A 72,089-nucleotide genomic window follows, 5' to 3' on the forward strand; every position below is an offset into this window, starting at 1 on the left:
GAATGACTTGAAGCAAGGGGGGAAGATGAGGTATAGGTTCATCCAAGTGGCCAGATGTCACTTTGATCCCTGACATAGGACTTATTGGCTATAATGCCAAGGGGAGGGGTATTTATACAAAATTTGGGGTTTATACACCATGGTGTTTAATATTAGTAGGGGAAAGGTGATATAGGGATTTATATAGTAAAGTTAGAGTTAATATGGATGGGGGGTGAATAAAGGGAGAAAACACTGAGTTTGTTTGTGAAACACTTGGTTTAAAGAGTAGATCAAAATGAAAAGATTTTTACACAAGAAATGTGGCTTTTGAATGAACAAGAACCACCATGAAACCATGATCTTCTTCCATGAATCTCAGCTGGTGAGGGGATGTTAGTAATGAAATGGAAGGGGGAAGGAGGGAGGTTAGTCATGCTTCCTGCTGCAACTTGATGAAGAAGAACCCCTTGTCAATTGATTGACTTTGCTTTGGTAAACAGAGTTAACACATCTGCAATGGTAAAGATAACCTTTCTGCAACCCCAACTACTTACCCAGCTACTTGCCTAGCATTTTTATTTCTTCTTGGAGGGTGCACTTGGACTTGCAGACCCTTACTTGCCTTTTCTTTTCTTTGGCTTTTCTTTTGTTTTTCTATCTACTTCTACCCTTATTTCTTCCAAGGTCCCAGATTAAGCTGTTGGGAGCCTTTTTTCTCTACCTAGACTACTTGTCTGCCAAGATTAAACAGTTTGGACAGACTTTCTTCTCTAATCTACAACTGCAAATTTAAACCATGGAGTGATCCAGATTAGACTGTTGGACCTTCCATCAAAATTTTAAGTCCATACCAAGCTATAAGCATAGATTGGATTCTCTTGGAAATATGTGATCTTTGAGTCATCAAAGCAGAGCATATTTGGTCCTTTCATAGCCAATCATGAAATATGAAACCTATTGGTATAGGTACCTAACAGGGTGAAATAAATGCCAAAGATGATGGAAAAAAGTGTGGAGAAGGTAGGATAGGTACTGGTGTGGATGTCAAGGTTCCCATGGCACCTTCTTCTGCTCCCGTAGTCCTCTTGCCACCTGCAATGCAAATGAAAATTCACTTTCTTTTTCTCTTTTTTTTTTTTTTAAACATCTAGGGTGCCTCACGGAGGTTTTCACCCTAATTGCCTACCCTAGGCACCTCCAAGGGAGGTTTTCACCTAGTGATATTATTATTATTATTATTTTTTGACATCACTGGGCTGCCTCAGAAGAGGTTTTCAACCCAATGATGGGACTCAAGCACCTCATGGAGGTTTTCACTTGATTCCTTATTTTTTATTTCTCTTTTTCTTCAGTGAGTGGGTAAAGTGGAGGCTAAGACATTCTCCACTACCATCACTGTCTTATTCAAATCTTTAATGAACTCTCGCTTGGAGAGGGGTTTCTTGTAGACTTTCAATCAGTGTCCATTGAAAAGCATGGGGATGGCTTCATCATCAATGGTTCTGATCAGAACTGAACCATTTTCATTGCATTTTCCACAGTGTAGGGTCCCAAACATCTTGTCCTTAGCTTTCCTTTGAAATCTTTGTATCTTGAATCATAAAGTAGTGCCCAATCTCCCTCTTGGAATTGATTCTCCTTGATATTTTTGTCATGCCATATCTTTCTTTGAAGCTTAAATACCTCTGTATGGAGAAGGGCTTGCAATTTGTGTTCATCCAATCCATTGAGGGGAAGTAATCTTTCTTTCTGTGCATTGCTGAGGTCTAGGTCCAGCTGAGCTGCCATCCTTAGGGTATTGAATTCAAATTCTATTGACAACAAAGCCCAGTATTTTCTGCTACTCACTACCTTTATCAGGATCCCTTCCAATGCTCTGTTAGTGACCTCCACCTACCCATTGGCTTATGGATGGTAAGGGGTCGAAGTCCTGGGCTTGATTCTATGATGTGTTAGCAGGTCTTCAATCAAATTGGAAGTGAACTAACTACCTTGATCTATGACCAAATCTCTTGGATACCCAAACTTGTAGAATATGTTCTCTCTCAAAAACTTAGCTACTTTTTCCTCTGTCACTTCTTTGATTTCTTTTGTTTCTACCCACTTTGTTAGGTAATCGGTGCACACAATGATGTAGTGTTTTTTCTTTGAAGGGGGGCTGATAGGACCCACAAAGTCCATGCCCCACTTTTCAAATGGCTCAAAAGTCACTTGAGGTTGCATGGGCATATCATCATTTGGAGTAGGCTTCCCCATCCTCTAACACTCATCACACTGGCTGGTATATCTCCTCACATCCTGATGAAGAGTGGGCCAGTAGTAGCCTAATTGCGATATCTTGAAGGCAATTCTTTTTGCTGCAAAATGACCTCCACAAGGCTCGTCATGACAGGTCAGGAGGCTGTCAAAGACTTCCTCCTCCCTAACACATCTTCTCAAGATCTGATCTAGGCCAAGTTTGAAGAGATTGCTTGCAATCTAGGTGAAAGGGGTGCTTTTCCTTACTATCTTGCTCTTTTCTTTTGAGGACAAGTGTGTTGGGAACTGTGCCAAAAACAAGTAGTTTTCTATATCAGAAAACCATGGAGAGAGTACTGAGATAGAAAACAGATGTTCATCTAGAATTTGGTCATCCACCATTCCTTCTTCACTTGTAGGCAAATTTACTCTAGACAAAAATTCAACAACAACATTTTCTTTACCAGGCTTATCAATAATGGTCAAATCAAATTGCTGTAGTAAAAGCAATCCATCTAATAATGCGAGAATTTACATCTGGTTTGTTCATTAAACATATAATTGCAGCATGATCAGTGTGCACAAAGGTTTGATAGCCTATGATATAATGTTTGAATTTGTTTAAGGAATGCACGACTGCTAGGAGTTCCTTCTCGGTCATTGTATAGTTTAACTCTGCCTTTGATAAGTTTTTGCTTATAAATTATATGGCATAAGGTAACTTTTCATCAATTTGTCCTAAGGCTACTCCTATTGCTTTGTTCGAGGCATCTGTTTGAATGTGGAAAGGTAGGGCCCAGTTTGGGCCTCTCAGAATTGGTGCAGTCATGAGCTTGCTCTTCAAGGCATCTAGGGCTTCTTGATAGTTTTCTGACCATATGAACTTGACATCTTTGCCTAAGAGGAAAAACAAAGGAGAGGATAGCTTGCTGAAATCTTTAATGAATCTCTTGTAATACTTAGCTAATCCTAGGAAACTTCTAACATCTCTCACCTTTTGAGGAGGTGGGACCCTTTGGATGATGGCAATTTTGTTGGGGTCCACCTGCAGTCCCTGTTGATATATTGCATGACCTAACACTGTCCCTTCAATCATAAAAAATTCACATTTTTCCGAACTAAGGGATAGGTTCATCTTAATACACTTGTCTAGAACTTTCCCTAGGTTAGGTAAAGCTTCCTGAAAGTTAGATCCATAAGGAGTAAAGTCATCCATGTATATCTCCATTGCATCATGAACTAATTCAGAGAATATACTCAATACCACTCTTTGGAAAGTGGCTAGAGCATTACACAAACCAAAAGGAAGGAACCGGTATGCAAAGGTACCCCAAGGACAAGTGAAAGTGGTCTTATCTTGGTCTTTCAGGCTGATTTGAATCTAATTTTATTCGCTAAACCCATCTAGGAAAGAGAAAAAAAAATTCCATCCCAGATTGTCTAACACTTGATCTATGAAAGGTAAAGGAAAATGGTCCTTTTTAGTGGCTTTGTTCAATTACCAATAATTGACACAGATTTTCCACTTACCGTTTTTCTTTGGCACTAGCACCAAAGGAGAGACCCATTCACTGTCAGAGATGGGATAGATGAATCTTGCATCAATCAATTTTTGCAGTTCTTCCTTAACAATATATTTAAGTGCTGGATTCATCCTCCTTTGAGGCTACTTGACTGGTTTGCAATCCTCCTTGATGTATATATGATGAGTACATACTGAAGGGTGCACTCCCTTCATCTCCTTATAACTCCAGGCAAAGGAATCTAGGTGTTTTCTCAGCAGGCTACACAGTTCCTTCTCCTTGGAAGTGGATAGAGATGGATTGATTTTCAAGGTTCTTTCTGGGCCAATCTCTATATTCTTAACACAGAGAGGAGTGGAGTCAGCTGCACAGAGATTAGTTGAGGGGTTTTTTTTGGTTTTTCTTACTATGTCCTCTAATGGTGATACACTGGGAGGTGGATTCTGAATCATATTTTCAATCATATCATCCTCATCTTGCGGTTTTCCCCCCATGGCGATTTCTGATGCACAAAGCAGTGCAGAATAGACTTCATCCTCATCGTCCTCCTCCAACCAAAGAGGTAGATCATGTTCTGGAAAGGGTTGGGTAGGAGGATATAGTATTAATTCCTTGGACATCTGCCCGTTCTTTATGGTCATGTTCCTAGCTCAACAGCTGATGTAGGCATCTGTAGTAGCCAACCAAGGTCTTCCCAGAATGAGAGGATACCCAGTGAGCTTTTCCTTTGGCTAGAGAACTAAGAAATTAGCAGGGTACTCCCAAGAATCAATGGAGACCATCACATCTTCCACAATCCCCTCAGGGGTCACGGTGGAGCGGTCTGCTAGTTGTAGCACGGTCGTGGTCTTCCTCAAGGAGCCCTAAAGGTTAAGTTTGAGCATTGTGTCCTTTGTCATCACATTAATGGCAGATCCCATATCAATCAAGGTGTGTGGGATCATGGTGCCATTGATGTGGACATCTACTAGTAGGCTTCCAGGGCCCAGTTATTTTGGACAAATTACCTGCCCTAATATTAGGTGAGACAATTGCCCTATGACATTGATGGTTGGGGCATCTCTCTTGCGCCTTCCTGGATGCCTAAAGCACTTCTCTTTGATCAACCTATTGTAGATAGGCACATCTTTTATGGCTTGGAGAAGTGGTATCTTCACACATAAATGTTTCAATTCTCCCAGGAGTTCAGTTTCTTCTGGGGTAGGCTGGACTGTCACGGATAGTCTCTCAGGAAAGGGTGGAATTGCTTTAGGTTCACTTTCCTCTTTATCTTCCTCAACCTCCCTGGGTGGAGGCTGACTATCTAGGAGAACTTTCCCAGATCGCAAGTTAATTTCCTGAATCTCCTCAGCATAAGTTGGGTGTGATGGTTCCCCACTATACACTGGCTGAGCCTGTCTGTTTTTTTGGTTTGGATTTGGGGCAGGCATTTGGGGTTGTTTTGGTGGAGCAGGAGGTAACATTTGTGGTTGGGTAGGTGGTGGAGGCAAAATATCGGGAAGAGAGTTGTATTGGGGCCTCCACGCCTCATGAGGTGCATTCCACTGAGGTTGTGGCTGAGCATAGGATTGAAATGAATGGATGGCTGGTTGGGCATGATATTGAGATGTGAAGGACCAAGGAGGAGGCGTGGACCAGGAAGGGTGAGTAAGAGGGCCCTAATAAGGCATGTAAGTGACTTGGTTTGGGTTGTAGTATGCCTGAGATGTCCCTTGCATCCCCTGTTGGTATGGTCTAGGTCCATGCGACCTCCTTTGGTTTATGTAATAGAGTTGTTGAGTGACTCCCTCATCCCCTTGATATACAACTTTAAGTCTGGGTACGGAAGGGCACTTATCTATAGAATGGTTTCTTCATAGACTGAGCAAACCTCTATAGATTTCAATGGGCATTCATTCCTAGGATGCCTCCTAGTGCATCTAGGGAAAAAATGGCCAAAGCCCTCGCTGCTTCCTCTTGTTTCCTTTTCATAAGTAAGGTATCCATTTGCGTGGCAAGTGTATGCATCATCTCACTCTTGAAGTCTTCCAACATGTTTCCAATTTCTCCTTTAATGGATGAGTTAGAGGAAGAGGAACCGGCTATGGGTTGACTCCCCCTACCTTTCTTTATGGCTGCTCTAGAATGGTTTCTAAAAACAGGTTTTCTGTCCTCATAGGACAGTTGGTAGATGTCTCCCATGACCAATAGATGGAGGGTGTCTAAAATATCTTCTTGAATTCCCCTGAGCAAGACCAGCTTCAGAGACTCAGGGTCAAGTGTACACCTAACCCTTTTGTAACTAAGTTGAAACCTCTCTTCAAAGTCCTCCACGGACTCATCACTTCCTATGGTCATTCGGAAATTTTTTTCTTTAGTATCTTTTGACCTACAATAGTCTCGATACTTGTTGTTCAAGGCCTGCTGCATTTGAGCCCAAGTTATGATGCTATTTCCAGGTAATCCCATGAACTAGATCAGTGTTGCATCCTTGAGAGTAGAAGGTAACAATTTCAACTTTTTCTCATCTTCTGCATAGTCATAGGTTTGACAGATAACAACAAACTCGAACAAAAAGGTGTCAGGATCTTCTGTAGTCAGACCATGGAAATGAGGTAGGGTGGAAGGGCTTATATTCTTCATTTTGGTGTCCCTATTGGTCTCTCAAATGGGAAAGGTACCCTCTATTCTCTCTCCATTCCCTTGGAATTTCTGTTTTCAGCCATTGGCCCCAACGAAATGTTTTCTTCTTCTTCTTCCCCTATAGGTTCTTCAAATATGTCTTGTTGTTCACCTAAGGGTTCTTCTTGATTGTAGCCACTGAAGAAGAGAGAAGGCTGGCTGTGTGAAGTAGTGAGGGTGTTGGGAAAAAAATTTCTTGAGTTATCTCTATTCCTACAAGGCATGAAAGGAAATATTTTTTGGTTGGTTTTTGTTTCTTTTTCCCCACATTGATAGTATCTGCAAAAACTAAACTTGATTGAACAAAACAAATTGCTACTAGATGAAATGAACTTGCTAAATAGAAGTTTTCAGAATCAAAGAGGAAAGCAAGAAAATGCAGAACTAAAGGAAAATGAATGACAAGTCTACTTTTGCTTAAATGAAATTTGCAGAATTGAAGAGAAATGACTAGTCTACTTTTGCTGAAATAAACTATTAGCAGAATATTGCAATAGAAAATAGAAGAAAGCAGTAATCACATAATACTCTTACGCTTCGTTGGAAACGGTGCCAAAAAGTGGTGAGCACCAGTATTTCAACAATGATGCTGCAACTCCTGGGCTGCCTACTTTACTCTTATCAACCCAGTAGTTCGTAACAAACTTGGAAGTGTAGGTGTTGTATGCACAAGTACTAGTTCTCACTGCAGGTTGTCACTTGGTCAGTCGGTGCAAGATCACTAGGAGCTCAAGCCAACTTCTATCGATTCTAGAAGAAGCTCTATATGTGACGAAAGGAGAGAAAGGTTACTCTACAGATATACTCTAACTGCAGAAAGGAGAAAGACTGAAATGTAAAGCAAACCTAGTAAACCCTAATTAACCAACTAATTCTACTTTTGCAGAAAGCACTATGAAAAACATGAAAGGAATGTCATTACCTACTCAAGGAAGTAAACAACATCTAACTAAACAATTTTTGGAAGTAAATGAGCAAAAAACATCTTTTTGGATTTTTATGTATTTTTATGTGAATTTGACATGCATGTAATTTATTGTGTGTGAATGTGGCAGTGAATAGGTGGTGTTGGAGGGTAGTTTTGGGACTTGAGAGGATGTAGGATGGTGCGGATGGGTCCTAGGAGGTCTCAGGTCACCTTCTGGAGGCTTTTCCCACACTCGGCCTTCAAAATAAAGCCTACAGGAGGACATAGGGAATCTACAGGAGGAAAGCAGGGAACTACAGGATGCCTATAAGAGGAGACCAAGAGTAGTTTTTACTATTTTGAAGGTGTGAGAGAGGGTGGAAAAGGTATAATAAGGTTGGAATGAGGTGTCAGGGAGCCTAGGGTCTACCAAGAATCACTAAGAGAGAGAAAGATGATTGGGTTTGTTCAAGGAGAGAGGAAGAAGTTCTATGGAAAACGGAGGCAACTAATGAAGAATTGAGGGGAGACTTGGGTTAACTGTAGGGCATGGATCAAGTGGAGGATGGGATGGTTGATAAGCTAGCCTACTACAAGAAGAGATCTATTGCAAAGGAACTGACAGTCAACCAATAAGATCAAGCAAGCAATGAAATAAGTGCATATAAAAAAACAGAGTTTTGCACCAAAGTAGTCCAAACTATGATCTATGAAAGGAAATGATGATAAATGCTGCAAGAATGGAAAGCATGAAAGAAGACTACTGCAAATAAAGAAGTGAGCATGATGAAGAAGATCTGAAGCAAAATAGAACTAGGCTATTAACCTACTAAAAAGCTTCAAACCCTAGAAGTCATATGAATGAGGAAAATATGTGTTTTTGGGGAAGCCAGAGGGTATTTGCCTCAAATCATGGTCCCAAAGGGAGGAAGAGAAGCCAAGGCACTCTTTCTAGCCTTTTGAATCTTCTCTTTATCACTTCTTAACTTGCTATAGAAAGCACAAATGGAAGAAAACTACTAAATCATCAAAAACAACCTATTCTTAACCATAAAAGAAATACATCTAATAACAACCTAATCTACAAACTGAAATAAACATACAAATATAAATAAAGAGGAGCTTGGCTGCTTGAATTGGGCCCTAACCCAAGAGCTTCAGCCCTCTGATGTAACTCAATGCTAGCTCAAAAACAATTCCATCTTTATTTCCAAAACAATAACAAGATTACATGAACTATCACAAAATAATAAGCTCGAAGTTGAGCAGAGTTTACATAAGCAAAAATCCAACAAAAATCTGACCCTAGTGAGGCCCTAGGCTTCGGTACTTATACAAATGAAGCTACCAACAAATTCCTTAAAATCAGGGAGGCTTGGCTCCCAAAACTTGAGATGATCATCAGTCATCCTCCACTTGCTTGGCTGCCTTCTATGATTTGGCTACTTGTACTCTGAGTTGAATGAAGGGGAATTCGAACTGAGGAGTAATAAATGAGGGGGATTACCTCCTATAAGTCCTCTCCTTTGTCCACTTCGAGTTATTGCTGCCATTTGTCCACTGGATCATTGACTTTGACCTCAAAATTCATCAATAATCTGCATTAAACACATGTTAGACCACATGGCATCATAACTAACTCAATTCACTCCATAAGCATAAATATAATCAGAAATCATACAATAAACTAAGAGAATGGTTGATTTGACTAGGTTAGGAGGTAAAATGAGCCCATATAATTACCCATTTATGCGGCTCATCAGGGTATCCCAAAAAAACATCCACATTTTCCATATCTGAAGTATAAAAATTAAAATGCAAGACATACTTATCCATAGAAATATTCAAATCTTTATAAATTTGAACATCCTCATTATCATCCTGTGTGTTTTGTTGGAACTTGCAATTTTTTTGCCAAATTAACATTGATAAAATTATGTTGGCCACTAGGACTGGTAGACACAATGATCTTCTCCTTTTGAATATATCCATTAACTTGTAATAAGGAGATACCAACAGGAAATAACCCCTTATGTTTCTCACTATCCCATTTTCTAGCATGATACCATTTGTCCAAAAGGAATTTTTCAAATTCTTCATTATGAAGGCTTACCAACTTCTTTCTTTCAAGTGAGTCCTACCATATGGCTGTCTCATCTCTAAAATTAAGCCATGATATATTTTTCCAAACTCTCAGACATGATGTATTTTCACTTTTTAGGAATTCTTCAATAGTAGGGCTATTATTTTTCCTATAAAAACATCTTGCTAGAACCCTTAAAAATAGAGTAAGGGTTCGAAGGAAATCACTTGCTTTGGAGAAAATTTAAAATGGGCATAACTCAATCAATATAACTAAGAATATTTATTATAACCTATTTTTGGAAATGGAATGACCATTCTACATCTTCCAATGTGTTTGAAATCCCTATCTAGGCACTCTAGAAACTCAAATTCGTGCTACAACTATCCGACCATCACAAAAGTTCTGAAAAAATTATTGATTTTAAATAAGTGATATCTCTCTCATCCAAACCTCAATTTGACTATTTTTTTTTCTTTTTTTTTTAATTGGGTTATTTTTCAAGAGGAGCTCAGATCTACAATTTGTTTTCTGAAATTCTGCACAAAAACTACAAAAAAATGACAGGAGAATCGTCATCCATGAATTGTTGTTAGAATGTTTTTTGCAACACAACTGATTTTTAATCAACGATATATCCTTCATTCGAACTCCAATTTGGTTGATTTTTTTTTGAATTTGAGAATTTTCTAGTAAGGAATCCAGATCTTTTTTTTTTGCAATATTTTACTAAAATTTTCAAAGCTGATTTGTAAACTCGTCGCCTAAAAAATTCCTACAAAAATGAGAAAAAAGAAAATATCCCCACTGATCTGAATTTGAAACTACTTGAAATTTGTTTGCAAGGTATTCAATTTAGAATTAAACATGTTTAAAAGATTTCCATGTCTTGCAGAAAGAAAACACATGAAATTTTCAGCTGTTCATGACCCATTTAAGCATAGCAGAGTTATTCCTTTTACTGTTTAACACATTAAAATGAATTTGATCTGCAAAATAAATCAACCACAAATGCAAAAGAAGTTGATAAAGTAGTTTACCCCCTCCAGGGCTACGTCTGCTGGGTCCAAAGCTCCCAACCGGGCTTGTCCTTGTTTTTATTAAATGCTCAAATTGAAAATACAGCTGAATAGAAGCATCTACATGAGAAATATATGGTAAAAATGGATTCAGAACACTTGAATCCTTGATGATTGACTATTGGATCACCTCCAATGGATACCTGCAACCCTATACAGTCTTCACAAAACTGGGCCCTAGTGGCTCCTAGAACTTTCACGGCTCCAAAACCTCTACAAATGACCTCAAGTGGCTGTAAGACCTGCACCAATGGCTTCCGAAGGTCGAAAATACCCAAAATAAAAAAGAAATTCGTCCAAAACCGACTTTCCTAGCCAAAGTTATGGCCATTTAAAGTTTCTTCAGTTTACCCCTAGAAAAACTCCAGCTAACTTTAGTTAACTCCAGATAGCTCCACCAATTATGGCGGGTCCGCCAAATTTGGCACTCCTGCAAAAATTCCACCAACTTAACTGCAATTGCATTTAATGTTTGGGTGGTTGCCTCAGATTTCGTGCAGGCGGAATTTTCCTTTTTATTTTTTTTTTGAAAAATTAAAATTTCTAATGTTATGGACAAATTCTTCTTTTTGCCATAACTTCCTCATACGGCGACCGTTTTTCGAACCATTTGCGGCACTGGAAATGGATAGACGAGACCTTTCCAGTCATTTAACTTTGAACCAGTTCTAAGCACTTTAAATTTTGAGCATTTTACGACACTTAGGACATGAGCACCTGATCACGCCTCCCCATTGGGAAGCTTTTGGACTCCAAAAGCCTTCAACTACCTGTTAAAGAGGTGAGGGTACAGCTCCCTCACTCTGTCCACCTCCATCCACTTTGCCTTGTGCGGTTTGCTGCCTTTGAAACCAACCCGAACATAATCTACACTGCCCCTCCTTGAAGTGCGTGTCCTTCTGTCAAAGGATTGTATCTTCTTTCAGCTCATCTAAGAATTCTGGTGAGTAATCTTCTATAGATGGCAACTGAATAACATTTTCATGATCAACAATCAAAGGAGGTTCATACAAACGTAAGTTCTCCACATTGACAACAGAATACATTTGCATGTAGTAAGGAAAATCTAATTGAAAAGCATTATTTCCAACCTTCTTGAGGATTTTGAATGGACCATAACGAATAGGTTTCAACTTTTTACCTTCTCCTTGCATCCTTTTCTTACTAATGTACAGCCATACCTCATCTCCTTCTTGAAACTTGTGATCGACTCTATGCTTGTCGTGTCTTTCCTTGTACTTGCCTTGACTCTTCTCAAGCTGTTCTTGAATTTGCTGATGTATTTGCTTAATTCTTTCAATGAATGAACAAGCTTTGTCAATGTCATTATGTCCCTCAATGGCAACATCTTTCTCAAGAATGAAATCAAGGGGTGATTTTGGCAAGTAACCAAAACAGGCTTCAAACGGTGAGGTGTTTGTCGAAGAGTGCTTGGCACGATTGTAAGCATGCTGTATGTAGTGCAAATGTTCATCCCAAAACTTGGGATGATTGCTGCAATAACCTCTCAAGAGGTGCACAATGGTTCTGTTCACAACTTTGGTTTGTCTATCTGTTTGCGGATGGAAAGCAGTAATTTTCTTCAATTTTGTGTCCATCATCTCCCATAGGTTGGACCAAAATTTTCCCACAAATCTGGAATCCCTATCACTAATAATGGAAGTAGGCAAACCAAAGTGAATACATACATGATGAAAAAATAATTCAGTAGTTTTTTCAGCAGTTATAGTTTTCTTACAAGGCATAAGTATACACATTTTGCTGAAACGATCAACTACTACATATAAATAATCATGCTGCTTTCGAGATTTTGGCAAACCTCCTACAAAATCCATAGAGATTCTCTCCCATGGTCTAGAAGGTACCAGAAAAGGAGTATACAAACCAAGCTTCATGTTGCTAGGCTTGCTTGTAGCACATAATGAACAACCTATTATGAACCTTGAAACAGAATCTACCATGCGAGGCCAATAGCAATACCTCTGTAGATGTGCAACTGTTTTGCTCACACCAAAATGGCCAGCAATAAGAGAAGAATGAGCTTCTCTTATGACACTTATCCTCTCCCCCTGTGGTATACACAACTTTCCCAAATGAAATAGCAAATTATTATGCATGTGATAGTCATTTTCCTCTACATGATTTCCTTTACTCAAGTTAGCATACACATCTTTAAAGTCATCATCAGATGCATATTGTTCTATGTAACTATCATGTACAATGGAATCATTCTTAAGTAAAGTAACAGCACCAATAATAGGCCTTGAAAGAATATCAGCAACCTTATTCAAAGTACCTTTCTTATACCTTATTACCAAATGGAACTATTGCAAGAAGCCCATCCATCTGATGTTTCGTGACTGTTGTAACTTGCTTTGTGATTGCAAGTACTGTAAGGGCTGATGGTCGGTATGTATAATAGTTTCTTTGCCCATCAAGTAGTGTTTCCACTTTTTGACGCTTTGTACCAACGCATACAACTCCTTATCATATGTAGGATAATTTACAACAGCACCATTAAAAGTTTCAGAATGAAAAGCAATAGGCTTACCATGCTGTAGAAGAACTGCACCCATAGCATAATCACTAGCATCAGTTTGTATCTCAAATGGCTACCTCAAATCTGGTAATGCAAGGACTGGAGCTGAACTAATCTTCTCTTTCAAAGATTCGAAAGCTTTTTGCTGCTTGCCTCCCCATTGGAAAGCATGCTTCACACTTGTCACTTCATGCATAAGAGCTGCTATAGAAGAGAAGTTAGAGATAAACTTCCTCCAATATTGAGTTGCACCCAAAAAACTTCTTACCTCTGTTATGGATTTGGAAGTAGGCCACTTCACAATAGACTCAATCTTAGCAGGATCAATTCTTTCTTCCTCATTAGGAGCTTGTACATGGCAGTTTGAGGTGCTAGTGCTGGCTTGAGTTTCAAATTCTTTTCCCTTCAAGTTTTTCAAACCCATGGCTGTAATTTTGGTTTCATCACCTGAATCTTCCCCTAAATCTTGTGGTGTAGATGTAGTAGCATCAGTTTTTTGTTTCCCTTTGGATTTGTTAAATTGAGGTCTTTTTTTCAGGATATAATTTCCAACAATTTTTCTCCTCATGGCCTGGTTTAGAACAATGTTTACAGATCACTTTCTCACTCTCCTGTTTGATAGATGCATTCTTTTTTCTCTTTCCCTTGGAGGTTTTCTCTTTCTTTTTCCCCTTGGGGGGCTTGTTTCTACCCTCTTCAAATGTGTTTTTTCCCCTTGCCTCTAAATGGGTAGCTTGGACACAAACCTCGTCCAGGCTAGTAGGGTTAAACATCAAGATGGTGTGTCTAAGGTAGCTATGCAAGCCACCAATGTATTTCAGCAAGGTTTCTTGGGTCTGTAAATCTACTCCTAACAAGAGAGCTCTTCTCCTGAATTCTTGGGTGTAGTCTTGGACACTCTGACCCTTAAGTTGTCTGAAATTTTTCCAATTCATAATGGCTTTCTGCATGTGAGCAAGAGGATAAAACTGTTTTTTAATGGCTAACAGAAAACCCTGAGCTCTGATACCACTTGATCTGAATTTGAAACTACTTGAAATTTGTTTGCAAGGTATTCAGTTCAGAATTAAACATGTTTAAAAGATTTCCATGTCTTGCAGAAAGAAAACACATGAAATTTTCAGCTGTTCATGACCCATTTAAGCATAGCAGAGTTATTCCTTTTACTTTTTAACAAATTAAAATGAATTTGATCTACAAAATAAATCAACCACAAATGCAAAAGAAGTTTATAAAGTAGTTCACCCCCTCCAGGGCTACGTCTGCTGGGTCCAAAGCTCCCAACCGGGCTTGTCCTTGTTTTTATTAAATGCTCAAATTGAAAATACAGTTGAATAGAAGCATATACAGGAGAAATAGATGGTAAAAATGGATTCAGAACACTTGAATCCTTCAGGATTGACTATTGGATCACCTCCAATGGATACCTGCAACCCTATACAGTCTTCACAAAACTGGGCCCTGGTGGCTCCTAGAACTTTCACGGCTCCAAAACCTCTGCAAATGACCTCAGATGGTTGTAAGACCTACACCAATGGCTTTAGAAGGTCGAAAATACCCAAAAAAAAAATAAAAAATTCTTCCAAAACCGACTTTCCTAGCCAAAGTTATGGCCATTTAAAGTTTCTCCAGTTTACCCCTAGAAAAACTCCAGCTAACTTTAGTTAACTCCAGATAGCTCCACCAATTATGGCGGGTCCGCCAAATTTGGCGCTCTTGCCAAAATTCCGCCAACTTAACTGCAGTTACATTTAATGTTTGGGTGGTTGCCTCGGATTTCCTGCAGGCGGAAGATTCCTTTTTAAATTTTTTTTTGAAAAATTAAAATTTCTAATGTTATGGACAAATTCTTCTTTTTGCCATAACTTCCTCATACGGCGACCGTTTTTCAAACCGTTTGCGGCACTGGAATCGGGAAGATGAGAACTTTCCAGTGATTCAACTTTGAACCAGTTCTAAGAATTTTAAATTTGAGCATTTTATGACACTTAGGACATGAACACCTGATCACCCACTCTCCCCAGGAAAGTGCAATGATACCACTTGTAATAGATATGACTTGCAAATATAATAAATTCTTGGATAAAATAAATCGAAGAGCCAATACAAGAGTTTTCTAGAATGAAAATGCTTCTTTATTGAAATCTTCAAAAGAACCCTTGAGGTAGGGTAACACCATACAACTACTCCTTAAGGAAGGAGATCACTCCACAATTCTTATGCTTGTCAATACTATAATCCTTGATATCTATCAATGGCGATCCTCTAGCCTCTATATAGGCTTCATCATATAATACCATGGGTAATTACCGTGGTTCTCTCAATAGCATACATCCAATACAATGGGCTTATCACATTATTCTCTAACTACTTACGGTCCCTTTCATCATGTTGGTTAGCCACTTTATTTATTAAATGCATCCCATTACATCATATTATTCCCTTGGGTACCTCCATTTATACCCTATATGATCCTCCCTAGGTATACTATAGCCCCAATGGGCATACACCTTAATAAAATTTTCTTTTGTTTTCAAAAACAAACTTTTGTTAGGCTAGTTTGTGCAACTATGTGTCTATTGAGTAATCAATAGTAGATATAAGATCTTATTGTTAAGTAAAATAATACATAACAATGTTGGATTTTTGAGAAATAGTTCAATTCTCTTGAATAATAAAATTTTATAATTTATAACTAACTAGCTAAATTATTAATATATAGCCATATTTTAATAAAAAATAGTTGTTTTTCCTTAAAAATTGGTTGTACAAAACTTTCACTAAAGAGTATTAGAAACACCACCTTTAACTTAGTCATGTGATATTTATATTAAATTATTATAACAAAATCGACATATCTCTATTTTACAATTATATGAGTAACTTCTTGGCTACTAATTAGGTTCCACACATTTAATTATATAATATGTTTCATATTCTATACCTAATCAATGGATCATCAATCAAAGATCAATGTTTAAGATAGAAGGTAATTCAAATTTGAGTGCAAACAAAGAGGATACTAAGGCTTTAGGCTTCCAATGGAGGCTATTGAAGAGTGGGAATCTTCCATCCTTACTACTCTCTTTTTTGGGTGGGAATCATGGTATTCACATCTCTAGCCATAGCAATATAGAAGGATTAATTTCCTTCTTCTCTAAACAAAATAAAATTTGCGAAAAAAATGATAAAATACCATTGCTGACCTTCATGCATGCGCTTCTATGAACAAAGGCTCTTTTCTGCATGAAATAACCTTGGAAAATTTGAATGACTAGTATGACCCTCCAAATCAATGGAGAAATATGTAGCTATAAATATAATTTGCACAAAATAAAGAATGAACCTCCACTTTCATGGCCATGGATTCTTCACTTTTCAATTTTATGTGGAGGAGTGAAACCTCATATGCAAAGGAGACCCTCTTTAATGAGCTTAAGAGGGGAATTTATTTCTAGATGGTCCTTACACTTTGACCTAGAGATGGATATCACATATTTGACCCTTGTTTGTGAATTCCTATCACACCTCTCTTTCATTTTCCAGCAAGGAAACTCATCTATGGACATTGAAAACGAGTTGTATTTATATGTGGATTGATCCTTCCCAAAAAGTATGCAAGAAAATCTACATAGATATTGATATATTGTATGGAATACTCAAGGTCATTAGACTCAACATGGGTGGTTAGTTATAAATTTAACTCCTAGATTATTAATTACTCCCATATAAATGAAAGAAATACTAAGAATATGACTATGCTGCTTGAGAATATCAAAAGAATAAACTTTGGAAGACTCTTTGGATTACAGTGGGAAAAACAAAACAATAGCATTAACCAAGAAGAATTAATGTCCTAAAAAATAAAATACTGGTTAATTGAATTATAATACTTAGCATCATGGATCAAGAGGATTTAATCTCTCTTCCGTATATCTCCCAAAAATCCTCTTCGACCACACCTATTGGCTCATCACCTCCATTATGCTCCATGAATTGTCCTCCTAATTATCTTCAAAATATGAAACAACCACATCCAACTTAGTTCCTTATTACCATATCTAATGACACAAATCGATCTCACCCATTTGATTTCCATTTCCCCTTCCTCCCCCTTCCCTATTCTCTCAATCCCAATTGATCTTAAATTTGGTTCCTTTCTCACACCCCTAGCCATGAATAGAGAAAATAAGGATCCCAAGCCTATTAAGGAACCTAATAAATTGAGACATAATTTTTTCAAATAAATGAGAGAGGAAGAAGAAAATTATAAATAAAAATATCCAGGCCTTTAAGAAACAATATTGCATGTGTTCTAAGGAGGCGCAAAAAATCCATAATTGAATTTATGAAGATCAAATCTTGATAGGTGACTAGACAATGCTAGGAAGAAAGACAAGCTTTACTCTTTAATCCTAGTTTAAGACAAAAAATATACTATTACTAAAAATAAATATCAACAATAATGATCTTCCCTCTTTCCAAATATGATTCTAGAATAAGGTAAACACTTGAGAATTGATGCCATAAGAATGTTAGGGGGAATAAGAAAGATATAGAACTTGAAGGTGGTAGAAATTTGAATCTCCCAAGGAAGGAACATCTCTTGGAATTTAAAATATTTATGCCCATAATGTTTCACAAGGAAAGTGACAATGTTGGAAAATCTTGAAGGCATTTGAAGACAACTTTGTAGAATATGGTTTTTTTTTTTTTTTAGATTTTTAAATATGGTTATGAACTTTGTAGAGAATATATATGGGATATTCCCTCCTAATCCTAGTTGCAATCAAACCTTCTTCCCACAATAAAGCCAGAGCACAAGACCATCCTTATTATAATCTTTGAAAGTGGATATTTTGGCCCCATTCTATTCAAGTTTAATCTCATTTGAATCTAAAATGAATAATTATTGGAAATATTACAGACAAGATACATAATAAATATTTAAGGATCAACCTCCTTTTTTTAGGAATAGAAAAGTCAAGGAAATAAAAAAAATATTTCAAAATGGGTGAAAATGTCCTTCCACCAACTTGAGAAAGAAAATAAGTATAGGAAAATATCCACACCTTTAATATAATTTTTCAAAGAGCACAAAGTCACTGAGGAAATATAAGTAGGATATAGAACCATGTAGCTAGCTAGCCTAGAGGAAAATATAAGAAGAATAACCTTGGAGCCAAACATTATGTAGACTTTGGCTCAAGGTGAAAAATATGAGAACACTTGTTTTGAAAAACCAAAAAATGTAAGAAGAATGAGCAATAATCTCATAGAGATCAAGCTTCAAATAGGGGAAAGGATCACTCACTTTAACAAATTGTTGAAATCAACAAATAACCACTTTTTGACACTCTACTTAGGAACAAGCCCATCCTTAATACGAATCTCAAAGGTAATACTCTTTTTCATCCCAAGAATAACTAGATGAATAAAATTAAAAACTTCTAAGATTGACCATTGAGAAGGAGATGAACAAATATCTCTAGATTATGGAACCTAATAAATCCCTTAATTAAAATTGATTTACCACCCATTTCTACAAAGCTCGTTGAATAAAATTGGATTCAAGATAAGTGCTTGGAGACATATGGAAGAATATGAAACTTGAAGAGTGTATTGACTCCTCATTTATGAAAATAATTATATTGGCAGAAAAATTGATTTATTTCAATGTGTTTCACTTGTTCTTGTTGCATAATGTCTCATACAAGGAATTGACATTTTTTTTGGCTTATAGACTAAGCCCCATTCTTCCCATATTAATCTCTATAGAGAAAGGTGGATTTTTCAAAGGAAGATAAATATTTAATAACACAATTTTCATTTAGGAATCCATCCACTCCAACAATCAAATAAATGAGAAAAACATTGTTATCAAAATTTATATGCCCAATACGTTTAATTGAGTTTTACAAAACTCTCTCTTTGTGGTGATTTGGAAATATTTTTAGGCGTCACCTCCTTATTTAGATAGATAATGATGTGTATGTGAGCCCTATGGATATACCACTAATATATGGTCTATTGAACATACTCGTTTGTAGCTCAAGGGTATTAGTTCATGGATGCTCCATATTTCCCTTCCTCTACATCTTGATTGCAGAAATGATGGAATGAGTAGTAAACAAGGCAAGAAGGATAAGGCGACTTGTAAAATTTTCATAATATGTGGAAGGAAGACAGTAAACCATGCATAGTTCACTAGGAAATATTACTAATATGGCGATCCTCCATAAAAATTACATCAAGGTCCAAATAAACTATAGATAAGTACCTTGTTGAATCTAAAGAGCTTGAAAGGGGTCATACCACAAGCTTATGGGAGGACTATGAAAAGGTGTGGGGAAAGAAGGGCGCGAAATACACTATGTGGGACAGATATTTATCAATCCTTATAAAATATGTGTAATTTTTAACCCTATACGTCTATTTTATGAAAGCATATATTCCTAATAAAAAAAGAAAAGATGTAATGACACACACACACACATACATTAACATAAACATTTTACCATGTAAACCAAAAGTGGGAAAGCTAGAAAGATTTTCATCACCTTCTACTTTGTAGTATTACAATACAATATGTAACTCCCGAAATCCATAATATTTCAATCCATTTACCCTAGATTATAACACAACCATACTTCCTTAAATAGAATTAAAAATCGTGGGATAAACCATCACGCACCACTAAATTGTTAAAAGTGAAAACCATGTACCAGAAACCACCAAAATGGATGAAACAAATTGCTTATTTTTTTATTTTCATTTTTTTAAGGGGCACTACCCCTATACTTCCCTATAAAAGGAGCTTCGCCCCCTTATGACCCCTCTAAAAATGGGGACTTGTTGCCTCCTCTATGACCCCATTGTTGTTGTGGCTAGCACAATGTAAAACATGTATGGGTAATTGTGCAAAGAATATAACACATACCTAGCAAGATGAGAAACCCACTATATTAAAGATATGGAGGAATATTTGGCTTGGAAACAAGTCATTAAAGGTTAAAGATTTATTATAGTTACTTCCCCACAATAATCTCCTGACAATTGAGAACTTGAGAAAGTGAATAATCCAACGCCCATCCTAAGGCACACTATGTAACCCCATGCAAGAAACATACCCCCCCCATCTATGTTTGCATTATCATTTTAAAAATAAATGTAGAAACTAACCACTAAGGACTTGTAGCGTGACCTTCATCTCCCTACACATTGGTGGTAGTTACTTGTAACCTATAATAATGAATACCTTGGCAAAATGAAAGAAAATGCTCCATTTCATGTGCTTGGATAACCCTCCCCATGTTTATAAATTTGAAATTCTGGTTGATAAGAAATCACCAAATCTTCTAACAGGAAGAGATCCTTCCCATGAAGGTAACAACCTTATATTGATCACTTATAGAAGAAATGTTAGTAACCAAAGGAAGGGGAATTGATCACTTCCATTTATTCTTCATTTTTACAATACCATCTATCTTGGAAATCACCTAAATTAATCTCCAACATTACTAATTCCATTGTTATATATGCCATGTGGAGATGTTGGAAACTAATAATAGGAGAAGAAGAAATGGTATAGTGGAAAATATATAGGAAATGGAATATCCTTTTCTTTAGTGGAGAATTGGAAGGGAATCTACAGACAATAAGCTCAAGGGAGAGGTGGATGACGTTGTCATGGGACACAAAAGATAACAAGAAAAAGTGTACACAAGGGTGATAGTCATGGAAATAAATCAAGAGGTTGATCCCTTGCAAACTCCCAAGGGCTAAATATTATATCCAAAATCACAATAGTAGCATGATAGTGATAGGGAACTTACTACTAATCATTAACACCCTTCATAGTAAAGAAGCATTTTCCTTACCCGTAATAGATATAATCATTAACTAACTCAAGGATTTCCTTAATGGATTTGAAGGAGTGTCCTTAATCCACATGTCATCTATAATAACTCTACAAAAGATAAAATGGAAATGAGGATGCGTTTTTGAATGAGGAACACCTACTTCATGGAAGAGAGTAGTTCAAGACCATACTTGAATCTTTCCAATGAACCAAAATCCATGGTGTGGTTTTGGAAGGTGCTTCGAGTGGACACTTCCTAGGTTGATGGAATTTAAGGGGTACGGAAAATTCTCCAACCATTGTCACCTCAAGGAAGGAATTAAGGGGTTAATGTTACTACCCCTCATGCCCATCACTTGTTTTTGTACTATCTCCACATGAGAGAAGGGATATAGGCATTTCACTATGTCACCTTATCCCATTTTTATAAACATTTGAAGGTACAATGGAGGTCCCTCGAACCATGCTTGAGTGAGTTTGTGTCTCCCATTCTTGTCCTAACCATGATGCTAGATGATTAGAACTACCCTTCCAACAAATTAGGGTCTCCACTTCTTGTCATATTTCTTAATTCATGGTACAACACCTTAGATGCCCTAATTAAATGCATTTTCTTTAGATTTTACCATTGGATTCTCTTTTTTGTCTCTTTATTTTGTAGAATTAGGTGCAACTATCAATCCACTTTAGATGGACCCTTATTTGGTTTAGTTTTTTACTTTCTCACACCTCACAAACCTTACTAGATCAAATGTACAATGGCCCACCATTAATTCTAATGTTGTTTACATGTTGAGATGAATGAGCTCAAAAGGGGTGAAAGGAAATGGAAGGTATAATTAATTGAGATCTTTCAATTGCCATCCATCGCCCTCCTAGCACGTATAAACTAATATACCATCAATAATTTTCCTAGTAGTGAAAAACATAATAACACTCATATAGATAGACATGACATTCACCATCATCTTCAATTACCTGTGGGTTAATAAATCATAACTAACTCCACCGTGTGCACTCCCTAAACTATATAAGTGAAACTAGTATAGGGTATCATTATTTTCCTTTTTGACTCACACCAACTTCCTTATGGAAAGGATGTTATCACCAACTCACTTTAATGTAAATGTTTATGGAGATATATAAGTGAAACTAGTACCTACTTTAGAAGCAACGGAGGGTATCATTATTTTCCTTTTTGACTCACACCAACTTCCTTATGGAAAGGATGTTATCAACAACTCACCTTAATGTAAATGTTTATGGAGAAAGAATCAAGCTCTTAGATTCTTCAAGTTTATGAAAATTTATAAACAATGTTTTGGTAACGAGTAATCAATATTTGTTTAAAATTTTATTATTTTGCTTATTAAAATATTAACCTAATTTGCTTTTTTAGTTATAAAACGTGGTAAAACTTAATAGAATTCACCTTTCACATATGTTAACATTTTTTTGAATTAGGTATGAGTTGAAAACAATTCCACAGTTTTATTAATATTCAATAAAAATAGCTTGAAAATATATTTATTTTTGAACCAATAATTAATAATTGCAATATAACACACGGTTGATGTAATATATACTATATACATTTCTTTATATAAATTCAAGCTAAACATCGTTATCTCTAAAAAGTGGACCTCCACTTCACATGGACTTCACATGGTCGTATCGAGCTTCTTTTCTTTTCTGAAATCCAACATATGGAGAAAACAATATGCATTGAATATGCATTACAAATAATTAAGCATGTGTGGTTGTGGTCAATGTGATAATGATTTATATTAAATATGAATGGATATTCTATTTTTTGGTGTAGATTTTTTTTGGATATCGTTATTGATTTTTGAGATTCTGTTAAATTGTTAATTATAATGTTTTAGTAGAATATAGTTGATGTAGCTTTCTGTTATAATGTTTTGGTAGAATATAGTTGATGTAGCTTTCTAGAAAAGTATTGATGTTGATAAAGGTATTAGTAAATTTATTTTTCCTTTAAATGTGCTGAAGTGGAATATGATTATTTTTAAATATATAGTTTGACTAAAAACAAATATTTTATTTAAAAATATTTAAAATTAATGATATTTAATGACATTTTTAATAAAGTTATTAGTTTAAAATAGTATATTTAGTTAAGAGAATTAGAATAACTTATTGGTTGATATACAATAACCAAATATTTAATAATGTCAATAAACCAGAATTAAAATATGTATATAAATTTTTAATAGATAAATATGTATAAGAAAATTAGAAATTATGTTTTAAACAAAGTCAATATAACTAGCTTAGATTCGTTTTAACTCTAAATGTATTAAGTGTTAGCTTAGATCCATTTTAACTCTACATCTATCAATTGTTAAGAGGACTCTAATCTCTCTAGATGTAAATCTATTTTTGAATGCAAAATTTAAGGAACTGTTCGCATGTCTAGAGATTTGATTTAGCATATCACTTGAAAGACCTAAAATTAGGATGGAACTATGGATCTATGTTGTTTGTTTTAAATTACTAGTTATCATAATGTTCTTTTCAATATTCAACAATGAATATTTGTTTTCGTTTATTTTTCTTAAATTACAACTATGTGATAAACAAATTATAATAAATTGTAGTAATTTATCTTGAAATTTGCTTATTATTTTTACTTGTAATAAATAGAAAGCTCAAAAGGAGTAAAATATACTTTAAATTTTCTTTTTTAACCTCAAATCCCATGTTTGAGGAAAATAAATTATTGAAGATTTACTTTTTTAGTAATAGTAAGAATTCGAGCTCTTCATTATTCTCCTTTGTATGAATAATTGTTCACGATGGAATAATGACCCTGTAAATGATCTATCAATGTTTTAGCATCATTAGTTTCTTAATATTTGAATATCATCTGCCCCACAATGTATAAGTTGGAAAGAAACTCTAAAATAATTAATGTATGTATTATAGATGTAAGGTACCTACTCGAAAGTGTTGGAGTATTCAAATACTCATGTGTATATTATCAAAATATTTAGACACATTGGAGTTAGTTAAGTTCAACTTGGTCTAATTTGTTTATTAGGTAAAAGTTTCCTTCTTATTATGTTTCTTTAGTATGCATTAGTTGCATATAGTAATCTGACAGTCATGATATGTTCTAGACACAGAGTGATCTATTGACTCATATTCTCCTTGATATTAATAACTACTTATTTGTGGCTTAACACACAATTGGTCCATGTTATCTATTTAAAGAGAAATGGGGGTCAAGAATAATGATTGATTGTGACAACTCTCTTCTGTAAAAAAAAAAAATTGCATTGATAAAATTGTCTCAAGTGGCCACGTTTGCTAGGGTTGTGGACTGTTACACTCTTAGATGGTTTTAACAACATAACAATATTGGCATTATGATATTTTATCTAGTTATTTGAATGGTTACTACAAGTGTTCATCATGTATGGAATACCAAGTTTTCCCAAGCATGGTATTAAAGTGAATTTGAAGAGTTTCTCCTATTATTGATGAAGATATTAGGTGCACATTTGAAGAGTTTCTCTTATCGTTGATTGATATCTTAAGCCTGTATTTCCATTATATATATATATATATATATATATATATATATATATATATATATATATATATATATATATATATATGTTATTTCTATATATTTTTTGCTTGAATAGAATGCTATGTTTCATTCATAGTGCTTCTTTTAGTGAACGACTTTCATTTCATTTGAAAATGTGTCTATTTACAAAATATACAACCTTTTTCATTAGATACAGAGGAATATAGTTTGAATATTCCTTTTCTTTTGTAAAGAAAATTTCATTTTTTATTTTCTATTTATATTTCTGGTTTGCTGCTCTTTTCAGTCTATATATACTCTTTGGAATACAATTTTTGTTATCTCGACAAATCAAAAGCAAAGCAGAAAGTGATTTCTTGCCTAGGTTTGATATTTGTCATTTATTTTATGTGAAAATGTAAATAAAAAATTGATAGAAAACTTGCATTTTTTAGGCAATTTAACGAGATCTAACCCCATTTTGTTGAGTTTTGGACCATTTTCTTTGTAAACTATTGTTTACTTTTGGATGAGCGTAGTTTTTTGGTAAGAAAATACTTCAAGGTGGGGCTCCAACAACAACAAAAAACCCATCCTCCTTCACTATTATTGTTATGTGTTTTGCACTAACTCACTTGGCTAAAAGTTGCTTTATTTAGTAAGAGCTCTTAAGTTGACTTTTTCTTTTAAGTTACTTTTTGAAAAATTTCATACAAATTCAAGTTATTTCATAACTTGTGCATTTCTCTTGTACTGTAAAAGTGAATCATTATAAAATAAATTGAATATTTTTTAGTTATTTTTTTTTTTTTTTTGTCGTTAAAAGACTATCTAAAAGTTTCTATTATATTTACAAAATCAAATTACAGACAGTAATGCAGGCATTCCAAGGCCAGCAGATGCACCTTGGAAAGGTTAGACTCTGAAACAAGAAGCTCCCTCGCAGGGGCAGCACCGACTGAACCAGAATTATCCCTTAGGCGACTAATCAAGCTAACAGAGTATTTCCAAAAAACCATTGCTTCTGGAGGTACAGAAGCAGAGAAAATCAACAACCTATAACGTTTCATTGCTATAAACAAAACCATTGCTGCCCACGCAGGGGCTATCGACCGTGACTGACTGAACATAACAGTAAAGAAAAGTAAAGCTGAACCCTTCATACATGGGCCAGATAGACAGACTCAGAAAATTCCAACTAGACCGACGCACAGTTGTTGCCATGACCGACTTACCCGCAGGGGCCTTGGTCGTCGCTTCTGGTGGCGAGAGGAGGGACTGAGTGAATTTGGGGCTCGCTGCCTGGTTCCTCGCTAAGGCTTGGGTCTTCCACCACGTAGCACCATCCCCTTCCTTCCGGGACACCTGCCCACATGGCCTTCCATCTGTCCTCGTCCACGCCTGGAGGTGCCGGCCCCAAGTATGGTCCGGTGTCTTTGTCCGCCTCCTTTCCCAAACCTCCTTGCTCAACCGGCGGCAGCTCCTCCACGCTACCCTTGCCATCATCCTCTTTGTCCAAACTTTCTGGCAGCTTCTCCATTGCTTCCTTGCTCGCCCCCTCTGAAGGTTTCTCCACCATGCCCTCTGGTGCGCCTGCCTCGACAGGTTCAGGAATTCTTGTAAACATAACAGAGATATGGGCATTGACTCCTGTGGTATCCCGTGAGCCACCCAAGGTGAAAACCACAGAGCCAAACGCAGGCAGCAGTGGCCCTCCCTCGCTCGAACTGCCCACTTCCAGAAATTGCCCACACGGGAGCTGCGTTGCTCTGGCCCTCCTGTGGCAGTAGCAACAGCAGCAATGATGGTGTTCGTCTGCTGCAGGAGTTCGAGAGGAGGACCCTCTTCCTGGTCCTCGTCTACTTGGCTGCCTCTCCCGCAATTTAACCATGTTTGCTTCGTTGCCTCCCTCGCATGCACTGACCAATTCAATTGCCAAGCACCCTCCCTCTGTGTGCAAATTGCCCCTTCGAACCTCCCACTGAACCAGAGAGCCTGTGAATTTCCACCACTGCTGATTGCCACACCACAAGTTACAGCGGCATACCAAATCGTGCACAGCGGCGGAGTTTCTGGCCTTCCTCGGCTCCTTCTTCCTCGGCTCCCACATTCGCCTGGATTTAACTTGCCAAGGCTCCCCCATTGTCTGCTGTAATCGAGTTCCGAGCTTCCTCTTCCCCAGAACATTAACTGCAATCCGTCCCGGCTCATTAACTGCCATGAATTCCTTCGCGTGTGTGCAGAACCACTATGGAATGACGGTCGAACCAGCTCCATAAGGATAACCACGAGGCGGCACATGCAGGGCATGTGGCTCGTCCTCCCTCACCACGTCATCACCCGCATCCGGGGATTCAACATCCTTGTGGAGTATGTTTTCACACTCCTGTTTCTGTTGCTTATTCAGGATGATGTCCAAATTTCCTTCTTGGAAGGCCTGGTTGCAATCTACGCCAATGTTTGCCATGAGATCCGCGATCTTGTTACCTTCTCTTTTGGTGTGATTGAAGGAGAGGGCATTGTGACTGCGCAATTCCTGGGCAAAGTTGCTCAACCTGGCTTCTAATCTCCAACTATCTGCCACCTTCCTGGCTTGGGAGCCATTCTGAATACGAGTAGCCATATTTATGAGGATTTGAGAATCTCCTTCCACGATAAGCGGTTGAAGGTTGAGTCGTTTTGCTGTCTGGATCCCCTGCCACATGCCTTCCAACTCCGCCGAGTTGTTGGTATCCCACCCCATGTTTCCGAAGTAGGCCTGTATGAGTGAGCCTTCGTGATTTCTTATGATGCCTCCAAAGCCTGCTGGCCCCGGGTTGCCTTTTGAGGCCCCGTCGAAATTAAGTTTGTATGTATTTATGGGAGGGGCCTTCCATCTCTGGTTCTCCTTTCCTTTGCGTTTCACCGTTTGATGCATGGTCGACTCTTGTGGCAACTGCAGCATCCAGTTGTTTAGGATGTTTTGCTCTTTATCTGTTGTGGGAAGATCCTCTTTACTCCAAGTTTTCAGTAGCATGGTTTCTTGCAGGTTGTTGTGTATGCTATTCCAGATGCTGTCATTAGTTCTGCTTTGATTTTTGAATATTCGCCTGTTCCTCTCCTTCCATATATTCCATACTAGAATGCCTGGTATAAGATTCCACAAGTGGTTGAGTATCTCACACTTATAAGGTCTTTTGGGCCATTGGCGAATGGTGCTGATGATGCCTTCAGCTTCCCGTCCTTTCCTTTGGCATTTGAATTCTACCTTTTCCCAAAAGTGAGTGGCGATTGAGCAGGTTTGGAGAAGATGCTGCAACGTTTCCTCATTTTGGGAGCAGTTATGGCATCTGGAAGGTCCATGAAAATTGCGTTTTCTTAACTTGTCCCAGGTAAGAATCTTCTTGTGCCCAACTAGCCAGAGGAAATGAGAGATTTTTGGCCAGGTTCTGAAGCTCCATATTCTATCCCATAGGGGGTCTGGTTTTATGGGGGAGTTGCCCAACAGAGTGTAGGCTTCTGAGGTGGTATATGTCCCTTTGGTTTGGTAACCCCATCTGAGGATGTCCTCATTGTTTTCCTGTCTGATTCTTCTTTTATTTAACTCATTCTCTAATGCCAATGTTTCCTGAGGATTTGTGCTATTGGTGATTCGATTGCCTGATTGCCATTTCCTGATCCCGTTTTCCACTTCCTGTGTCCAGAATTGGTGCACCGTGGCTTGCTGCTGCTCTTGGCTGTGAGGAATGATTGTAGCAGGGAGAACATTTGAAAGTTTAGGCATCTGGTTCCAGGCATCATTCCAGAACCTAGCATTGTGTCCATTCCGTACTTCCCAGAAGCTGTGCTTCTGAATGAGCTGATGATGTTGTTTAGCTGCATTCCATATAAGAGACCCATTGATAGTAGGAGTGAATCTGATGAGCTCTGCTTGGGGCATGCTGTTGGTGTATTTGGCAGTCCATATTTTGGCCCATAATTTCTCTGGATTTGTCACCCACTGCCACCATATTTTTGCTGTCATGATTGTGTTGCTGTGCTCAGGGTCCCGAAGCCCAATTCCTCCTTTGTTCTTGGGTTTGCAAGCAGTGTCCCATTTGACCAGTACCCATTTACGGTTGGTGGCAGTACTTCCCCATAGAAAGTCGCGTTGCATGTTTCTCAGTCTCTTAAGAACCCATTTGGGTGCGGCTAAAATAGAAAAAAGATAGAGCGGCATGGCCTGCAAAACCGCCTTGAGAAGCACTACCCGACTAGCCAGATTTAGGGATCGATTGGTCCAAAGACTGAGTTTGGCCTCAAGCTTTTCTAAAAGAGCTCTCCATGCCGGCTGCTTTATGGCCGAGGCTGTAAGGGGGGCCCCCAGATACGAGGAAGGTAGAGAGGCAGGCTGGAAACCCAGGATTTGGGAGACGGCTCGTTTTACAGACGGAGGGGTATGGAAGAAAAAGACTTGAGATTTGGAGTTATTGACCTGAGTTCCAGAGGCATTAGAGAAGTCGTCAAGCAGGGATTTTAGATTAGAGGCTTCTTGAGCTGAAGGATAACCGTAGAGCATGGTGTCGTCTATGAATTGCTGATGAGAGGAGGCTGCGGTATTATGAATGGATATCCCTTTAAGCTGATTGGAGAGCAGGGCTTGCTTGATGTGCCGGCCTAAACCTTCTGCCATTAAAACAAAGAGGAAAGGTGACAGGGGGTCTCCTTGCCTTATACCTCTGGAGGGTTTGAAGGGCCGGGAGGGTAACCCATTGACAAGGATAGAGAAATGGGAGGATGAGATGAGGCTCATGATCCATCTTATCCAAGAATCACAGAAACCAAAGGCTTTCATCATGTGCTTAATATAAGTCCAGCTGAGCTTGTCGAAAGCTTTGGACAGGTCAATTTTAAGAAGCCTACCAGCTTGTTTGGATGACTGGAGAGAGTGAATGATTTCATGCGATAGGATGATCCCATCCATGATCTGTCTACCTTCTACATATCCTGACTGCTCCGGGGATATGAGCATGGGTAGCAGAGGTTTGAGCCTGTTCGCTATAACTTTGGATATGACCTTGTAAAGGACATTGCAGAGGGCTATGGGTCGGAATTTATCAGGAGTTAAGGAGTTTTCCTCTTTGGGGATAAGAGCTATGAAGGTGGAGTTAAGGGAGGGGAGCATCCAGCGAAGGGCCCTGGACTCTTCAACTATTTGCCAGACCTCTATTTTAATTAAATCCCAGAAAGCATGAAAAAAAGTAGAAGTAAAGCCATCAGGTCCAGGGGCTTTACCTTCTTTGAGCTGTGCCATTGCTTCATCCACTTCATGCATGAGAATTGGGCGCATCAGCAGTTCATTGTGCTCCTCTGTGACAAGCTTGGGAATGTTGTTTGTGATCTTTTCAATCGCATGCTTCCTGTCCACCGTCGGCTCCTGATGTACCTGTTTGAAATGATTGATGAGGATTTCCTCAATCTTTTCATGTTCTTCTTCCTTGATCCCTTCTGGACTTTTGATGAAAGGTATTTTGTTGTGCATCCTTCTTTGCACCGTTGTGTTGTGAAAGAACTTAGTGTTGCGTTCCCCCTCTTTTAGCCATCTGATTCTTGATTTTTGTTTCCAATAAATTTCTTCTTGTTTTCTTCGTTCCTCGAGCTGATTGTAGATGTGTTGCTCTCTGCGCATGGTTGCTTCCGTGTGCCCTGTGTTGATTATTGTTTGATGTAGATCCTTGAGCTCCTGATTTAGATCTTGTTGTGCTTCAAAAATATTCCCAAAGGTTTCCCGATTCCATCGTTTAAGGTGGCTTTTTAGGAAGCGCATTTTTTGCTGTAGCTGGTACATCCTTGAGCCTTCAGGTGGGACGAAGGAGGTCCATATGGTTCTGACAAAGTCCTTGAATGCTGGATGCGTCAACCAGAAGCCCTCAAAATGAAACGGTTTTTTGGTGCTATCCCCTGGTCTTTGCCATCGTAAAGCAATTGGCCAGTGATCCGATCCCGAGTGAGCAAGAATCTCCGCCGTGAAGTCACCACCTAAATGGATCGCATTGTCTGAGATCAGAAAGCGATCTAATTTAGACACGATCTGATTCTTTCCACCTCGGTGATTACTCCATGTGTAAGTCCCATTGCAAAAAGGCATGTCAATGAGCGAGGCATTGCGGATGAAGTCCTTGAAGTGTTCTGCTTCGGGCTCTAATCTGGATCGTCCTCCTGTTTTGTCCTCTATTTTGGTAATCATATTGAAGTCGCCTGCAACTATCCAAAGTGGATATTGCCTATTGGCATTCAGCGCCTCAATGGTATCGAGAAGGACTTTTTTGTTTCCTCCCTCCTGAGGAAAGTAGACATTGGATAGGTTACCATGAACCTTGGTGCCTAAGATATGAAAGGCAGCTTGAATGAGATGATGAGAGGCATGAAAGTCAGTGAGCGCGATTGCCTGAGTGTTCCAGGCAATCGCGAGCCCTCCCGAGGCTCCTGTTGCATCTACGGCTACTGAGCGGCAGCCGGGCCAGGCTTTTGAAAGTATTCGTCCCAGCGTTTGACTGTTGCATTTGGTTTCTTGGAAGAAACACATTTGCGGTTTTTCCATCTTGATCATGTTTTTTAACATTCTCGATTTATTCGGGCTATTGAGCCCGCGTAAATTCCAAGAGATCAGCTTCATGGGTAACTAGTTTGGGTAGGGCTGAAGTACTTCGTGAGCTTTGCATATCTCCCTGAGTCCACCAGGATTTTGCCTACCTCCATTGTTCTCTGAAGATCTGTTTTTCTCCCTCTTTTTTTGGAGTCCGACGGACGCTGGTTGCTATCCCAATCACTTCCAGGTTGAATGCCTAATTGCTGTTGGTGGAAGGCTCTAGAGAGTACTTCTTCCAGCTTTTCTATCTCAGTTTCTGAAATAGAGTGATACGCCTCTTTTCTACAAGCTAGCTCTAGCCCAATAATGTCCAGTCCATGGAGATCAATGCTTTCAGGCTCTACTTCCATGATATGAGTTTGATTCGTGTCTTCTTGAGTTCCTTCTGAGATTATAATGGTAGCCAATGTCTCATTCTTCTCCGTTTCCATCGGAGTTTTCTCTGGATCAGTCTGGCACTTGCTGAGGATGGTCGGGATTTGTATGGGAGTCTTTGAATTGGGAAGGGAAGTGGAGGGGAGGGGGTGGGAGGAGGAAGATGGGCTGGTGGGGTTGATATTATCAGGTATGACTATGTTTTCAGGGAGATCTCTGAGAGATTCAAAGCTGTTCTTAGAACCAGGGTTATGGGATTTGGGCTGCTGAGGCTTAGAGGCATTTTGGGGCTTTTTCTGAGTGCGCTTTCTGTAGGAGACTTGGGTGAAGCCATCATGTGAGGGAGGGTCCGATGTTTCCTGCGGGCTTGCTTTAGCAATGAGGGGACAGTCCCTGAACAAGTGCCCTAATGCATGACATCTTCGACATCGGAACGACACATGTTCATAGTCTAGGGCCTGCGTCCATTCCTCATCGCGGTGCGCTAGGGTTATAGAGTCAGGAAGAGCTTCATTAAGACGAATAAAGACACAGATTCTTGCATAGGATATATACTTACGGGTTTTTGTGTCCTCCGATGCTCTGATATATTGTCCTATTCCATCTCCTATGCGCTTCAGGTTGTCCTCTTCCCAATATTCGTCAGGGAGCGAATATAACCTGATCCAGATCGGAGCCCATGTGAGATCCTCCTTATCAGGGTTGAATCGGGGTTTCCAGTTTGTGATATAGAGACCAGCTGAGTTGAAGAAATACGGACCCCCTCCCAGGATTCTGAACTTGTCTTCTAGACAATAAAAGATAGCAGTGAAGAAGCCCTTCGGTCCCAACTGAAGGGAGACATCTCCCTTTGGCTTCCATTTAGCCGCGATCCAACCATTTAGGGCTCGTTCTGTTGGCCAGAACCCTATAAATTTGCCGATGACTGCATGGTCTGTCATGAACTGGATCCGACTTTCAATCTTTTCGCCGGATAGTTCTATGCGCGGTCTGATCTTGGCCACCGGTCGGCAGGTGGAGGAGGTGACTGGAGGTTCAGTCGTCTGGGTCTCCTGTTCTTCAGGTTTGTCACTGTCACCCTGAGTTTGCTTCTTTCCTTTGCTCAGAATATTCGGATCCAGCGTTCCAAATGTTACTTCAGGTTCCTTGCTGTGTTGTGAGGGGGAGGGCTTTGCCGCCCCCCCCCCCCCCCCCCGGGGGAATGAGCCATCGCTGTGCGCTGTACTTCTGCAGCTCTGTCACTCTGCTACTGCAGAAGATGGACAGAGCCTGGGCCTGATCCTTCGTGCAGAGTACTCCGTTGCAGAGTAACGCCCTGCAAACCCTAGCACCGTCGAGTCATAGCTCGATCAACCACAAGGAATCCAGGTCTCTAGGCATGTGATTTTGACTAGAGGTATCTGTTACAATTTCAATATTTTTTAGTTATTATTTTGCATGCAACTCTGATTTATAAAATAACTTCATTCTAAATGTTATTCTGACTCATTTTAGAAAAGTGGGCCTCTTCATAAAATAAGTTATTTGTAAAAGTGAGCTTATAGGGAAACCTAGTGGACGAAAAATATTCTTATTTTTATTTTTCTACAACATGCATTAGCACATGGGACAACTTCTACCTTCCATGTGACATTTTTTTAATGTTAATGAATTAAAGAAAGGCATAACTTTCACATCTAAAGTATGCTTTCAATGTCCTTATTTTGAAACAACCCATTTTTTCAAGAGCTTTCCATCGAGATAGTCAATTTTAACTTTAAAAACCATATTATTTGCATATTTTAATATGACCACTTTGAGTGAACTCTTTCTTACCAATACCAACTACTTCTCATGGAAATCCCACATGGAGGATGTACTAAAAAGTAAAGGATTGTATCATATTACCTTAAGAAAAGAAAAATCCCCAGTGATGTTGATAATAGATCCAAATGGGATAACAATTTTGGCGAAGAACTTCGATTAATCAAAATGACTATTTGTCATGATTTGTGATTTCACATTCAAGGAAACAATGACCTAGATGAAGTTTGGAAAAATTTGAAAAATATATTTGGTCAACATAATGTGATTATATCTCATTATATTGAAAATAATATCATGAATTAAGTCCTAATGGTTTCTCTTTCATTGAAGATTATTTATCTAAGTTTAAAGCAATTATACATTTAATAAAGATTGTCATGTTAAACTAAAAATGGGAACATCATGTATTTTATAATTATTTCCTAACTTAGTTCTACATATTCTATTTTTTCATCTACATTTTATGCCATTATAAATCTCTAGGGTCTACATATCAAAAACATTTTGTTGAACATTTTTGTGACTCTATTATAGAGGAAAAACAAATCTTGCATATTAGAGTGATCAACATTGTAGGTACATCTAGCAAGGCCCTAGTGGCCCAATAGAAACATAAAACCTAGCATCCAAAGAAGCAACATTATCAAAACAACAAGCAAAACAAAGGCTCCAAACCTTTTTAGACAACTTTTACTCCCAATAGCAATAGAATAACAAATCAAAGAGTATGGACACTTACAGAAATTGCAATTATTTTAGGAAAGATGATCATATATTATTTAAAAATTTTAAAAATATGGAGACCTTGGAAGCAACAATGAAGAACAACAACATTTAATATTATTCTTCTAACACTTCTCCTTATGGACATGCGATGTTTTCTTATAATTTTGCCTTCAGTGTAAATTCTGCTTCTTCTTTTGATGAGTAACTTATTGATTCTTGAGCATCCTATCATATGGCTAAGTATAAAGCCATTTTTTCTTCTCTTAGTGATTGTAACACCCAAAAAATATTTGTTAGTGATGATGGATCTCTTAGTTTTGTAGGGTCTAGAACAATTTAAGTAGATATTAGTCATTTCAATGATGTGTTATGTGTTCCAAGTCATTCTTGCAACCTTATATCACTTTATCATATCACTCATTCATGTGAGGTAAAACAATAGAGTTTTCACCTCACTAAGTTATAATTAAGGATTTAAAAGGTCCCAAGCATGCCATTGCCGCTAGAATAATTTATTATATTACCAAGTTGTACAAGTTTGAAAAATTTTGGTCATCCCCTTATGCCCTCATTTTTTATTGCTCATAATAATGACTTGCAAAATTCAGCATGTGTGATTTAGTCATTTAAACTATCACTCATCATAGAAAATATTTCATGAAAATATGGTGACTGGTCTTCCTCTCATTCATTATAGAGATGATGTTTGTGCTAGTTGTGTTTTCGACAAACATCATTAGGGAAATTTTGACAAATGTGCCTCTTGGTACACCTCATCCCCTTTGCATTGTGTTCATTGGGATTTGTGTGGTCCACTTTATTCCTATATTTCTTTAGGTTCAAGTACTTCTTAACTTTCAATGAAGTCTATGCCAAAAAAACTTGGGTTTACTTCTTAAAACTTAAGGGTGAATTTTTTTTTGACTTGTTATTATCCTACAAGGCCCTTGTAGAAAAATAATCTAGACATCAAATGCAAAGATTAAGAACATATAATGGATGTGAATATGTCAATAACGAATTCACAATTTATTACATTGCATAAGGGATTCAAATGCAAAATATTGTTCCATATACACCACAAAAAAATGAAATTTCTCAAAGAAGGAATTGTACATTAAAGAACATGTCTAATTTGAGGATTTAGTTTAAGGGATTAAGTCTTCATTATTACGTGGAAGCAATAAATTATGCAAATTACATAGTAAATCATGCACCCAAAGAAGCTCTAAAAAATATAACCACAAAAGAAACATGGAATAACATTAAGCTAGATGTAAGCCACTTCCATATATTTGGTAGTGTAGCATGGGCTCAATGATGAAAAAATGAAAAATTTATAACCTAAAAGTGAGAAGTGTATTTTTGTAAAATATTTGTTATCTCCAAAAAATGATCACCTAGCCATTTTTAATCAGGTGGATCGAAATACACCATGTAGATTTAATCTTACCATAATAAAACCACTTTCACTGTGGAATAACTTAGTAAACCACTTTTATTAAATTATTTTATGATTTAAAGAAAAAAACCCCATCAGAATAATTAGTTAAATCATTATTTATTTAATTCTCAGGAATTAAATCATTATTTAATAATTATTTATTGTCGCGTTTGACTAAATCCCTTAGGAATTTTTAAAATCAATCATTTATTTAAATTTCCTTATTTCTGGTATTAGAATAATTATTAAATCACCATTTAATAATTATTTTGATTTCACACCTTTCTTATTTCTCGTGAAATAATTAATAAATCATTTTATTTGTTAATTATTTTCAAATAAAGGAATTTAACCATTTTAAATACCTTTTCCTTTTCCAATAAATATAGTAAAGTATTCCAAGTAGTTACACATGAATTTGGTTAATAGTATTTTATTATTCTCCAATTTCGAGACTAACTCCATACTTTTCTATAAAAATGAGGGGTTTTCATTCATTCTTCACCATGATCAAAATCATCGTCAACATTATCGTCATTTTTCTTGAGCTCCCATTTTGAGTTCTCCACTTTTGTTTGGGTTTTTTACATATTGAGAGAGAGAATCAGTTTCTAAAGCATCAAGGATATCAAAGGACCCATCCCACAGAGGGGGACTTACAGACCAATATGTAGATCTCCTTCACTAGGTGTTATCAATAAAATATTTATTCATTTAAAATAGTCTTTCCAATTGGGTTATTATACTGGATACTTTATATTGTTTCTTTCTATTTTGGATTGTATCTTCTTTTACTGCAGGTTTTCTATTTGTGTTGTAGATCTAAAATGACAGTAGCCATCAACTTTTTGTTACGGTCACTTGTCACCTAGTGACTTAAGTGAAGTGTTTTTGGTACACCTTCCAAGAATTTTCACACTAACAAATGACAACTCCACTAGTGTAATAACAACATTCTTGGGTGACTGAAGTTTCAAAAAATTTCAGGGTTTTCTTAAGCTATTTTTAGCCTCTCAATTTCTATTTATAGTATTAAACCCTATTTTGTCAAATTTTCAAATTCTGGTGGGTTTATGGTCATTTCCATAGGTCAAGGGTGCCAGCCAAGCAAGAGACGACAAAATATGTGTAAGATCTGCCAACTGAGGCTAGCGGGGACATAGTGCACTTTTCAACCCCATAAGTGAGTTGCAAAGCATATGTTTTCAATAGAAAACTACGTTTTCCCCATAAACAAGCCAATACCTGCATTTTCTACCTTTTTAAGAAATTTTTATTTTTTTTACAGATTTGCTGAGAGTGTTGTCTGCAGACTGGTTTAGGTACTTCATCTCTGTTTTTAGTCTCCCTTAGGCCTGGATCCACTTGATTTGTTTCTTTAAGGAAGGAAAAATCCCCTTAGGGTTTAGAGTACACCTCCACATTGTTAGGAAGTGATTTGTTGAGTGATGAGTCTAAGGTTTTCAACATTTTCAGCCACTCGATTTCAGATTTGATCCATTACTCTTTAGATCTTTGGATAGGTTTATTTTACCTTTTCTCCCTTTAGAATTTGGGTTTGCCTTTCCCCTTAGGATCCCCTTGAGAATCCTCGGTCTTGGAGCTTCACGCCTATCTTTTGCAACATTTTTCACCTCTAATTTTTGTTGTTTGTCTGCATCATTTATAGCAATTTAGAAACTTTATATCCCAACCCCTTGACATTAGATATTTTTGGCCTGTTTTTGTGTCTTTGAATAGATTTCTTTCCCTCTCTTGCTTAGCTTCTTAGTAGCCCTTGTGGGTGGGGTTTTGTGTGCTTGATTGGCTGTTTATTTTTCTATCATTTTTAGATTTATTTACAATATTTCAACATTTTACTTTCAGCAGCACATGGCATCATGAAACATGATTAATTAACTCATCCACTTGACACATTATTTTCAAACACTCACATCTTAAGAGAACGTGAGCTTGGTTAACACCACCAAGCAAAGACTTGAGACACTTCACCTTAATAAATCAACACACATATATTAAGCCCACTTCGGCATTAGGGCCAAACAATCTTTGTAGTGTAGGTGTAGGGTTGGTGGGATAGACTTCCAATAACACCCATCGATCACTTCCATTGAGACATAGAAGTTGAAATATTAGGGAGCTTAAAATACTTCATCATCCCATGGTCAGAGTTGGAGTGCATCAAAAACCAATTCAGAGGGGGTTAGGCTAGGTCATCGTGTGAGTAGTTCTCCTTGAGGCTACCCAAACTGTGGCAGGTAATTTCATGTGGTGGATGACTACTAAGAAGCTCAAGACTCGACCACCCCTGTGAGATGAAGGTAATTGTAGTGACCAATCTTAGAAAACACCTTATAAGACTGGTCGTGGGATGTAGTTGGTCCTCTACCCCACCTTTCTCTAGATCACTCTGCTTGCGCAGATAACATTTTATCAAGTAATAAGTTCTTTGGAAGGCCATCTAAAATAATATATCTAGGATTTCTTGAGGATTTAAATCACCTATAGGCTAGAGGTATTTTTCTTTGAGAGGACATGTTTTCTTATATTAGAGTATCATAATTAAAATAGTTCATTTACACGTAGCACCACTACATTAGGTGTTTTCTTGTTGTTTGTTTCTCTTTCATTCCTATCATCATCCTTAAGCTTAGACACCATTGCGCCTCCAGGGAATTTGTCATGTCGAATTCGAGGTCTTTACCCTCAATTTGTTAGGACACATTACTCCTCCTCATTGAGTTATAGTTCATCCTCCCATTCCTCCATCGAGTCATAATTCTGGTTCTGATTTTGATTCTGATAATTCATCCATTGAAGCCTTTGATTATGCCTCTTCTCAACCCCATATCGCTATAATGTCTAGCACCAATATGGGTGAGGGAACCTAGGGTTGTAACCCAGGTGCTAACTAGGGTATTCCCACTAACGGAACCCTAACTAGTGTGGTCACTCATACTACCTTACTTCCTTTTATGGCTAGTTTAAGTCTCCCATATTTTAGCCATCTTATCAATGATCCCCTTATCCATGATCCCACATGGTCAACAATGCCTACTAAACTCCCTTAAGACATACCCAAGTTTGAAGAAAATCCCGAAGAAGATCCAAATAATCATGTTTGATCCTTCCATATGTGGTGTTGATCCGATTCCATTACCGAAGACTCCATTCATCTTTGTTTATTCCAACACAGGTTCACTAGAGTTGTTGCTATGTGGTATGTCAACTAGCCCAGAGTAACCCATTCCACTTTAGCGACTCTTACCACAACCTTTCTTTCATATTTCTAGTTACCTATCCGTTATGATACCAGTATCAAAATTTTTACTTCTTTCTATCAAATGTATGCCACATGCTTTTATGACTGTGTTTAGGAATGGTGTAGAAGGAGAAGCATATATAGAGCTCACGACTTTGAAGACCAAGTCTATATGTATTGGTTTCTTAGATCATTATTGGCCCCCATTGAAAAATATTTCTCATCAAAATTCCCTCCATCTGAGGAAGAGGCACTCCAAATAGCTCTAAAATTTGATCTGATTTACGCCCAGTTAGGTTATGTTGACACTGTCATCCCTGATCTGCCTCGGCTTGGTGCTGTTAACGCACTAGGGGCATCTCATGCCACAGATGACATAGTTGAACCCTTTCACACCCTTAACCATATGCTCCACCTAAAATGAGTTATGGTCAACCTTAGGGAGAGACCAACTTCATTTACAATTATCCCTCCCCTAATCCTCCTTGAGGAAATCCTTATTCAGGTATGTTACATAGTAATTTGTCATTGGCCTCATATCCCCTGATCTCAAATAAAGTCAGTCCCTGAGCGACATCTTCTCTGTGTTATTCATCAAATAGATGTGTTCACATCTTCCCAATCATTCAAGAAGATTAAAAAATTCTCTTTAATTATGAAGATTGACCCTTTTTACCCATGTTTCAAGATCATCGCAAGTAAACCTCATTTTGTCTGCGATGATTCTTTGTAATGAACTAGAACTTCGTGACATCGTCTTAGGGGTACATCTCTTCCCTGCGATGATTGAATTTTAGGGCTTGTTGCAAGTCCTCAAGACCTTTCTTGCAACAATAGCTTTGAATACACTGTTTCCCTGCAATGTCGTCAGTGAGTGTTAGTGTATGACTTGCAACGATCCAAATATGGCGAATTATTTCAAACATAATGCTTCTGGGTGGTTTTGGAACTGGTTTTTGGGTCAAGGAAGTTCACCTTTCCTCCTCTAGGATGGTGGTTCCATCTTTTGAGAAACCTCCCTTGAGGACAAGCTCCATATCTCTCATTTATGGAGGCTCCTCCTCTTATAAAAGCACTCTCGATTGCTATGATCAACTAGTTTTTGCTATTAAGCAAATTAGCTAGCTTTGGTGTGAGTTTGATTAGTTTGCAGTGTGAATTGATGATAGTCTAGTAATTGGATGTGGATTTCCTTAGCTTTGTATTAGTGCTTTTGACTGAGAGAGAGAGTTATCATCCACTTGGGAGACCCTTTTGAGAGTGAATGCTTTAAGAAACATACCGACTGGACCCTTCGAGGAAGCTTGCAATGTCAAGGCTTGGTTGTAAGCTTTTCTTTTATTCCTTTTAATACAATCAATGTTGATTTCCTATGTCATGTGTAAAATATACTTGATAGCTTATGGTTCCTTGACTCTGTAAGTAAATAGATCAGTGTTATGTTCTATTACGTGTTTTGTTGTTCTCTTGTGTTGTTTCAGGTGAATTGCTCATCGAGGAGAAGGAAAGGATAACTAAAGCGACGCAATGAAAGCTCCATCGAACACGAGTTTGAGGTAGGCTCATTCAACAATCACTATTTAAGGAAATTAGTTGTTGTTTTTTCTTGTTGTGACTAGAACCACTCTAGGGCTAGAGGGGTTTCCTCTATCTGTAGAGGGAACATTTCCTATATCACAAGTTGGTGACCATACTAGGGAGTCCTTTGTGTGTTGTCTCTTGATTCTTCTTGATAGAATTACATAGCATCTTTTGGTTTTGGGGCTAAGCCATCAGTGTTCTGGGTTACCTGAGTCAATATGGTAGTCCCTTTCACTGTTTGAGAGATAAGTCTGGTCTCCTTCAGGTGTTTTTGCTTTGTTTTCAATGTTTATAACTTAATAGCTACGACGAGTCACGCCTGTCCTCTTTGGTAAAGTTGTACATCGTGGATATCTTGTCATACAGCTACGATGATTCCTAAAATCAGACCGTCGTCAAAGATAGGTGTACTCTTGCGATGACATCGCTAAGTTTCTAGCTTTGTGCCTGCGACGATTTGGATTTTGTCTTAGGCTGCTAGTTTAACTCCTACGACGATTCTTGAAATTGGACCGTCTCTGAAAACAGGTGTATTCTTGCGACAATGTCTCTCAAAAGAGGTGTACTCTTATGAATGTCTCAGGTTGTTAGTGTTGCACCTGTGACGATCTCTATAGGGTTAATTTTTACAACCCTGCCTCTTGAATAGACCAGTGTAACTTGTCCTTTGTTGTCTCTTACATCTTGTCAAGCTTGTTTTGATTGTGTTTGCTAAGGTATATCATCCTTGATTCCATTTATCTGAGTTTTGGGTTTTTTTGGCTATGTGGCCTAAGCCTTTCAAAGTTTCGTCCAGAAGTCACTTATTTTGGGTTGCTTGTCCTTCCAGGATTCTGAACTGCATCCATAACCATCTTGTTGGCTTGTTTGAAGTTGTTTCCTTGCTGCTTGTATATCCTTTCTGATTGGTCTATAGTGATTGGTCATTGAATTAGTTTGATGTGTTGGTTTGATTTCCATTCGCTATTCAAACATAGATTACATTTGTTTTGATCATTCAGGCTTGCATTCGCTTGTTTGTCATTAGAATCCAAAAAATAAAAAATATTGCATTCATACAATATAAAAAAGTGAAAGCGCATTTTCATTACTGAATTTTTCATGATTGAGGAATTAGAAGAAAATTTCAAATCTTTCATTAGTAGTTACAGGATAAGTGCATTAATGCATTGTGTTTCCTAGTGATTAAATTGCTTGCATACACTACTATTCTTGCATTTTCTTGTCTTGGTTTGTGTTCGCTTGGAAATGTACTCCTTACCCTCATTTAGGTAGTTGTTCATCGAAAGGAATGGTATTGTACTCATTGTAGTTGCATCCTAGAAATTGTTGAAATACATTCAGTAGGGCCTTAAAACCAAAACTAAATCCAAGATTAACTCTTAAAATCTATTGAGTGAACTTAACAATGCATTGGAACTTAACGCATAATTATCTAGAGGTCTAGGCTAGAGACATGCTATGACATCGTTAAACCTAGTTACTATTATGTTCATTAAGGTTGGGTGATTCCTCTTTTCATGATCCAATAGGTACTAGTACAGACTTGTGATTCCCATACCGTCGAGTATATATTGGGAGACCCCACTAGGTTACCATCCTATCATCCATAGGAAGCCGAGTCTATTGCTGTACAAATGGTAATGCACCAAACACAAGATTTGGGAAGATTGACTGCCCTACGGAAAGTCCTTGGTCATTTCGCTTTCATTTGATCACCAAGGTGTATATGCCGTTTTGCAATTTCTCTGGTAAACCTCTTTTCTAGTACCCCAGAGCAGTCACTTTCATTCCTTTTCGACTCCTTAAAAGTAAAAGGATCATCTAAGCACTTGTCCTTTCAGGCTCATTAAACCTCAAAAGCGATAGAGTCACCTTTTCATCCTTTTCTTGACTCTTGAAAAATGAAAAGGTCAAGTTTTGTTCTTATGTCATAAAAATTTACTGCCCACGAAATATTTCTGGTTATAGTTAGGGTTCTTGGTTATACTGTGAGTTCAGTTGACGGTTGTTTCCAATGGAAACTTTTCCAAAGTCTACCAATCAAGGTCTCCCGCCCGGATGGGAGTCCTGGTCCTTTTCCTTCTTCTAGAAATACTGGTGCTCCATATATAGAAACGTTGTCCTTGCCTGGGTTAACCATCAGTTTGCCCGTTTGGTTGTTTTCAACCTCGGTGGTCGCTAGCATCATGACTCCTATTTTGCCGTCTCCTTCATTTGAATCATGACATGATGATTCTAGGGTTGAGCCTTTGCCTTCTTACTTTGTTTCTTCATCCTCTTCTCCTACTTCACCTGGTGAAAGTTCCACATCCAGTAACCAGGAGGCTAAGAAGAAGAAGATGAAGACAAAGAAGAAGAAGTTAGATAAGCGAGAGGCCACCCATGCAACTATTGCTATGAGTAAATCTTAGGCCGGAAGACCTTCTGATCCTCCATGGAAGGTTAAGTTTCCTTGTAAATTGTGCAAGTGTGACCATATTCTTTGTGATTGTCCTAGTATTCCTAGGGTATTAGAAGTATGGTCTCACAGTCTAGCTCATCCCTCATTTCCCTTTGATGTTAATGTAAATGTTACATCCTCAATTGGTAGTGGTAAGAAGAAAGGGAAGATTAGATTCCCCTGTAGGCTATGTGAAGGCCACCATCACCTTCACCTTTGTCTGTTCATAGACAAAGCTTCTGCCATTTTGGAAAGTCTTACAACTTCTTCACCCCAACTTCCAGTTGGTTATCAGCAGCTCTCTTTAGACCCTCTCCACGTTGACAAAGAGATTGACTTGGATTCGTCTCTTGTCCATCTTGCTCTTCCTAAGCCTGGTTGTGTTATGCCTATTCCTAACCAACCATTGGTGGAAAAGAGTGTCGACTTGGTTTCACCCCCAGTTTTTCACTCTATTCTAGAAGAGCATATTGATCATACTACTCATGTCCTTCTCATCTCGTCAGATTCTCCTAAGTCCAAGAACAACCCTCCTATCCCAGCGAATCAAGAGAGTCCTTCTTTGATTCCTGTAGAGCATGGGGGCACTCATATGATACCCCTACCAAGTAGTTCTATTGTTTCCTTTGACTGGAGTCACTTGACTGCATTTCGCCTTCCATCCTATGTGCCTTTCTAGATTGCAGTACACGCCTATAATAAGGCAGTACTTGACACTCTCTTGGACGAAGGTACGTCTATTAGCTTCATGCCTTCCACTACTTGGAAAGCTTTGGGTTCCCCACAGCTTGTGCCTGTCACTCAGAATCTGTTGGCTTTTGACAGAGGAACTCATCAACCTTTAGGGATCCTTCCGAAGTTCCCTGTTACTTTGGGAGGTAAAATTGTCTATATAGACGTGATGGTTGTCTAAGGTGCATTGGAGTTCAGTATTGTCCTTGGCCATGACTATATTTATGTCATGGGGGCTCTTGTTTCTTCGCTTTTCTGTGTGGTTTATTTCCCACATAATGGAAGAATTATGACTATAGATCAATTGTCGTTCTTTAGTCACCCAGTGCCTCCTGTACAGCCATCATCCCGTATCGGTTCTCATCCACCCGCAGTGCCTTCCCTGTCATAGGTCAATTATGTGGCTACCCATTCCGTCTCTGCATCGAATGATGATCATGCAGATGGTCTCATACATCATGACATGTATTCCTCCTAGAGCCTGGTTCTTCTCCCCAGTTAAGATCTCTTGGGAGTCATTTTCTCGTATGGCCCATGAACCAGAGTACCGAGGATAGTTTGTTCCTATGTCAACCTCATTAAAAAATGAAACCAGGCATAGAGCATAGTTCCTAATATTGTTTCAAGCTCATTAAACAATGAAACAAGGGTTATGAGGATAATTCTTAGTCTTGTGTTGACCTCATTAAAAAATGAAACAACTCCCTTTTCCAAATCGAGTCTTTGATTAAGATCTCGTAAAATCTGAGTCAAGTCTTTCCAAGATCTCGAAAGTGAACCTTCATTCCATCCACCTCGTTGAATGTAATGAAGCTTGGGGGGCATGTACCTCAATTTGAGTCATTATGCTGGGGGCATGTGAACTTATAACAAGCATATTTTTTCGTTTCAAGCTTGTGTAAACATGAAACCAGATCTAAGTAGAGTTCTCCATGGTTCAAGCTTGTGTAAAAATGAACCCATACCCGATTTACATCTCGTGATTGCTATTTTTATCCGCTAAATTCTACTAGATGAGCCTTGGTTGTTTCATTCCATTGCCACCATCTCTTTGGCTGATCATATGCTTTCACTTGGTTGTTTGTCCTTTCCTGAGGGACCGTAGCGATGAGTGGTTTTATTAGCTAGCCTCTTGACCATTACATGTTTTGAGAAATTCAATCATTGTCAAAACCAGTTGCTATCCTCTATACCACTCGTTCCTCTAGGACAACTCCTCTTTAAGCTCTTTTTTGACTCGTTAAATAAAATAAAAATGGAGGTCTGCTTTCAACTCTTTTCCGACCGTTTAAAAACAAAAATATGGCCAAGCCCTTATCGTTTCGAGCTCATTCTTGGTTATGAAACATCGTGTCTTTAGTAAGTTTTCTACTTTTTATGATTGTGTTGGATACCTATACTAATAGGTTTCATATTTCATGATTGGCCAAGGAAAGTCCAAATATGCTCTGCTTTGGTATTACAAAGATCCCATATTTCCTAGAGAACAAGAGGTGTGTAATCTGTTTCAGATATTGAAGACCTTTATTTCAATTTTGTGGATGATTCAACAGTTTAAACTGGATCATGCCATGTTTCAATTTTGAGTTATAGAATAGAGAAAGAAGTCTGTCCAAACTGCTTAATCTTGGCAGACTAGTAGTTTAGGTAGAGGAGTAAAGGTTCCCAACAGCTTAATCTGGGACCTTGGAAGAAATAAGGCTAGAAGTAGATAGAAAAGAAAAAGAAAAAGCCAAAGAAAAGAAAAGGCAAGTAAGGGTTTGCAAGTCCAAATGCACCCTCTAAGGAGAAACAAAAAATGCTAGGAAAATAGCTGGGTAAGCAGTTGTGGTTGCAGAAAAGGTATTTTCACCATTACACATATGTCAAGAGGTGTTTTGCCAAGGCAAAAATCTGTCAATAGACAAAGTGGTTAAATCCATCAAATTACAGCAAGGAGCATAACTAACCTCCCTCTTCCCCTCTATTCCATTACTAACACTCCCTTTCTTTAGCTGAGATTTATGAAGAGAGATCATGGTTTTATGATGGTTCTTGTTCTTTCAGAAGCCACATGTCCTGTCTAAGATCTTTTCATTTTGATCTACTCTCAAAACTAAATCAACTTTACATAAACTCAGTAAAATCCCCTTCATTTGCTCCCCTCACTCATATTAACCTCTAATTCTACTATATAGCTCCCTTATCTTACCCCTTCCCCTAATAATACTAACACTATGGTGTATAAAGCCCTAAATCTTATAAATACTCCCTCCCCTTGGCATTATAGCCATATGTTCTTCAGAAGGGACCAAAATGACCTCTGGTCACTTTGGTGAACCTGTCCCACCCCACTCCCCCTTGCTACAAACCAACTCGCTCCTCAAGCCACCATTTGCATTGTAAAAACCCTTGTAAACCCTCTTTTACCCTTAAAAACTTTGCAAAAATTACCCAAAGTCTAAAAAACCCGCCTCTGGCATATTTCCAAAAGGTTAGCGCATTATTTGTTTTAAACAAAAACATCAAAAAACCAATGAAAAACCCACAAGCCCAAAGTTTTCCGCCGCGCATATAGCCTGAGCATGTGGATGCTCCGCCCACCGTCGGATCAGATCTTAAAGATCCGACGATCCACAATGATATCGGAGCTGCCCCTGTAGCCGTCCTTTACCGCCCGAGAAGGTGACGTTGCGTCACGTCACGGGCAGGCCACGCGTCAAGCAATGAGCACTCTCGGAGCCGGGTCTGACAGTTTTGAGACCGTACCTAAACCGCCCCGAGAGACTGTAGCAGCTAGCCCTAACCGTAACCGCTACGGTCCTAACCGCCACCTGTTTCCCATCAATGCATCGCCACGTCACGTTCGCTTGTACTCGCCCCTGCTATTCGTCCACCTGGCCGCTGACATGGCTGCCACCTCATCGCCCCCTTGGACCAATAGTCTACCGCCACGTCACCCGATGACGTCAGCTGACGTCACCTCACCTTGACCCGCCAATGACGTCATGCTGACGTCATCACTAAAAAGCGCCAAAATGGTAAAAAAGGTCCATATTAACCCAAAAAAGCCGTGTTTTTCTCACTTTTCACTCCTGTCGCCACTGTTCTCTCTGCATGACCGTTTACGTTCGAATTTCCGCCAACCTGCTGAGTTAACCCGGGCGACCTCCTCAGCAGCAACCGTGCACGCCTGCGCAACCTCTGTTCGTCAATTAACAGGTATTTACCGTTGTTCTGCCCTCCATACGACTGTTATTGAAATTTAAGTTGCTCAGAAGGCTAAGGACACCTTACAAACTATATTTGCACCGCCCATTTCCCTCTGCACGTCCACAATTGTAACTGTGAAGTCTAAAAACACCAGCCAAGCCATAATACCTGTAATTTCACTCAAAAACAGCGTTCACTGCGTATTCCCGGCAAATTCCTTGTTGACCTCAATTCACCCGCTGAAAGAGGGCATAGTGACACCCACAGTAGCCTTGGCTCCTAGTATAAGCAGTATTTCAATTGCTGCTGTATAAACTCCTCCTCTGATACTTAAATTTCACGACTATTCTTACAAAAAGCACTTCTGTTCTGTGCTGGTGCTTTTACAAGCCACTTTATTACAATTGTTGAACTTCAAAGAATCATGGAGACTCCTATTGCTCTAAATATCAAGCCCCTCAATGCTCCTCACCAGGAATTAGCATGGAAAGCTCTGGGAGACATGGATTACCAAATGCTGGACTGGTTCCCTATGGGAACCAAATACAATATCCAGATGATGAATGAGTTAAAAGCCCAGCACCTGAGTGGGGCAGACATCTTGGGAATTTGGGACTCAAATTTGCCCATCTACAACCTTCCCCAAGTAAATCCTATGCCAGAACTGATCTACAGCTGCCAGGAATGCTATGACCCAAACCAAAGAGCTGTCATCAGCCCCACAGGCTCAATCCTGTTCCAGATTACCCCAGAGAGTATAAATGGAATGCTGCACTTCCAAACTGCCAAGCAATTGGCCCCCATCTTTATGCAGAATTTGATAAACAAAGGGACCAAGCTGTCAAATGACCAAATCATTAAAATCAATCAGTTGTTTGTAAGACCAGGCTCTGAATCAGTCAGAACCCCTCCTATTGGGTATCACTACTTGAATGATTTGGGCAGGATGTTAGTGGATTTAATCAGTTATGTCCTAGGATTCAGGGGAATGGAGGATGTGGATGATAGCCTAATGGCAATGCTGTCTATATTCTCTCCTGGTAAGCCCCCAGCTGTACATTATGACTATGCAACCTACATTGCAGATAAAATCCATGAGCAGTTTATGAACTTGAAGAGGGAAAGACTATTCAGGTATACTTCATATATATACCATCTATTCTTGTTCTATCAGCCAGCCACCTTCTCTTTTCCTTTGAAGCAACTCAATGCCCAGGGAAATCCAAGATCAGTTGTGTTCTGGACTTCTGTTTTTCATCATACCTCTATATCACCTTACACATACACTGAGTTTATTGACTTATTCATTTATCCAGTCATGACAGTATTGCATGGTACTCCTCCTCCTAGACTAACTGATGACATGAGAAGAATTCTCCATTTGAATAAGTCCTACAGCATTGGTAATTGGTACTTCTACCAAAACCACACAGTCATCAGGATATATGGCTGTGAGTTGACCCCTTTTAGGTTGCCAAGGTATGTCCCCATGAGGCTTTTTGCCTTGGAATATTTCAGACAGTTTGGGAACTCAGACTACCTGCATTTTCAGAGCAAGAACAAGAAGTCACAGCTAAAGGTGAGGAGCCAGCTGGGTTCTTTCCTATATAACAGAAAAGAGGAAGGGTGGAAGGAGGCAGACAGTATCCTGGAGGGCCTCAGACTGCAAACCAGCTTTGAATGGATACCCTATGACCCCAATCATTCTATCTCCCTCAGGAGGATTAGATACAAATTGGGTAGCTATGCACACAAGAGACAACCCGAGATTGAACAGTATGCCAATGCATCAAATTGGGAAGAGGGTACCCTAGAGGAGGAAATTACTAATGAAGAGTTACTTGAGAGAGAGGCTAGAAATATGCAAAAGGAAGCTGACTTGGAAACTTGTGGACAGGTGCCCCTCTCCTACAAAAAGCAACTTGGAGCAGCTGCTACATCATCAACAGCACAGCAGCAAACTGCCGAGAAAGCACCACAGACAGCAAGCAAGGATAAAGGGAAGCAGGTGGAACAGCCACCTCCATTGACAGAAGAACAAGTGGATACATTGCTACAGCAGCAAGAAGAGATGGAGCAGCAGGAACTCGGGCAGCAACAGGAAGAGGAACAATTTAGGGAACAGCAGCCCTTGCAGCAAGAAAAAGTGATTGATGCTCCAAGCTCCACTGAGCAACAGGCTCAGACAATAGTGCCTCCTAGGGCAGAAACTACTGTTGATACCTCAGTCCTCCAAACCCCACAAAAGGAGGACTTAACCAGGAAAAGGGATAGAGAGACTCCCCTGACTTCATCCATCAATCGGGGAGAGAAAAGACAAAGACTAAATGACTCTCAAGAGGATGACATAGCCGTGAGGCAAGCAATGGGCATGGGCCCACCCAGTGGAGAAGTTTCGGCCAGTTCATTTCAGCATGAACACGATAGAGCCGTGGGAGGAGAGGTCAGCTCCTCCAGCCAGCACAGAGAAGGACAGTCAAGCATCAAACAGCAATTTATTGACATTAAGAGGAGGAGTGATCCTATTAAAGTACAGCTGTACAATCATTTGCTGAACCTGGCTCCTACCAATCAGCAAAGACTCATGTCTGCCTTTGATGTAAGTGAAGGCAAGATGATCATGAGTCACTTCATGCCCACAACGCTGCATCCTCAATCTACCTCGGATTACCTAAGAATCAACATGGAGGTTCTGGCCAAAGACATACACCCTATGGATAAGATTGAATTACATAAACAAACTGGTGAAATGGTGTATGCCTCCTTGGCAGATGAAACGTTGGAGAACTACAAATTGAAGAGCAGCCTTGATAACACAGCATCTCAGCTGGAATTGGAGAGAGCATCATCACAAGCCAAGGACAACAGGATCAAGTCCTTGGAAGAGGTAATTATAGAAATAGGACATGATCCTAAAGATGTTAAGGGTATCCAAGAACTCTTGAAGCTAAGGGATGCAGACTTGGCGGCCCTAAGAAAGAAAATCAAGCTTCCAGCTACCATCCATCCTCAAACCGATGAAGTTGCCCAGCAAAGGCAGGAAAAGGATGCTATAGATCTACTGATATCCCTGTACAAGGAGCTGGTTCGGACTCAAGACCAGCTAGGGCAATCAGAAGCTGCAAAGGCAGCATTACAGACAGCTATGAAACAAAAAGAAGAGGGCCAACCCTCCCAGCCTCCTCCTGTGATAATCAACCTTGAGGAAGTCCAGCCAACAACTACTCCTCCTCCTCAACAGACAGGGCCTACAGCACCACCTACAGCACCATCTACAGCAACAACTACACCAACAACAGGGCCAACTCCTACTCTGGATATGCAGAAGCTGCAAGCTGAGATCCAAGTTCTTGAATCCCAAATGAAAGAGCTTGATGAAGTCAAAAGGTCTTTGACCAAGGTGAATGAAAAATTTGACAAAAGCAAGCAGAATGAGGCAGCAAAGGAAAGAGAGGTGAAAGCTCTAAAAAAGAGAATAGCTGAACTAGAAAAAGAGCTTGCACTAGAAAAAGTAACAGCAGAATTGAAAGCAGTCCTCTGGGGCAACATTGGTCGATCCATCACCAATCAGTGGCAGTATATTGAGACTATGGATGAGCAAATAGCACTCATCACGAAGGCAAACAGGGAGGTACAGAGAGCAAGAGCAAGCCTTGGCCACATGCCAGATGCTGCCAGCAGAATGATCAATATTTTGAATAACAAAACTAGCTCTCAACTAGCCACCATGGGAATTACTAACAGGACTGAAACAATTTCAGTAGTTAAAAGAGTCTTGACACTAAGAAGCCTAATTGGAACGCTGGAGAGGAGAACACAGGATATGCAGACCGAGATCAACAAATTCCTGGACAGATTTGTGGCATTACAAAACAGAGGCCTCCCCAGCATATTAAGCAGTGTAGGAAGGCTGCTTACTCTGGAAAATTACATCAAAAGGGTTGATACGCAGGCTGCAGCACAAATAGCAAAACAACCCAGTACCTCAGCTGAAACAGGGCCAGCAACAGGGCAGAATTTGTATGATAGGGTGGATAACCTGTTCTTTATTATGAATGAAATTGATCACCTGTTTGATACCCCACCAAATTTCTTTAAGTATACAGAGGCAGATGAAACTTTGGGGGCAATCATAAGACACCAATTGCCCACACAGGAAGAGTGGAGGAATTTGACACAGATAATTTTATCAGGCCAGAACCTGTAGCGCTAATTTTTTCCAGTATATGAGCAGTCATGCACAGGCAGAATTTTGATAGATAAAATCTACAAGGAAGAGACAGATGCTGAGCCAACTCAGCAGAGCTATTTACTCACCACAGCAGCAGTCACAATCACAGGTGACAAACCCAGAATACAGCGTACAAGCCATAAAGTCGGGTTCCCCAGCATTTAATCAAAGTATCTCAACCGACTCAGCAGATCCCAAAGGCCAAAATATCTTCTGACAGAACATTAAGACGCCTTTATCTTGTATTCAATGCGGTAATAAATTTCTGATAATAATATCTCAAAAGTTGGTGAGAATATTAAAGTCTGAGATAACTTAGAACTCAGATATTTTGTAAACAATCGCAAGTATATATTCACCCCTCGCAGAAGCTGAAGGGGTTGTTGTTATTTTCTTTTTTAGAAGTCTCACTTGCTGTAAGATTCTCAGAGAAGTAATACAAAGGGAGAATGGAATTTCCAAAGCTTGGTGTATTTGACGCGTTGTGATGAATGGTGAATGTTGCAGGATTCCAGAGTGTTTCATAAAACAATAAGTCTTTCTTAAATCTCTGTGTTACATGTTTTTCGAGTCTTTTGTTCTCTTTCATTGTTTAAATGTTTTACACTTAATAGCAAAGTAGAAGAATAGTTACAGGATTTAATCACTGATTACCCTGAACTCAATCTGAGCTATTATCCACGTTTTCTTCAGATACAGTGAATGAAGTGTAATTCTTAATTGCTGCACTTTAAAACTATATCTTTTACAGTGATAGACATCCCCAGGATTCAAGTTTTGCTCCTGAGGCATCTATCTGTTTCTCATACCTAGTTTGGTGGAAATACTCGAATACTTTAGTGAAAATTCTTAATTGCTTTCACTGGTTTTTTCACCTGTTTGTGTTATAAATCAAAATTTGTTCTATGAAGTATCCAAATGGCCCTATAAGTTGCACCAGTTCACCTCAAGGTTTCTAGACACCTATACAGCCATAGACTCCATTGCCCAATGATATTTGACTCTTTGAAAACTACATCATAAGACCTAAAAGAAACTCTTCAACCAAAACATAAACAAAACCTGTGCATAATAGCTAGCCTAAAACCCTATCATAAACAGTTACAAATCATAAAGAGAGAGCCCTCTCTGATCACAGTTTGGCTAGAAACAGTGATCCAAAGATTGGTTAGTGGTTACCCCGGCCGTATTCCCTTGGGAGTCATAGGGAACAACCTGGGTGTTAACAGATTGGAAACACTATTTACGAAACGTACTCATTGACCAAAATGGTCAAGCAGTTCTCTCAAGTATTGTTTTCTACCTTTTCGGGCTTGAGAGACACAAACGTATGAAAAGGGCCTCCCTGGAGTTTTCTTTTCCATGTCATTTTCAAACTCTCTAAACATGAAAAAGACTCTGAGTTTTACCTATGTCAGACTCGTTAAACCTTGATGACGTTGGACTTGTCACCATGATGAGACCCGAGCTTCTCCTCCCTAGGGCTCATTAAAATTTCACTAGGTTGGATTTATCCGAAGGACAAACTTATATTGCAAGCATATGCTATCCCCTTCAAGATTGTTTTTCAAAAATAATTGGGGTACTCGCCAGCAATGGTGGGGGGAAATTTGGAAATATTCCATAGGTTACATATGGCAGATAGTCACTCTTGAACATCGACACTTTTTCTTCTTGCCGAGTTTGGGATATCCTCACATCGTCATTGGCCTTCCAAGGTTTGGGTTTGTCATTTTGCCTCATTCCATTTGATCCTTGTTGTCTCTGTCAGACCTCCGATCCCTTGGTACCAAAATGCTGCCACATTCCAGAGTCATGTCGCCAATATGTTCAAGAGTTTAATCCTTCTGCAGTTTGCACCCTTACCTCCTCCTCTGATTCTCTATTTCATCCATCTTCATCTTGTTCCTTGTCTCATGTAGTTGATGTGGGAAACATTATGGCCCGCTTGTGACGGGTGGCTTCCTGTCGACACCAACTCATTATCCAGGAGGTTGATCTAGAGTTTCCTTTCGGTACCTTGGAACTTGCATGCCTCAATGGCAAGTTCTTCACACTTGATGACGGGCTTGCATTATTGGTCTTCGATCGGGTGATTCCATAAGTGTTCGACTCCAAATCATTCTTCCCACTCTGTGGATTGTCCTCACAGTACCTTGAGAACCATTGACATTACTGGTGGTCTCTCTCACGCTTGTTAACGGTTTACATCATTCATCGATAATCAAGTGATTTTCTAGTATGCTCAACTTTAGCACATCTATTCACATATTAGAAATTGTACTATGATTGGTTGGGATTCAAGACCCTAGACTAAGATTACATAAGTTCGGGTTGCGTGGAATGGTTCATGATGGAATACACAACTATTTGATTGGATGGTTGTGACCATACCTGAGTCTTTCTGGATGGCTGTGACCATACCTCTATATTTATATGGTCTTATCGATTGGATGGCTAGGTCCATACCACAGACCAATTCTATTTGTCTTTTGGATGGTTCTGCCCATGCCTAGACTACATGTATTTCTTTCGATGTTAGAGATATTAGTTGTACTTGCACCTGTAGGCTCTTAGCGAAGATGTCTTGGTTTGGTTATGATTTCGTAAATCATTTCACCCCTACCGCGCTCTCATCTTTCATGCTTTAGGGGGCATCTGTTACACAGTAATTTGTCACTAGCCTCATATCCCCTGATCTTGAATAAAGTCAGTCCCGAAGTGACATCTTCTCTGTGTTATTCATTAAATAAATGTGTCCACATCTTCCCAATCATTCAAAAAGATTAACAAATTCTATTTAGTTCTGAAGATTGACCCCTTTTACCCATGTTTCAAGATCATCGCAAGTAAACCTCATTCTTCCTGTGACGATTCTCTGTAATGAACTAGAACATTGTGATGTTGTCGCAAGGGTACATCTCTTCCCTACAACAATCAAATTTTAGGGCTTGGTGCAAGTCCTCAAGATATTTCTTGCAATGGTAGATTTGAATACACTGTTTCCCTACTATGTCATCACTAAGTCCTAGTGTATGACTTGCGATGATCCATATATGGCAAATTAGTTCAAACAAAATTCTTCTGGGTGGTTCTGGAACTAGTTGTTGGGTCAAGGAAGTTCCCACTTCCTGGATTTTCTTCTAGACTTGTCATGGCTATGTTGAATTTACCCCATATTACCTTAGGGATCCTAGTCTGGTACATCAATCCCCCAACAAACACTCCACCTAACCAATTGAAACCTTACACTTCTTTGACCCTAGTTCAACCAGATGTTCCTACCCTTGCCTTTAATTCAGTTCCACAACAACCTCAACAAGATCCTACTCCTGTTGTGAAAGCATCTAGCGAGGGGGCCACAACCTAAAATAAGGGAACTAAAGACAAGGCTCCCCTAACAACTTTAGATCCTCTTAAGCTACGAAAGCCTCTTCCTCCATGTGCTTTGTGTGATGTTGTTGGTCATGCCACCTATAGCTGTCCTAAACTCCCTCACATTAAGGATGTGGTCACTGATACCTTCCCTGATTCTAACATTCGTGAGGTCCATGTCACCTTACCTGAGTTAGCTCCTTTACCTGCAGATTTTGGTCCCACTTCTACACCAAAACAGGAGGTCTCTCAAACACCCATTGTGATCGCTCCCCCTGATGTTGAGATGATGGATAGTTCTACCCCTATTATCTACCTATCGTCATTCATGAGATCGATACCTTGATACTCCCTTGATGTCTTCTCTTGTGATTTTTTTGAACCTTCTTCAATGAACACATCAGTCTCAACATTGATAGATATTCCATCTACTAGTGATATGCCTCCCACCCTTAATGATGCATATGTGAACCTTGTCTCTCATGAAGATGATTTAGGTAGCTCTTCACCATCACGTGTTCTTTCTTCCTCTAGTTCACCCATATTCCATTCTAATGAATATATCATGGAATCTATGACCACCTCTAATTACCCTTGGGATGATATGCACCATAGTGCATACTTCCTTCCATAATAGACCCATGACCAATATGTTTTGGATACCAACAACTTCATCCATCGTGACATTGATTGGTTCAATAACCCCTTACTTCGAACCCATGAATTCAAACTGCATACACCTTGTGGCCATTACATTACCACTCAATGTTTGGGTAATGGTACATCCATTTTTGAGATTCCAGGAGAAGCCATTCTCCCCAAACTTCCTAGTGCATCTGGTAGTGTCAACTATAGTACCATTATTCTTCCCCATTTAGAAAAACCTATAGAGTCTCATCTCACTTCAGATCATGCTTGGGATGTTCCAATTACTCATCCCTCTATATTACCTCAACAAGCCAGTCCCTTAGACATTGTTGTTGTTCAACCCCCATGTTTTCGAGGTGAGAAAAATTCATTACATTTGAAGCTACTCTTTGGTATAGTGCCACCATGTATGCAAACCCATAAATTCATTCCATTTGATTCATATCCACAGTTCCAAATGAGATTGGTAATACACCATTTATTTTATCTAACTGTGCCTTTCCATTCTTCCCATAAGAAGACATCCATAAACAAATGGTGAACCACATCATCAAAATGTGTTTGGAGTCCACTACTATAAATGAATCCGGTATGCCCATATCATGACTGTGGGGGAACATATGCCCCTACTTATCCTCATCATCCTTTTGAGGATCTCATGCGAGTTATGGCAAGATGCTTGAATCCTTTATTCGAGCACCTGGAACACAATGGTGCTCCATAACTCCTTCTGCTAGGGGACATCATTCCCACCTTTGCATACATGATCAATTCCCCTCTACCATAAATGATGCGGGGTAGTATATCATGTTTGGGGGCATGATGGCCCCTAGTTACCTTCTCATTTGATCAACATAATTATCGGCATATACCCCAATGATATAGGCATGGTCGATTATCCTTTCATTCCTTGGATATTTTGTCTTGTTGGCCTCGTCGGCGAGCCATATTCACATTGCATATTGTAGATCATTGATACCACGCATTCAAACAATCTACTCTATGTGATGCTTCATTTACCACCTAGTCCCCATGCTTGACTTGATGGGTGGGGATGATCCTACACCTTCTCTAGTAGTTCATTCTCGTGTTCCTATTACCTTAGTCCTTCACCAGGGACCATCCTTCCGAGAAGCATTAAGGCCATTTTTAGACAAGTAAGGTCACCTACCTAAAAACCACAGATCATGATTCTGACGGTTGGTATGTCTGCTACGCTATCCACAAGATTTAGGGCCTTCTCATCCTCTCCAAATTCTCCAGAACTCACTATGCAAATGAATTGGATTTGGAGGCAAAAATCCATTTTATGAGAAAACCCCTACATTTTTTCATCTCCCATTGTGACCAAACCGTAGCTCTATTTAACGAACTATCAGCATTATTAGAAATATATCACCGATTTCTATAATGGATATCTCTTTTTTTGGTACTTTGAACTTCACCCTAAAGCCATTTTTTCCATGAGGTCTCACTTTACCACCTCATAAAATCAAAACTCTTCATTTAAGACCCCCATAGTTTGGTACTACTTTACCTTTGCATTGGTTGACTCATGTGTCGATTTTCATCATGGGAAACCATCATTTACTCATGTTTTCATGGTTCCCATTGGGCCTTCCCCACGTGGCAACATCATAGAGTCACCCTTTGTTTAGAGCATCAATGATATGACACCCTTGTACCTTTAGAGTGTTTTCTGAGTCCCCATTGAGTTCTGTTACTGTATTTCATTCATCGACATGTCATATTTCTCCAATTTTACTCATATTTGGCCTCTAGTTCTTTTGCTTTATCTTTGTCGAACCCTTGTTTGAGTCATTGACCATCCCCTCCATAATAGATTTAGTCCATGCGAGGTTAACCATTTTTCATGCCCTAACAAGGAAATTCATCAGTTTTCCACTCATCTTGTTTCCTTCCATCATTATCCTTGGTATCAGTCCATCATGTAGGAATTTACAGGGTAAGTTCCTCAGAAAGAACACCAAAAGGACACCGCTCACTACCAGATCACAGATCAATACACCAGTATTTTTGACGTGGTTAAAACCCTCAAAGAGGGAAACAGTCCACGACCTGAGCCAACGCGGCCACTTTAGCCAATTTATTAATCAAAGAATGAAAATTTACATAAGCTTCTCTCATGCACGGATTACCCTACAAATGACTTGCCATGCGCTTTAAATAGAATTCATGGACCAATCGGGTGTCAAGCCACGAATCAAGTGTTGGTAATACCGAGGAGAGAATGAACCGTCGAATCACTACATATCGTGACCGTCGGATTGTAAGTTACAAAATGTACAACGGTAAAGAAACACACTTTACCTAACTCTATACTAGACCAAGTTGTACTTAACTATTTCCTATGTGTCGGAATATCCTAACATCCCCCCTTAAGAACAACTTGGGATAGGATTGAAGGATTTACAAATATGACACAATAGGAGAAGGAAGGAGGCACTAGAGCCTATCCCCCCTTAGTGACAACTTCCTGAACTCCTACCATAAATCGAAGTTTAGTGAACTTCGCCTCTGTGAGAGCCTTTGTGAAGATGTCTACAGCCTGATCATCTGTTGAACAATATTGTACTTCAAGAACATGGTCATGAATGAGTTTTCTGATGAAGTGCATGTGTAGTTCAATGTGTTTGCTGTGCTGATGTTGGACTGGATCTTTGCATAGCTGAATGGCACTTTGATTATCACACCAAAGTGTAATCGGATGCTGCTGCTCAAAGCCAAACTCTGATAGGATCTGATGAAGCCACAAGGCTTCCTTACTAGCTTCCACGACACCATGATACTCTGCTTCTGCTGACGAAAGGGAAATGGCACCCTGTTTCTTACAAGCCCATGTAACAGGTCCTGAACCAAGAGTAAAGACATAACCGACAGTAGACTTCCGATCATCAGGGTCACCAGCCCAATCAGAATCAGTGAAACCAACCAATAGAGGAGCTGCTTCGGCACTGTAATGAATCCCAAACTGAACTGTACCTCGAACATAACGAAGTATTCTTTTAACTGCTTTCCAATGACTTTCACGTGGGTTTTGCATAAACCGAGCAACAAGGCCAACAACAAAGGAAAGGTCAGGACGAGTATGGGTTAAATACAAGAGTTTTCCTACAAGTTGACGGTATAAGGTAGCATCAACTTCAGGAGAAGTACAAGTGACTGAAAGTTTGACTCCAGACTGAAAGGGAGAAGGGGTTGGCTTACAGTCTTCCACGTGAAAATGACGAAGAATATCACAAGCATACTTGGACTGGGAAAGGGAAATACCCTCCTTGGATTGCAAGACTTGAAGACCAAGAAAATAGTGTAAGTGTCCTAAGTCTGTCATTTCAAATTTCTTTTTAAGGCTGGACTTCACATGGTTTATAAGGTTGGGATCACTACCAGTGAGGATAAGATCATCAACATAAAGAACAAGGATGATAAAAGACTTTCCCACTCTCTTGGTGTAGACAGTATTGTCAGAATGACACCTAGAAAAGCCAGATTCTAAAAGAAAGCTATCCATTTTGGCATACCAAGCTCGAGAAGCTTGCTTGAGACCATAAAGGGATTTCTTAAGTCGACATACAAGGCTGGAGTCTGTTTGTATGAAGCCAATGGGTTGTTCCATATAGATTTCTTCATGCAAGTCCCCATGCAAGAAGGCAAATTTAACATCCATCTGATGGACTTCCCATTTGAAGGAGGCAGCAAGGGAAAGAACAAGGCAGATAGAGTTCATTTTGGCAACAGGGGAGAAGGTTTCAGTGTAGTCAATGCCTTCAACCTGTGAAAATCCCTTAGCAACAAGATGAGCTTTATGTTTATCAACTTTCCCATCTGGTCCATACTTGGTTCTGTAAACCCATTTGCATCGAACAAGTTTTCGTCCCTTTGGTAAAGGAACAAGATCCCATGTATCATTTGCCAACAATGAATGATATTCTTCATTCATAGCTGCTTCCCCATCTGGATGGCCTGAAGCTTCTGCAAAAGTGTCAGGATCATAATTCACTGGAGCTTGAGCCAGTAAAAAAGAGGCTCTTTCAAACTGAGAACGTGTGCGTCGCTGATCTGTAGGATCACCGGCAAGATCACTTGCTGCATCCCGAGTAATACGGACCCATCTTGGAAGCTGAGCTGAAGGAGGATCCTGAGAAGGTGGGGGAGGATTGTCATCCTCACTTTCATCATCTGAAGAAGAAATGTTTTCAAAAGTAGAAGAGATAGGGAGAGGTGGCACATCCGCCGGACTAGGCTCGCAGGCCGATATATTTTCATCAAATTTTACATCTCTTCTAATGATAACATTTTTGGACTTAAATGGAATAAGTCTATAGCCTTTGACATCTTCAGAATATCCAACAAAAGTACATTTTTCACTCTTAGGTTCTAAAGCTTTATGCTTTTCATCTAGAATATGGGCCCATGCTTCACTTCCAAAAACACGAAAGTGACTTACATCTGGTTTGATTGAACTCCATGCTTCTTCTGGAGTGATATTCTTTAGAACCTTAGTAGGAGTGTGATTTATTATATAATTTGCACAGTTAATTGCTTCTGCCCAAAAACTAAGACCAAGTCCTTTAAGCATACAATTAGCCATTTCCTTTGAGGTGCGATTTTTCCTTTCAGCTACACCATTTTGTTGTGGAGTGTATGGAACAATATGTTGCATTTGAATTCCATTCTCGGTGAAAAAGTTGATGAATGTGTTTTTAACATATTCTCCGCCATTATCAATTCTTAGCTTAAGAATTTGATGTCCAGATTGTTTTTCAACAAAGGCCTTGAAGGCCAAAAATGTGTTAAATACTTCACTCTTGAGTTTTAAGAAGTATACCCAAGTGCGTCTGGAGAAATCATCAATGAAAGTTAAGAAATATTTGCAGCCAGAGAATGAAACAACTGGAAATGGACCACATAAATCACTGTGCACAAGATATAAAGGGGTTGAGGCGTGCCAAGAGGCACGTTTTTCAAAACTGTCCCGATGAAGTTTTCAAAGTACACATCCGGAACAAACACCATCTCTGCAAGATACCATAGGAAGACCTGTCACCATATTTTCTTTACATAGATGCTGAAGGGAGCGATAGTTTAAGTGACCAAATCGCTCATGCCAAAGTTTGCTCACTTCATCGTTATGAGCAACAAATACTAAGGGAAGATTTGATGACCCAAAGTTGTGAAACTTATACAACCTTGTGGAATCATCAGCAATGTCAGTAGCTAAAATCTATTTAGGATCTCTCAGGTCCTTGATTACAACATCATGAGGTGAAAATTCAACGATTTTACCTTCACTTGAATGAGTTATCTGATATACAGATATAAGGTTGCAGGATAAGGTTGGAACACATAATACATCATTAAACTGACCATTGTCTAGATGAACAGTTCCAGTCCTTACAACATTAAGAGATCTATCATCACCAACATATATATTTTTGGTGTTACAATCATTTAAAGAAGAAAACATGGCTTTGTTTTTGGCCATGTGATAAGAAGCTCCAGAATCAATGAGCCACTCATGAGAATGAGAAGAAGAAGATACATTTAATGCATAGGCAGACCGAGATGCTTGACAACCACATGCAGAAAGTGCCATTCCTGAAGATGAAGTTGAAGTTGAAGATTGCCCCAAATGGATGTTATGCTTCTTCATTGCTGCTTCCAAGGCTTCCATCTTTTTAAAGCATTTTGATTCTAAGTGGCCATCTCGATTACAAAAGTTGCAATGTCTGTCAGTCTTCTTCCATTTGTTTTTATTGGTCTTATCATTTTGCTAAAATGATCTTTCATTTTGAGGCTAAGTTTGCTTAGGACCCTTGTTTGGTTTAGGACCATTCTTTTTAGGATATGACTTCTTAGGATTCTTTGAATTTGGTTGCTGCTGGGCGGCTAATGCTTTCTTGGAAGAGTTTCCAAGATTAAGAAGACCAAGGTGTAAGAGTTTTTCTTGTTCTCTTATTAAAGAATCACAAAAAGAGTCAAAGGAAGGAGGCTTATAGTCTTTTCCTTGAGAAATGAAGGCTTCCCTTGTAGAATGGAAGGTGGAAACAAATACAGAGTAGGCTGGTCCCAACTTAGTAAGGATGGAATAAATAAGATTACTATCTTCTTTCTTAACCTTAACACTTTCCAAGAGATATCTAAGGGTCTTGAACTTGGACAAGAAATATTCAATGCAAGAAAAATTATTAGGGTCCAATGTAAGCAACTCATTTTCAAGCCGATGGGCTCTAATTTCATTTTTAATCCCAAAAACTTTAGTGATTTGTTCCAATGCTTCATTAGGAGTATCAAGTTCTGCAATATGGAATCTAAGATCAGGAGAAATAGACATCCCTATCAAACCACGTGCTTGATCTTGTCTATTTTCTCATTTTGCAACCTTATCTTCATCCTTTGGTTTCTTCTCTTGGCCTGTGGCTATTCTATAGAGACCTTTACTTCTAAGTAAATCCTCAATGTAGGACAACCATTCGAAGTAGTTGGTGCTGTCAAGGGTAACTTGGTATTGACTTTCCATTTTAATGGAGACTGAAGCTGAAGATGCTGAAAGTAAGTGTTCCAATGGATAGATCTCAAAAAATCAGGCTGGTTTAAAAAAACGGCTCTGAAAACGGCTTCCGGATGAAGAAGTTATGACCTTTTTAAAAAAGTTGTTGAAGTTGCCGGCAAAGTGCGGGAATGTGCGGAAATGAAAAAGTCCTCCCCCACAAAATGGAGACTTGAACCCAAGACCTCTACTCTCTTAAAATAGCTTTGAACCAATTGATCTATACAAAAAATTTGAGAGAGAGAGAGAGGGGGGGGGGTGCTTTGGGTTGTGTGCTTGCTTTGAGAAAGCTCTTTTTCCCTACAAAACAAAAAACACAAAACCCAACACGGACATGAAAAGAAAACGAACCTTACGGCTCAAAGTTAGCTTTACCCAAAAAAATAAATATTTTCAAAAATGAACCTTGAGCTCAAAGTTAGCTTTAGCCGAAAAACTAAATATTTTTCTCAATGTTTCTGATTTTCCGAGATCACACTAAGGTGTAGGGAAAAGAGCATACGCATGAGAAAAATCCTTTCTTTCTGTTTCTGATTTGCCCAGATCGCACAGAGTCGCAGGGAAAAGAGCATATGCTGAAATGAAAGGTATAGATCCGGTTAAAAAAATGCTAAATAAACCGAAACCGAAATAAGCAGAGAGAAAATAACAGTAAACTTCAAATAAACACTGTATACCTCGAGATCTTAAAAATGACGCAGCTAGGGCTACCGGAAGCCTTTTCGCATGAAACAAAAGGGGTTCCTCACTGGAACAGATGCTCCGAACACAACAGAGTAGTCCTCTCAGCCTGAAAGTAGTCAGAAACAACAGATCTAGGAAACGACAGTCGGATGCAGTTCTACTGGCTTCAGATTTGGATCACCAAAAGATGCGGCCCTCAAATAGCTCTGATACCATGTAGGAATTTACAGGGTAAGTTCCTCAGAAATAACACCAAAAGGACACCGCTCACAACCAGATCACAGATCAATACACCAGTATTTTTGACGTGGTTAAAACCCTCAAAGAGGGAAACAGTCCACGGCCTGAGCCAACGCGGCCACTTCAGGCAATTTATTAATCAAAGAATGAAAATTTACATAAGCTTCTCTCATGCACGGATTACCCTACAAATGACCCTCCATGCGCTTTAAATAGAATTCATGGACCAATCGGGTGTCAAGCCATGGATCAAGTGTCGGTAATACCGAAGAGAGAATGAACCGTCGGATCACTACATATCGTGATCGTCGGATTGTAAGTTACAAAATGTACAACGGTAAAGAAACACACTTTACCTAACTCTATACCTAACTCTATACTAGACCAAGTTGTACTTAACTATTTCCTATGTGTCGGAATATCCTAACACATCAATCACTCTACTATATTCCCTTGTTCCTTTGTTGAGGATTCCTCATTTCCTTGACTCTAGTGGGCTCTCTACTGTCAACCTCAACACATTTATTCCAGAAGAGTGGTCTAGATGGTGGTGTACCTTAGTTCTAACTTCCATCTTTTTTTGGTGCCTCAGATCAAGAAAATGGACTCATTATTTCCCTTTGACTTTGTTTTTTCTCATGTGCTCGACATCATCTACTTATCAAATGATTGAGATTCATACACTTGACGGTTTGGTGATCCAGACGATTGTCCTAGTGATTCCTGGGTATGTGTGAGATGTTCCAGACATCATGAGGGGTTTTCCCTTCAAGTAGGCCCCCACATGCTTGGATTACCATAGATGTTGGTCCAACCTCTGATGTAGTTCTACATATTTGATGGGTTTGGTTTCCACCTCTTGCAACACCCATGTTAGGAAACCAGTTCACAAAAGGATAGAAAAGATAGATCAATGTCGTAGAATTCAGCCTCTTTGAGGGGGAAAACTCCTTTACATTACACAAATGAACAATTCTTGGATGATACAAATGACTAAACCTCCCTTCTATATATAGGAGTCTAAGGGGGCACAATGTAATCAAGACGATATAAAAGTAATAACATAAGGGCACAAAAATAACAATAGTGGGTTTCTATGGGGCATACTAATAACAATATGGGGAAAATAGGGGCACAATAATAACAGTAGAGGATACAATGACAATAGTAATGGAGGAATCATTAGTATTATAAGGGCCTAAGATGCCTCTCTCCTTCCGAAAAGCATTGTCCTCAATGCTTGAGTAGTTTTGGATGCTTCTGTATAAAATTCTCATCCTTCCATGTGGAATATTCAGTGGAGAAGTTCTTCCACTTGATGAGATACTCTGTAATTGATTGACTTCGTAGTTGTTGAGTTCTTGTTTCTATGATTGCTTCTGGTTCTAATATGATTTTTCCTTCCTCATCAAGTTCTAGCAATATTGTTTTAACTAGGAGCTTGTCACCTATAACCTTCTTTAAACATGAAACATGGAAAACTAGGTGCACTCGGGAAGCTACAGGAAGCTCCAATTTGTATGCCATAGTACCAATCTTTTGCAACACTTTGTACAGACCATAATACTTTGGTGATAATTTATTATCCTTCTTAGCTTTCTTGAGGGACATTTAATTTGTTTATATGGTTGCAGTTCTAGGAATACCCAGTCACCTACATCAAAACTTCTTTCACTACGATGTTGATCTGCCTGTTGTTTCATTCTATTTTGCGCCAATGTGAGGTCATCCTTTAAGAGTTGGAGAACTTCTTGTTGATGCTTGATGTGATGTTCCACTGCTTGAACCTTAGAATTTTCTCTTAAATATGATGTGATGGATGGTGGATGATGTCCATAAAGTTCCATAAATGGGGTCATTTTTGCTGCAGTATGGAAGGAATTGTTATACCACCATTCAACCAAAGGCAACCATTTGACCCATTGTGTCTGTTTATCAGATACAAAGCAACAAAGATATCCTTCCAAACATTTGATTACTATCTCAGTTTTTCCACCAGATTGAGGATGGTAAGATGAGATATGAGCTAACTAAGTATTGAGACAAGAAAATAATTCTGTCCAAAAGTTTCCTATGAAAATGGGATCTCTATCACTTACAATAATCTTTGGGTTTCCATGTAGCTTTTGAATTGTTTCCATAAATGAAATAGAAATTGTATTGGATTTAAATGGAAGTGATAATGCACAAAAGTGTGCATACTTGGTAAGTCTATCAACTACCACCATGATGACACTCTTTCCTTCAGAATTGGGTAAACCTGTGATAAAATCCATTGAAACCTCCTCCCAACGTTGGCTTGGAATGGATAAAGGTTGTAATAAACCTGGGGTCTTAATTGTTTCAAATTTATTTTGTTGGAAAACCAAAAATTTCACCACAAACTTTTGAATATCTGATTTAAGGCCATCCCAAAAAAATTCCTTCTTAACTCAATGGTAAGTTTTTAAAACCGTTAGCACCCTCCTAAGGGAGAAGTGTGCAATTCCATAAGAATCTTTTGCTCAAGTTGGGAATTCTTACATAGGTATAACTGATCTTTGTACCATAACGAATCACTTTTCCAGCTAAATGTATCATATGTACTGGGATCTTGTTGTATCTTTCGAATGAGTGCCCACACTTCTTCGTCATTCTTCCATTCCTCCCTTACTTCGTTTATCCATTCTGGTTGGATAATAGAAATATCGCACAACAATGCTTCCACATCCTTATCCTTTCTTGAGAGTGTATATGCCACAACATTTTTCTTCCCTCTTTTGTAGATGATTTCAAATTCATAACCCAACATCTTTGTGACCCATTTTTGTTTCTCTTTAGAGGATGATCTTTGTTCTAAACAGTATTTAAGGCTATCATGATCCATTTTTACCTTGAAGTGTCTTCCCATTAGGTAGGGTCGCCATTTCTTAAGTGCATGTAGTATTGCCAACATTTCCTTCTCATAAATAGCTTTATGTAAATACTTTCCCTTGATTGGACGACTTTGAAAATCAATGGGGCTTTCATCTTGCATTAAAACAACACCAATTCCATTTCCTGAAGCATCACATTCCACAATAAACGTTTTTATGAAGTTCAGCGTAGCTAAGACCGGTGCTTAGCACATTGCCTCTTTAAGATGTTTGAAGGCCTTTGTTTCTTCTGGAGTCCATGAAAATGCATCTTTCTTCAATAATGTTGTTGGAGGTGCTGCTATTCTCCCATAATTCTTAACAAACATGTGATAATACCCTATCAACCTGAGAAATTCTCGCAGATGCTTTATGGATGTGGGGATTTTCCATTCCTTAATCGCTTTAATTTTGCTAGGGTCTACCTTAACACCTTTATGAGATACCATATGACCCAGATATTCCACCTCTTGTACTCCAAAGAAAAATTTGGAGCTTTTTGCATATAATTGTTTCTCCTTCAATAGTTTGAGTACCCTGTCAACATGTTCAACATGATCCTTCCAAGACTTGTTGTAGATTAGTATATAATCAAAAAATACTAAATTTTTTTTACAAGGAAGGGTTTGAAAATGGAATTCATCAAACCTTGAAATACAGAAGGTGCATTGGTAAGGCCAAAAGGCATGACCAAAAATTCATAATGACCCTCATGAGCTCTAAATGTTGTTTTCAGAATGTCTTGAGTCTTCATTCTGATTTGATGATATCCTGAATGAAGATCCAACTTGGTGAAGTAAATTGATCCATGCAATTCATCCAATAATTCATCAATGACAAGGAATGGGAAATTTGTCTTTAATAGTGAGCTTTTTTAGCTCCCTATAATCGAGACACATGTGCCATGATCCATCCTTCTTGTGCACCAATACTACTGGAGCAGAGAAAGAACTTTGTCTAGTTTGAATTATACCAGCCTCTAGCATTTCTGCAACCATATGTTCAATTTCACTCTTTTGGGCGTACAGATATTTGTACAGCCTGATGTTTGGAGGAACACTTCCTGGAATAAAATGAATAGCATGATCATGATCAAAAATAGGTGGGAGACATTTGGGAGTTTCAAATACCTTGGAATGATTGTCCAAGACTTTTTGGATATTTGGAGAAATAGATGATTTTGATGCGGGAACCTCTAGCGAGCATAATTGTGTAATTACACCTTGTTGTTCCTAATTTAGAAGCTTTGTCATACTGTTAGAGCTGCTTATCTTTCCTAGTTTCCCTACAATACCCCTTAATTCAACTTCCTTTCCTTCTGCACAAAATTTCATGAAAAGTTCTTGAAAATGAAAAGCTATTGTACCCAAGGATTGTGGCCATTGGACTCCTAGTATAACATCAACACCACCCATTGGAATGGAAAGCATTGGGCTATTCAATACATATTCTCCCATGGATAGCTTGATATTATGGCACTTTCTAGAGCAATTTATGGTTCCTCCACTTGAAACCATCACTTGACACTCTAGTGATGGATATAGGAATCAATTCAATTCTTTTGCTATTTTACAATGAATAAAATTATGGGTAATTCCAGAATCAATCAACACTATTACATTTTTATTCTTGATATGTCCTTCTATCTTGATAGTTTGAGGAGTGGTAATTCAAGCCAATGCATTACAAGATATGGTTGGATTCATTTCTTCTTTATATAGGGTTTGTTCGTGGAGTATATCCTCTTCTTTTGACATTTCTTGTTCCTTTTCTTCCTCCTCTTCACAATCTATGTAGAATAATTTCTTCTCAGCACACTTATGACCTTTAGTGTATTTTCTATCACAACTGTAGCAAAGCCCTTTTGCTATTTTTTCTTCCAATTGTTGTGGTGTCAACCTTGTAGGTTGTGGAAGGATAGGGGCAAGGAAACTTCCATCTTTATAGTTGTGAGTGGTAGGATTCCTCGTTGCCATAATTTTTCTTTCCATTTTTCTTGCTAACCTGAATGCCTTCTCCAATGAATCAGGTTCCCAAAGGCGAACCTCATGTTGGATATTATCCTTTAAAGTCCCTATGAACACATCAATCCTATGCTCCTTTGGAATATCTTTTACCCTTATGTTCAATTTTTGGAAGTCCTCAATGTGCTCCATCATTGAACCCTTTTGTTTGAGATTTATCAATTGGCTAAAAAAGGTGTTGCTTTTTGTATCCTCATAATGTGCTACCATTTCTTCCATAAAAATAGCCCAAGTGACAATTTGTTTACGAGAGAAAATCCATTGATACCATAAAAAGTGAGTTGGTTCAAAATATAAAGTTGCAATACATACCTTCTGTGTGTTTTGCACATTATGGAGATCGAAAAATTGCTCCATCTATAGTATCCATGTTCTGGGATCCTTGCCATCAAACTTCCTCATATCAATTTTTGGAACATGGTGGGTCTTCAATCCAACATTAGAGTCTATGAAATCATGATTAAAATTTTGTTTGCTTTCATCATGAGTTTCCTTTACTACCCTTTCACCATTAGTGATCATTTCTTGCAACAACTTATTCAAATTCATCCTCAATTCTTCCATCTTATTGTCCATGCCATTCATCTTAGCTTCTATGTCCTTCTTTAAACTATCCTCTTAGATTCCACACCATCCATCTTAACTTGCATGCCATTCATATTAGATTCCATGCCATTCATCTTGGCTTCATTTACCTTTAGTCAGAGTGAAATTTGTTGTACTTGGTCTTGTAATTTTGATATATCATGTTGCATTTCTTCCTCTTGTTCATGAGTCATGCCAGAGATTTCAGGTTGCTTACTAGGTGTTTCCATTTTCCTTATTCGAGGCGTTAATTAATGCTAATAATTCTTCACTATTCCCTTTGAATTCTTTCAAACTAATTTTTCAAACCATCTTATGCAAAATTTAAAAAAACTACACACCTTTTTTTCACTTCTTAAGAGATCGATATTGAATATGTTGTATCTCTGTAACTAAAAATCTCAAATATATGAAATATCATCTTTCCATAGCAATTTGAGTCCTATTTCTAACCCCACAAGTCCGATCAAGATTGGATTCTCCATGTAAGAGTTATGCCAAATCAGTGACCTAATTATAGAATAGTTTAGTAGAGTGAACTTGTATGATGTGCCACGTGTCACGGTTTTGACCTTAGTACTTGAAACTGATGCACATAAAATTACAGGCTATCCTCTTTCTGAAACTTCTTAAGGAATTTCAATCTGATGCTCAAAAAATAAGTTATGACGATTTTCCCGAGGTCACCTGTTTGGAATGTAATTCGGGAGTCTACTAAAACTCTAACTTCCTCAGATCATATCTCCACGAATATTGTAGGACAAGCTATGAAATTTAGACAAGAAGTTCAAAATAATTTATGCCCAAATGGGTTTTTTTGTTTATCTTATGAAACATTGCAAAAAAAAGTGATAATGCCATGATGACCTGTTTGGAGCAACGAAACCCTAGAATCCAAAGCTCTAATACCAAATGCTAGGAAACCAACTCACAAAAATATAGAAAATATAGATCAATGCATTAGAATTCAGCCCATTCGAGGAGCCAACCTCCTTTACATTACACAAATGAACAATTCTTGGATGATACAAATGAGTAAACCTCCCTTCTATATATAGGAGTCTAAGGGGTCACAATGTAATCAAGCAGACATAAAAGTAACAACATAAGGGCACAAAAATAACAATAGTGGGTTTCTATGGGGCATAGTAATAACAATATGGGGTCAATAGGGGCACAATAAGGGTTACAATGACAATAGTAATGGGGGAATCACTAGTATTATAGGGGCCTAACGACCCACAACATGCATGTCTCCTCCAGATGATCCGTCCATATCTTCAAAGCCTTTTCCTGTTCAATAGGGATTCCTTGGTTGTGATCCCCCCTTCCCATGTCATCTTTAGGGGCATTATATCTCATGTACTTATATCTTATTGTATTCAGTCTTGGCCTATGTTTTTCCAGGTGCATTATGTATATGGGATCCACTGTATTATTTTTTGGCTCATTGATGCTAGTGTATCATGTATCATGTATTTTGTAGCTCAGTCCCACATTGTTGGGCTCACCATTATTGTTCCTTATGATGATGATATTAAGAAGCCATCTCATAATCCTTGTTCCTTATGATGATGATATTATCCTCATTAGTAGTGACCCTAAAATTTTAACTTGTGACAAAAAAAAATCTTAAGAAGAAGTTTGAAATGACATACATAGGATATTTACACTATTTTTTTAGTCTCCAAGTATTGAAAACTATGGAAGGAAATTCTCTTTCCCAATCTAAGTATGCATGTGACCTTGTTCAACATTTTCACATGGAAGATTTCAAACCATCCCCTTATCCCATTCGATCTGGAGTCAAGCTTGTTGCTATCCATACTACACTTGAAGTTGATGCCACATTCGTACCATTAGTTAATTGATGGCCTCTTATATTTAACTCATAGTTGTCCTAATATTTCGTTTGTAGTTGGTCTTGTTTCTTGATATATGGAAAAAATCTATGAAATTCATTGGAAGGTAGTGAAAAGAATGCTTTGGTATATATGGGGTACAATTTATTTTGGGATACATTTCAATTCAAGGGGGACTCCTTTATTAATTAGTTTCACTTATTTGGATTGGGTTGGAAACCCAAATGATTAGAAGTCTATTGTTGGCTATATTTTTAGTCATGATTCTAGACTTGTCACTGTTGGGCTTGTAAAAATTAGTAGACTAGTACTCTTTCTTTATTAGAAGAAAAATTCCAAGTAATGGTTAATGCAAGTCAAGAAGTCTTATGGATTCTATAGATACTTTTATAGTTTGGATTCCAACAAAAACATTATAACACCCTTTGATGTGACAAGAATAGTGTCATTAAGCTCACCAAATATCCAATTCAACATCAATGCAACAAAAAAATTGAGATATAATTTCACTTCATGAAAAATATATTGGCAGCATGGTGTTGGAATTGATGTCAACCACAGAGCCAACCAACTAATTTGGCATTGATTTCAACAAGTTAATGAGCTTTTGCTAATGATCAAAAGGTTGAAAGAGGTTTGGTTGAGGTGTACAAGTGCTAAATATGTGTCTGGAGATGTTCAAGAACAATGGTCTCATATATGGGTTCAAAATTTGAGTTTTCCAAGATTTACAAATTATGTTGCATTCTTACCACCATCACAAAGTAGTACTACCACACTATTGTGGTATTGTCTTAGCATGCACACAACACTTGCAATAGGTTTCCCAACCTATTCCTATGACATTTCCTATAGGTGGAGAAAAATAAAACTACAGGCCAATCCAAGGTAAATGCCCATGGTTTCAACAACGATGAAGCATATTGACATGTTCAATGTTTGGTTTGATTTGGTCATAAAACTTGTATGAACACATTGATTGTTTGGTAATGGTGGACTTGGTCAATTGATTGAATTGGTTTGCGATCTGGTACACTGACATCAAGTTGATCTGGTCCATTGAATGAGTGTTGGGAATTATTGTTAATTTCCATTTCATGGATCGACCTTAAGGTTAGATAATGCAAGATTTAGTTGTAGTGTACTATTGTATCAGGTTGATAAAAATGACGATAAGAGTTTGGTTACATAACACATGATTTCATCAGTTGGTGCGAATGGAGAATGTGTGATGGATGCCAACGAATAGAGTGCACATAAAAGATATGGAGAGCATTTATTTTGGTGCATTTACAATTAGTTGAGACATAATTTGAAAGGTACCAATGTGCGTGGAAAGAGGAAAATACTTGTAGTAGAGTTTTGATAAAGCATATTGATGAGGATAGTGCTGAGAAGAATAAAGGAATTGCAAGCTAACTTTGTTGTAGTTTTAAAGATTAATTTGATATTGTTTTTTCAAGGTTTAGATATTAGTGATGGAGGTACTATATGGTTGATTTTGATGGGCCTAGATATAGAGCTTGGTGCATCTGTAGTATATGTGTTATTGTCATGGCTTTCAATACATTGTCCTTAATGTAGAGGTGCTAATACTTTTGTATGGCTCAGTCTTATGTTAAAGAGATCCATTTATGCCATGTGTATGGGTTTGCATGTTCCATTAAGTATGAGCATATGTCTCATGATGTATGTTGTTGAGAGGGTTTGAGTAGGAGTTTAGTGTTGAGAGAGTGTATGGTTGAGAGTCATAGTTTGATGCTACCAAGGCTTGAGGTAGGATTTGTATTTTAGTTTGTATTTGGTTGTTGAGAGAAGAAGATTAAGTGGGTCCAATAATTGTGAAATGTGACTCATAGATGTTTGAGTAGAGTATAATGGGCCCAGTATGAAAATGAATGAAATGTGATCCACAAGGAATTGAATGTTGGGGCCTTTAGTGGGAAATTCATGGCTTTCTAACAAGTTGTGGCTTGTTGATTTAGGGAGTGGTGGCTTCCTTCAAGTTGTGGCCTGAAAACTTTGGAAGTGGTGGCTTCACCTAGGTGGTGGCCTCAGAAGCTATTAGAGGTCGGGGCCTCCAAAAGGTAGTGGCCTGTGGTGGATAATGGAATTTATAGTAGGGGTAATGGTGTCTTCAAATTAGTGGTGGCCTACATAGTTGAAAAAGTGGTGACTTCCATCAGGTAGTGGCCCAGAGTGAGTGGTTTCTCACTTGCATTTCAAGTTGGGGCTAGCAAAAAGGTGGTGTCCAATGATCGAAGTAACAAAAATATTTTACTAATAAGAAGAAGAAGCATAGAAAAGTATATGGTAGTTTTTCTCCCATAATGGTTTCCACCTTATATGTTTTGTTCATGTGTTGATGTGTTTAT

The 72,089-nt window shown here is 38.6% G+C and overlaps 1 protein-coding gene across 1 annotated transcript; it reads right to left on the reverse strand.

Annotated features, from left to right (window-relative positions):
- Positions 1–26,680: 26,680 nt before the first annotated feature.
- On the reverse strand, positions 26,681–30,991 carry LOC149242779 (uncharacterized). Its single transcript, XM_089371008.1, has 2 exons — positions 30,284–30,991; positions 26,681–29,836 (listed from the first exon to the last, which is right to left on the reverse strand). The coding sequence occupies exons 1-2, from the start codon at positions 30,989–30,991 to the stop codon at positions 26,681–26,683; spliced, it is 3,864 nt and encodes a 1,287-aa protein (XP_089227134.1).
- Positions 30,992–72,089: the final 41,098 nt, after the last annotated feature.

The sequence above is a fragment of the Pinus tabuliformis genome, chromosome 8, assembly GCF_031772625.1.
Source record: "Pinus tabuliformis cultivar Carrire ecotype Pingquan chromosome 8, CPIR1, whole genome shotgun sequence".
NCBI classification, from domain to species: Eukaryota; Viridiplantae; Streptophyta; class Pinopsida; order Pinales; family Pinaceae; genus Pinus; species Pinus tabuliformis.

Excerpts from the sequence above, each read along its gene's own strand:
- LOC149242779 (XM_089371008.1), bottom strand. The coding sequence starts at position 30,991 with ATGGAAAAACCGCAAATGTGTTTCTTCCAAGAAACCAAATGCAACAGT. Across the intron at positions 29,837-30,283 it reads ATCCAGCATTCAAGGACTTT|GTACATCAGGAGCCGACGGT; the intron begins GTCAGAACCATA and ends CATTTCAAACAG.